This window comes from Ranitomeya imitator, chromosome 5 (genome assembly GCF_032444005.1).
Source record: "Ranitomeya imitator isolate aRanImi1 chromosome 5, aRanImi1.pri, whole genome shotgun sequence".
NCBI lineage: Eukaryota > Metazoa > Chordata > Amphibia > Anura > Dendrobatidae > Ranitomeya > Ranitomeya imitator.
Window position 1 is genome coordinate 672,850,720 of NC_091286.1, and position 72,089 is coordinate 672,922,808.

General features: G+C 42.8%; 1 protein-coding gene across 1 annotated transcript; it reads left to right on the forward strand.

Moving 5' to 3' along the window:
* Window positions 1-10,634: 10,634 nt before the first annotated feature.
* LOC138638760 (cytochrome P450 2K6-like) lies at window positions 10,635-38,401 on the forward strand. The gene is made up of 10 exons (XM_069728320.1): window positions 10,635-10,666; window positions 14,897-15,093; window positions 16,458-16,620; window positions 18,361-18,510; window positions 21,332-21,492; window positions 22,632-22,808; window positions 27,833-27,974; window positions 34,126-34,310; window positions 37,469-37,610; window positions 37,718-38,401. The coding sequence occupies exons 2-10, from the start codon at window positions 14,911-14,913 to the stop codon at window positions 37,894-37,896; spliced, it is 1,482 nt and encodes a 493-aa protein (XP_069584421.1). The 5' UTR covers window positions 10,635-10,666; window positions 14,897-14,910; the 3' UTR covers window positions 37,897-38,401.
* Window positions 38,402-72,089: the final 33,688 nt, after the last annotated feature.

The following is a 72,089-nucleotide window of genomic DNA, read 5'->3' on the forward strand; positions in this document are numbered from 1 at the left end:
TACACAAACTAACGATGACAGACTGATACAGTGGGGAGAGGATCCTGCCCTTGCGGGCTTACATTCTACAGGATGGTGGGGAAGGAGACAATAGGTTGAGGGGTGCAGGAGCTCTGGTGTTATTGAGGCGGTAGCTTCTGTAGTGGTGAGGAGGCAGGGAGGTCACTGCAGGCTGTAGGCTTTCTAGAAGAGATGGGTTTTCAGGTTCCATCTGAAGGATCTGAATGTGGTTCATAGTCAGATGTTTTGGGGCACAGAATTCCAGAAGATGGGGGAAATTCAGGAGAAGTTTTGGAGGCAATTAAGCGAGGAACTAATAAGAGTGGAGGAGAGAAGGTGGTCTTGAGAGTACCGGAGATAATGTGAGGGAAGATATTGGGAGATTAGTTCAGAGAAATACGGAGGAGACAGGTTATGGATGGCTTTGTAGGTCAGTATTAACCCCTTCACGACCTCCGCCCTACTAGTATGGAGGAGGTCAGATCCCCTGCTTTGATGTGGGCTCCGGCAGTGAGCCTGCATCAAAGCCAGGACATGCCAGCTGTTTTGAACAGCTGGCATGTGCCTGCAATAGCGGCGGGTGAAATTGCGATTCACCCACCGCTATTAACTAGTTAAATGCCGCTGACAGCATCATTTAACTACCTCTTCCGGCTATCGGGCAAGAAATGAGCACATCGCCGACCCCGTCACATGATCGTCAGCGATGCATCGGCATGACAACCTGAGGTCTCCTTGAGACATCTATGGTTGTTGATGCCAAATTGCTATGAGCGCCACCCTGTGGTTAGCGCTCATAGCAATGCAGTAAATCTACTACATAGGGGTGATCTGACGATCTCTCCTATGTAGCAGAGGCCATCCAGTTGTGCTATCTTCTAGCCTCGCATGGAGACTATTAACCCCTTCCCGACCCATGACGCCACGTAGGCGTCATGAAAGTCGGTGCCAATCCGACCCATGACGCCTATGTGGCGTCATGGAAAGATTGCGTCCCTGCAGATCGGGTGAAAGGGTTAACTCCCATTTCACCCGATCTGCAGGGACATGGGGAGTGGTAGTTTAGCCCAGGGGGGGTGGCTTCACCCCCTCGTGGCTACGATCGCTCTGATTGGCTGTTGAAAGTGAAACTGCCAATCAGAGCGATTTGTAATATTTCACCTATTATAACGGGTGAAATATTACAATCCAGCCATGGCCGATGCTGAAATATCATCGGCCATGGCTGGAAATACTAATGTGCCCCCACCCCACCGATCGCCCCCCCAGCCCTCCGATCTGGCCGGTACACTGCTCCGGCTCCCCTCCGTCCAGTGCTCCGCTCCCCCCCGTGCTTTTGTCCGCTCCCCCCGTGCTCCAATCACTCCCCCTGCACTCCGATCCACCCCCCCTGGTGCTCCATTCCACCCCCCCGTGCTCCATTCCAGCCCCCCTGTGCTCCGTTCCACGCCCCCCGTGCTCCGTTCCACCCCTCCCGCGCTCCGATTCCCCCCCCCGTGCTCCGATCCCCCCCCGTCGTCCCCCCCCACCCCATCATACTTACCGATCCAGCCGGGGTCCCGTCCGTCTTCTCCCTGGGCGCCGCCATCTTCCAAAATGGCGGGCGCATGCGCAGTGCGCCCGCCGAATCTGCCGGCCGGCAGATTCGTTCCAAAGTGCATTTTGATCACTGAGATAGATTATATCTCAGTGATCAAAATAAAAAAAATAATAAATGACCCCCCCCCCCCCTTTGTCACCCCCATAGGTAGGGACAATAAAAAAATAAAGAAATTTTTTTTTCCACTAATGTTAGAATAGGGTTAGGGTTAGGGGTAGGGTTAGGGTTAGGGTTAGGGGTAGGGTTAGGGGTAGGGTTAGGGGTAGGGGTAGGGTTAGGGTTAGGGGTAGGGTTAGGGTTAGGGTTAGGGGTAGGGTTAGGGTTAGGGGTAGGGGTAGGGTTAGGGGTAGGGTTAGGGCTAGGGGTAGGGTTAGGGTTAGGGCTTCGGTATGTGCACACGTATTCTGGTCCTCTACGGATTTTTCCGCTGCGGATTTGATAAATCCGCAGTGCTAAACCGCTGCGGATTTATGGCGGATTTACCGCGGTTTTTCTGCGCATTTCACTGCGGTTTTACAACTGTGATTTTCTATTTGAGCAGTTGTAAAACCGCTGCGGAATCCGCACAAAGAAGTGACATGCTGCGGAATGTAAACCGCTGCGTTTCCGTGCAGTTTTTCCGCAGCATGGGCACAGCGATTTTTGTTTCCCGTAGGTTTACATTAAACTGTAAACTCATGGGAAACTGCTGCGGATCCGCAGCGTTTTCCGCAGCGTGTGCACATACCTTTAGAATTAGGCTATGTGCACACTGTGCGGATTTGGCTGCGGATTGGCCGCTGCGGATTCGCAGCAGAGTTCCATCAGGTTTACAGTACCAAGTAAACATATGAAAAACCAAATCCGCTGTGCCCATGGTGCGGAAAATACCGCGCGGAAACGCTGCGTTGTATTTTCCGCAGCATGTCAATTCTTTGTGCGGATTCCGCAGCGTTTTACACCTGTTCCTCATTAGGAATCCGCAGGTGAAATCCGCACAAAAAACACTGGAAATCCGCGGAAAATCCGCAGGTAAAACGCAGTGCCTTTTACCCGCCGATTTTTCAAAAATGGTGCGGAAATATCTCACACGAATCCGCAACGTGGGCACATAGCCTTAGGGTTAGGGTTGGAATTAGGGTTGTGGTTAGGGTTGTGATTAGGGTTATGGCTACAGTTGGGATTAGGGTTAGGGGTGTGTTGGGGTTAGTGTTGGTGTTAGAATTGAGGGGTTACCACTGTTTAGGCACATCAGGGGTCTCCAAACGCAACATGGCGCCACCATTGATTCCAGCCAATCTCGTATTCAAAAAGTCAAATGGTGCTCCCTCACTTCCGAGCCCTGACGTGTGCCCGAACAGTGGTTTACCCCCACATATGGGGTACCAGCATACTCAGGACAAACTGCGCAACAATTACTGGGGTCCAATTTCTACTGTTACCCTTGTGAATCAAAAAAAATGCTTGCTAAAACATAATTTTTGAGGAAAGAAAAATGATTTTTTATTTTCACGGCTCTGCGTTGTAAACGTCTGTGAAGCACTTGGGGGTTCAAAGTGCTCACCACATATCTAGATAAGTTCCTTGGGGGGTCTAGTTTCTAAAATGGGGTCACTTGTGGGGGTTTCTACTGTTTAGGCACACCAGGGGCTCTGCAAACGCAACGTGACACCCGCAGACCATTCCATCAAAGTCTGCATTTCAAAAGTCACTACTTCCCTTCTGAGCCCCGACGTGTGCCCAAACAGTGGTTTACCCCCACTCATGGGGTATCAGCGTACTCAGGAGAAACTGGACAACAACTTTTGGGGTCCAATTTCTCCTGTAACCCTTGGGAAAATAAAAAATTCTGGGCTAAATAATTATTTTTGAGGAAAGAAAACGTATTTATTATTTTCACGGCTCTGCATTATAAACTTCTATGAAGCACTTGGGGGTTCAAAGTGCTCACCACACATCTAGGTAAGTTCCTTTCGGGGTCTAGTTTCCAAAATGGGGTCACTTGTGGGGGGTTTCTACTGTTTAGGCACATCAGGGGCTCTGCAAACGCAACGTGACGCCCGCAGAGCATTCCATCAAAGTCTGCATTTCAAAACGTCACTACTTCACTTCCGAGCCTCGGCATGTGCCCAAACAGTGGTTTACCCCCACATATGGGGTATCAGCATACTCAGGAGAAACTGGACAACAACTTTTGGAGTCCAATTTCTTCTGTAACCCTTGGGAAAATAAAAAATTCTGGGCTAAATTATTATTTTTGAGGAAAGAAAATGTATTTATTATTTTCACGGCTCTGCATTATAAACTTCTATGAAGCACTTGGGGGTTCAAAGTGCTCCCCACACATCTAGATAAGTTCCTTTGGGGGTCTAGTTTCCAAAATGGGGTCACTTGTGGGGGGTTTCTACTGTTAAGCCACATCAGGGGCTCTGCAAACGCAACGTGACGCCCACAGAGCATTCCATCAAAGTCTGCATTTCAAAACGTCACTACTTCACTTTCGAGCCCCGGCATGTGCCCAAACAGTGATTTACCCCCACATATGGGGTATCAGCGTACTCAGGAGAAACTGGACAACAACTTTTGGGGTCAAATTTCTCCTGTTACCCTTGGGAAAATAAAAAATTGCAGGCTAAAAGATCATTTTTGAGAAAATAATTTTTTTTTTTTATTTTCATGGCTCTGCGTTATAAACTTTTGTGAAGCACTTGGGGGTTCAAAGTCCTCACCACACATCTAGATTAGTTCCTTTGGGGGTCTAGTTTCCAAAATGGTGTCAGTTCTGGGGGATCTCCAATGTTTAGGCACACAGGGGCTCTCCAAACGTGACATGGTGTCCGCTAATGATTGGAGCTAATTTTCCATTTAAAAAGCCAAATGGCGTGCCATCCCTTCCGAGCCCTGCCGTGCACCCAAACAGTGGTTTACCCCCACATATGGGGTATCAGCGTACTCAGTATAAACTGGACAACAATATTTGGGGTCCAATTTCTCCTATTATCCTTGGCAAAATAGGAAATTCCAGGCTAAAAAATCATTTTTGAGGAAAGAAAAATTATTTTTTATTTTCATGGCTCTGCGTTATAAACTTCTGTGAAGCACCTGGGGGTTTAAAGTGTTCAATATGCATCTAGATAAGTTCCTTGGGGGGTCTAGTTTCCAAAATGGGGTCACTTGTGGGGGAGCTCCAATGTTTAGGCACACAGGGGCTCTCCAAACGCGACATGGTGTCCGCTAACAATTGGAGCTAATTTTCCATTCAAAAAGTCAAATGGCGCGCCTTCCCTTCCGAGCCTTGCCGAGTGCCCAAACAGTGGTTTACCCCCACATATGAGGTATCGACGTACTCGGGAGAAATTGCCCAACAAATTTTATGATCCATTTTATCCTACTGCCCATGTGAAAATGAAAAAATTGAGGCGAAAATAATTTTTTTGTGAAAAAAAAGTACTTTTTCATTTTTACAGATCAATTTGTGAAGCTCCTGAGGGTTTAAAGTGCTCACTAGGCATCTAAATAAGTTCCTTGGGGGGGTCTAGTTTCCAAAATGGGGTCACTTGTGGGGAGCGCCAATGTTTAGGCACACAGGAGCTATCCAAACGAGACATGGTGTCCGCTAACGATGGAAATAATTTTTCATTCAAAAAGTCAAATGGCGCTCCTTCCCTTCCGAGCCTTACCATGTGCCCAAACAGTGGTTTACCCCCACATATGAGGTATCGGCGTACTCAGGAGAAATTGCCCAACACATTTTAGGATCCATTTTATCCTGTTGCCTATGTGAAAATGAAAAAATTGAGGCTAAAAAATTTTTTTGTGAAAAAAAGTACTTTTTCATTTTTACGGATCAATTTGTGAAGCACCTGGGGGTTCAAAGTGCTCACTATGCATCTAGATAAGTTCCTTTGGGCGTCTAGTTTCCAAAATGGGGTCACTTGTGGGGGAGCTCCAATTTTTAGGCACACGGGGGCTCTCCAAACGTGACATGGTGTCCGCTAAAGAGTGGAGCCAATTTTTGATTCAAAAAGTCAAATGGTGCTCCTTCCCTTCCAAGCCCTGCCGTGCGCCCAAACAGTGGTTTACCCCCACATATGAGGTATCAGCATACTCAGGACAAATTGCACAACAACTTTCGTGGTTCAGTTTCTCCTTTTACCATTGGGAAAATAAAAAAATTGTTGCTAAAAGATAATTTTTGTGACTAAAAAGTTAAATGTTCATTTTTTCCTTCCATGTTGCTTCTGCTGCTGTGAAGCACCTGAAGGGTTAATAAACTTCTTGAATGTGGTTTTGAGTACCTTGAGGGGTGCAGTTTTTAGAATGGTGTCACTTTTGGGTATTTTCAGCCATATAGACCCCTCAAACTGACTTCAAATGTGAGGTGGTCCCTAAAAAAAATGGTTTTGTAAATTTCGTTGTAAAAATGACAAATCGCTGGTCAAATTTTAACCCTTATAACTTCCTAACAAAAAAAAATTTTGTTTCCAAAATTGTGCTGATGTAAAGTAAACATGTGGGAAATGTTATTTATTAACTATTTTGTGTCACATATCTCTCTGGTTTAACAGAATAAAAATTCAAAATGTGAAAATTGCGAAATTTTCAAAATTTTCGCCAAATTTCCGTTTTTATCACAAATAAACGCAGAATTTATTGACCTAAATTTACCACTAACATGAAGCCCAATATGTCACGAAAAAACAATCTCAGAACCGCTAGGATCCGTTGAAGCGTTCCTGAGTTATTACCTCATAAAGGGACACTGGTCAGAATTGCAAAAAACGGCAAGGTCTTTAAGGTCAAAATAGGCTGGGTCATGAAGGGGTTAAACCATGGCAAAAGTTAAAAAAAAGTTTTCAAAGATATGAAAAAAATAAAAAAAATAAAAGTTTAAATCACCCCCCTTTCGCCCCATTCAAATTAAAACAATAAAAAAAAATTAAACCTACACTTGTTTGGTATCGCCTCATTCAGAATCGCCCGATCTATCAACAAAAATTAAAGTATCAACCTGATCTCTAAACGGCGTAGTGAGAAAAAAAATCCAAAACGCCAGAATTACGTTTTTTTGGTCGCCATAACATATAATTAAAATGTATTAACGGGCGATCAAAAGAATGTATCTGGACCAAAATGCTATCTTGAAAAATGTCAGGTCGGCACGCAAAAAAAAAGCCCTCACCGGACCCAAGATCACGAAAAATGGAGACGTTACGGGTATCGGAAAATTGCGCATTTTTTTTTTTTTTTTTTTTTTTTACAAAAGTTTGGAATTTATTTTTACCACTTAGATTAAATATGACCTATACATTTGTGGTGTCTATGAACTCGTTATGACCTGGAGAATCATAATGGCAGGTCAGGTTTTGCATTTAGTGCACCTAGCAAAAAAGGCAAACAAAAAACAAGTGTGGGATTGCACTTTTTTTGCAATTTCATCGTACTTGGAATTTTTTTCCTGGTTCCTAGTACATGACATCGTAAAAACAATGACGTCGTTCAAAAGTACAACCTGTGCTTGAATTCAGCTCTTCCATGAATTTCCACATACATGTACATTCTGCAAATTCCAGAATACAAAGCTAGATGTAGGTGACTCGAATTCTTGAACAACCACATTAGCTATTCATAATATCACTATTTTGACCGTGCATTGCACAAAAAATAGCTAGGGAATTGTTGCAAGATGTGTAACTTCTCTTTGTTTAGTACATTTAGTGATAATGGAGCACAGATCAGGAGCAAATCATTGTTTGCTTGTATCAAAAGAAAACATTTCTTGTAGGTCACTTAGATGCACAACGCTCAGGCTTTTCTCCATATGTGATCTAATAAAATAGACCACGAGTTAATAAGCACAAAAATAGCAATCCTATTGAAAGGTTCTAATCATCTATTAATCCGTGTTTTTAAAGTGAAAAGGTAAATTTCTAACAATCCAAAATACAACAAATAAAAAAATTAAAAAGATATTCTAAAAACCTAAATATGTAAAAGGCATCAAATGTGAATTTCGCTTTTTGAAAGATTTGGGTTTTATGTATTTCATATCTTTTTCATGCATCTAATTGTTTATTCATGTATTTACTAAATTTGGAATTATTACAATTAAATACCCTCTCCATTAACAATCCTAATGGATAAGTTACACTTTTAAAAGAATTTTCCTAATATTTGGCTTTTTAAGCATGTAAGTTTAAAGACACAAGTTATAAAAAAAATCTGATTGACATGTCTTAAGGCTACTGGAAACTAAACAGCACAAATTAAAGCCATTAATGTTTATTAAACTTCAATTAAAATGCACACAACAAATATATTCATAAGAACCAAGACATATATTTAGAAAATTGAGCCCAAGAGAGCCACCATAATTAGATTCATCTGGCAATATGAGGGGTTAAATGACTGCACAAAAATGTAAGTTCAGTGGGTACGGAACGTATTCAGACCTGTTTAAATTTTTCACTTTTTGTTTCTTTGCAGCCATTTGGTAAATTCAAAAAAGTTCATTTTTTCTCATTAATGTACACTCTGCACCCGATTTTGACTGAAAAAAACAGAAATGTAGAAATTGTTGAAAATGTATTAAAAAAGCAAAACTGAAATATCACATGGTCATAAGTATTCAGTCCTTTTGCTCAGACACTCATATTTAAGTCACATGCTGTCTATTTCCTTGTGATCTTCCTTGAGATAGTTCTACTCCTTCATTGGAGTCCAGCTGTGTTTAATTAAACTGATAGGACTTGATTTGGAAAGGCGCACACCTGTCTATATAAGACCTCACAGCTCACAGTGCATGTCAGACCAAATGAGAATCATAAGGTCAAAGGAACAGGCCAAGGAGCTCAGGGACAGAATTTTGGCAAGGCACAGATCTGTCCAAAGTTACAACAGAATGTATGCAGTACTCACGGTTCCTAAGAGCACAGTGGCCGCCATAATCCATTAATGAAAGAAGTTTGGACTACCAGAAGTCTTCCTAGACCTGGCTGTCCAACCAAACTGAGCAATCAAGGGAGAAGATCCTTGGTGAGAGAGGTAAAGAAGAACCCCAATATCACTGTGGATGAGCTCCAGAGATGCAGTAGGGAGATGGGAGAAAGTTCCACAAAGTCAACTATCATTGCAGCCCTCCACCAGTCGGGCCTTTATGGCAGAGTGGCTCGACGGAAGCCTCTGCTCAGTGCAAGACATATGAAAGCCCACATAGAGTTTGCTTTAAAACACATGAAAGACTCCCAGACTATGAGAAATTAGATTCTCTGGCCTGATAAGATGAAGATAGACTTTTTTGGTGACAATTCTAACAGTATGTGTGGAAAAAAACAGGCATTGGTCATCACCTGCCCAATACAATCCCAACATTGAAACATGGTGGTGGCAGCATCATGCCATGGGGACGTTTTTCAGCTGCAGGGACAGGACGACTGGTTGCCACTGAAGGAAACATGAACGAAACCTGAATATGGCCAAGTACAGAGATATCCTGGTGAAAATCTCTTCCAGAGTGCTCTGTACCTCAGACTTTGCCAAAGGTTCACCTTCCAACAAGACAATGTCCCCAGTCACACAGCTAAAATAACAAACGAGTGGCTTCAGAACAACTCTGTGACTATTCTTGACTGGCCCAGCCGGAGCTCTGACCTAAACCCAATTGAGCATCTCTGGAGAGACCTGAAAATGGCGTCCACCAACGTTCACCATCCAACCTGATGGAACTGGAGAGGATCTGCAAGGAAGAATGGCCAAGGATCCCCAAATCAAGGTGTGAAAAACTTGTTGCATCATTCTCAAGAAGACTCATGGCTGTACTAGGTCAAAAGGTGCTTCTCCTCAATAGTGAGCAAACGGTCTGAATACTTATGACCATGTGATATTTCTGTTTTTCTTTTTTAATACATTTGCAAAAACTACTACATTTCTATTTTTGTTTCAGTCAAGATGGGGTTCAGAGTGCACATTAATGAGAAAAAAATGAACTTTTTTGAATTTAACAAATACTTTCCGTACCCACTGTATAATAAAGATCAGGATTACAAAGATAAATCACAACCAAAAAATCCTTCCGGCTCGCATTAGCCCTGTAGATGTATGTTCTGCTTGGCCAGAAAGGTTGACACCCTATAATGACGACCATTGTTATGCTAAACTCAGTGGCCAGGCAGGACATAACTGCTCTGGCAACAATTAAGAGACCACCACATCAAATCCCTGTCATGGGCAGCCCAATCTCCAGACCTGAACCCCATTGAAAACCTCTGGAATGAAATCAGGAGGACATCTTTTAGCATATTCAGGCTCTAGCCCTCCTTGTTATTTTATATAAAGTTGTTTTTTTTTGCAAACTTGCTGACTATTGTTTTCTAAACTTGCTTTTTAGTCACAATCAACAGAATTGTGATTGCAGCTCTGTAGTATAAAACAAGCATTCTCTGAGGTTAAAAACAAAAGTTCAATTCATCTTAACTGGTGGTAGAGGAAGATATCCTGAAGTTGCACCAAGTAAGAAAAGGAGATTCCGAACAGCAGGGTCACTGATTAGCGGTAATTTACGATCAGTGCAATATAACTAATGCAATGTCTGTTTAAATGCAACTTATTTGTGGACAAAATCTATATGTAGATATTCTATATTCTAGATATCTATATATCTATATTCTATAACCCTGTATGTAACCCCTTTCTCATGTACAGCACCATGGAATTAATGGTGCTATATAAATAAATAATAATAATAATAATAATATATGTAAACTCCACGTATAGAAAAAAAACTCTCTAGAACTATAACTTTCAGAGCAATATGTCTGAATATCACTGATTTCACCATTGTATTACGGCTCGTCTACAAGAAATTAATTAACAAAGGGGAGATATTCAATGTTATTGCTGGAGGAAATATTATAAGGAAAAGTTTTGCAATATCTGTAGATCTTCTCGAGATAGAATGCACCAGGTGACGTCAGTTCAGGGTTTAAATATTTTCTCAGTATTTGCTGCTATATATTAGGCTCCGTGATAATATATTACAGACGGACTGAAGAGACAACAGGCATCCAGCTGTATTCTCTAAATTGCCTGGTAAGCAATGTAGTCTTTCAACTGGTTTCAATAACATTTAAATATGACTTTAAATTGTTTTAAAAAATAATTATAAATTAATATAATATAAAAGTATAATTTCTTTAAAAAATTTACAAAGTAACTATGACAGAGTATCTAATGTAATCTAAAGTATGTAATATTCTCTGTTTATGTTATTCTTGCATTTAGCTACATTGTAAATGCATTTTCCTATTTATGGAAGAATATAAGCAGAGATGACTGATCATGTTCTTCATTAAAGCATCCCTGAAAACGTCGCATTTGATTCTGAATGGGAAGTTACAGATGTTGTCTGATTATCCCATATCTAGGAGCGCACTGCTCCTCTGCCTCCTGCTTGCTGCAGGGAAGGTCCGCTTCTGATGATTGACAGTTTAGACCAGAAGCATGGTGGCACCATTGGTCCAAACTGTGCACTTTCACAAGTTAGCTTTGCTTCTGCAACATCAGAGGAGAGCAGGGGAAACAAAAATGGCCGAGTACAGCGATCCAGTAAGCTAAAGAACTACATGTGCAAGCTCTATAGCAAGGGTTTGTAAGTTTGTGCTCCTTAGCTAGTATACTGGCTGAGACCACACAGCAGCCATCTGGCTACTGGGATAAGGGCGGATTATTCTTAATTATACCAAAGGTATTATTCGTCTGTTTGTTAGGTCCAGGGACATGCACCATTCTTTCATATGAGCTTGTACATTGACTCTTGTTGCTTGTTAATTTGTGGAATGCCTGCTGATTACATATTGCAGAAGCTACCTGCACTTTACTAGTCCACACATCTTTGAGGACAAAAATGAAGGTTGATTGAACAATTGAACAGTAAGGGTTTACATCTCCCCACCTTTCCCAATCCGGTGGGAAAATGACCTGGAAGGGAGTTGTGGAATAGAAAAGGAATCTGCCTTTGTTTTCAGAGAGACTCTGCAGGACATCACCCCAAGTGACCACTGCCCATCACTGAACCCACAAAGAAGTTTGGAGAACCCAGGTTAGGGCAATCAGGTCACCTTACCATAACTCTCACTGTGCTCAGTCAGCTTCCAAAGCTTGTCGCTACCTCCTCTCTGTGGGTGCCAGCCAAAATTGGGATGCTACTGGTTGGGGCAGTTGAAGACAAAAAAAGAGCACAGCGATGTCAAAAATACTCTGTTGAAAACAAGTCACAATAAATGAGCAAGTGCTAGTCAAAAAATGAAAAAATACAGGGTATTTATTTAATACGTTTTTTTGAAAAAAATGTATCTTAAGCTGCACCACCAATCGCCAATGTATACCCATAATAGAGCAGTCCTATCTAATGTATATAATCCCTATCTGATGTATTTAAAAACCTGATCATCTGTATAGTACCTGTATAAGCAGGGTTCAGAGAGAAAATTTCCATGTGGACATGCAGGATGGAACAGCTTTAGTGCAAATGGCCCACAAAGGAGTGGTGGACTCCCCAGTCTTGTAGAAACAAGAGAACAAAAATAGAACCAAAACACATGGGCTACTTGCACAGTGAACAAGTCTGTAGAAGCCTGTTCACACCACCAAGAAACTTGAAGACACAAAAAGAGCACAGCGATGTCAAAAATACTCTGTTGTAAAGAAGTCACAGTAAATGAGCAAGTGCTAGTCAAAAAATGAAAAAAATACAGGGTATTTAGTTAATACGTTTTTTTGCAAAAAAATATATATTAAGCTGCTCCACCAATCGCCAAGGTATACCCATAATAGAGCAGTCCTATCTAATGTATATAATCCCTATCTGATGTATTTAAAAACCTGATCATCTGTATAGTACCTGAATAAGCAGGGTTCAGAGAGAAAATATTCATGTGGACATGCAGGATGGAACAGCTTTAGTGCAACTGGCCCACAGAGGAGTGGTGAACTCCCCAGTCTTGTAGAAACAAGAGACCAATTATAGAACCAAAAACACATGGGCTACTTGCACAGTGAACAAGTCTGTAGAAGCCTGTTCACACCACCAAGAAACTTGAAGACACAAAAAGAGCCCAGCAAAGGTCAAAAATACTCTGCTGTAAAGAAGTCACAGTAAATGAGCAAGTGCTAGTCAAAAAATGATAAAAATACAGGGTATTTAGTTAATACGTTTTTTTTTGCAAAAAAATGTATATTAAGCTGCTCCACGCCGGGGGACGCGACAGACACCGGAAGGTAAGTATGTAGTGTTTTTTCTTTTACATTTACAATGGTAACCAGGGTAAACATCAGGTTACTAAGTGCGGCCCTGCGCTTAGTAACCCGATGTTTACCCTGGTTACCCGGGGATTTCGGCATCGTTGGTCGCTGGAGAGCTGTCTGTGTGACAGCTCACCAGCGACCACACAACGATTAAACAGCGATGCTGCAACGATCTGCAGCGTTGCTTAATGTGACGGTACCTTAAGTTTTTTAGTAACACCTAATTGTCCAATGTAAACAAGGCCTCATTCACAATGTTATCATTTCACACTTTGAAGGGAACCTGTCCCCTGAATTTGGCGGGATCGGTTTTTTGTCATATGGGCGGAGTTTACATCTTACTTGTGGATTCAAGAGTCAGTTCTTCTAGGAGACAGTATCACACACATAACAGTTGGCATTGGAAAACGTTTGGTCTGCCAAAATATCAATCATGAGTAGTTGTTTATCGAATGGGTTTAATTTACAGTAAAAATTAAATTATTACAAAATTTTCTAAAAAAAAAGTGAGCATGGAATAATTAGAAAGTAATTATAGTATGCAACATTATGTTGATCTGCTCATGTTAAAGGGGTACTCTGGGGATAATAAAAACATTGTACAGTAACTGCCCTCATAGACTAAAAAGATGAGATATCCAGTGTATTATCTTTATAACTCTTGTAATTCATTGTGACACGAGCTGCTCTTCATTGCTCACCCTTTTTTGGGACATTTCAGCAGGGTGCAGTTCCCTGCTGTTGCTATCAGTCAGTCTTCTGATAATAGCTGTTTCTCTGCAGAAAACAGGCGGTGTGGCCAGGCCACCATCTTTCCAGGCAGGCTATTCCTCACAGCAGGGAGCTACACACTGGAGAGTGAGGTATTGCCCCTTACAGTGGGGGAGGTCAGTGAGGAGCAGCTCCTGTCACACTAAATTACAAGTGTTATAAAGATAATTTAACTGCTCTGGGTATCTCATAATTATAGTTTATAAGGCAGGGGCAGTAAAAAATAAAGTTTTATCTCCCCGGAGTTCCCCTTTAAGACAACAATTGGTAAAGTATGGATGAATGAAATATTTAATTTGGTCTGCCAAAATTTTAAACATGAGTAGTTGCTTTTCAAATGGGTTCCATTTACTGAAAAACTTGAAATTATTACTAATCTTTCTAAAAACATGTTGTAAGCATGAAATAGCTAGAAAGTAATTACAGTATGTAAAGTTAGGTTGAAGTGCTCATGTTAAAGGGAACCTGTCACCCCGAAAATCACGGGTGAGGTAATCCCACCGGCATCAGGGGCTTATCTGCAGCATTCTGTAATGCTGTAGATAAGCCCCCGATGTTACCTGAAAAAGGAGAAAAAGACGTTAGATAATACTCACCCAGGGGCGGTCCCGCTGCTGGTCCGGTCGGATGGGCGTCTCCGGTCCGCTCCGGCGCCTCCTATCTTCTTTCCATGACGTCCTGTTCTGATCTTCAGCCACGGCTCCGGCGCAGGTGTACTTTGCTCTGTCCTGTTGAGGGCAGACAAAGTACTGCAGTGCGCAGGCGCTGGGCCTCTGACCTTACCGGCGCCTGCGCACTGCAGCACTATCCTCTGCCCTCAACAGGGCAGAGCAAAGTACGCCTGCGCCGGAGCCATGGCTGAAGATCAGAAGAGGACGTCATGGAAAGAAGATAGGAGGCGCCGGAGCGGACCGGAGACGCCCATCCGACCTGACCAGCAGCGGGACCGCCCCTGGGTGAATATAATCTAACGTCTTTTTCTCCTTTTTCAGGTAACATCGGGGGCTTATCTACAGCATTACAGAATGCTGCAGATAAGCCCCTGATGCCGGTGGGATTACCTCACCCGCAATTTTCGGGGTGACAGGTTCCCTTTAAGTGACCAACTCTGTAGAATATGGTGGAATGAAAGATTTCTGAATCTGAAATCCTACCAAATCCTGTGATCATCAGTGGTTAGGAAGATGCATGTCATTAGCTGTACACATTACACTGCAATGAAGGACTCTTATTTCTCCACCACAGGTTCTTCTGAGGACATGTTGCCCCTCGATCCAGTCACAGTTCTCTTGTCCATTGTAACATGCATTTTCTTGGCAACTGTTATGTATAAACAGAAGGAACGTGTTCACCCAAATTATCCTCCTGGTCCAAAGCCATGGCCAATAATTGGAAATATTCTCAACTTGGATGTACAGAAACCTTACTTATCATTTCAAGAGGTAAGATCTGGAGATCATTGACTTTTCATCATCTGTAGATGCCTTCCAAGGCTGAGAATATCTTAAAACAGATGATAATACATACATTATAATGCAATTGGTTGTCAATTGGTTGATATGGCTTAAGACTTGATTGGCCATCTTGAAAGACCATAATGCTGATCAGTCATCTTATACATATCTCCAGTGCCTTAAGACATCTTAAAGTTTAGTGGTGAATTATAAGGTAGACCTGTAAACAGAAACAGATCTATTTCTCATATTCATGTAGGGTTAAAATATCTACTTACTAGCATTGCTCTATCACTGTGAAACTACCAAAGGTAAGTAATTACAGAAAGTAGCATTTGAGATCAGATACAGGCCAGATCACACACTTAAGCCTCTCTTCCAAATACACAGACAACAGAGTCATAAATAATCAAACAGGTATGTGACACACCCAGTAACAGAGCCTTAGCTTGAGAAGAGTGTTGGTTCCTCTGGAGCCCACCACTGAGCTCCTGCAGACGAATAGTAGACAGAGTGAAAGAACTGCATATCTATAGGTACTTGGAGATGCTTCAAATAGGATTTATTAACAGTATTTAATATTCATTAGTTACACCGTGTTAAGTACAGTATTACGTAACGTTTTGGGTGAAAACCCTTCATGAGACATATAGGCTATGTTCACTGCATATAGGTCGATGGAATTCAGGGTGCGGCGTAGGATTTCCCCAAACAGGGACAACCAGGATCCAGCTGAATTAAGGCCCTCTCCCTTGATCCCCTTGACCTATATGCAGTGAACATAGCCTATACATCCGATGAAAGGTCTTCACTCGAAACATTGGTAATACTGTACTTACAGCAGTATAACCAAAAAATGTGAAATATGGTTCAATAAATATCTGAAGCATCTCCAAGTACTTTTAGGTATGCCGTACCTCTACTGTGTCTCTACTATCAGTCATAACTGGAACACGTTACTTAGGGTCCCTGCTGATGGTTTTGCCAAGACTTTCAGTTATGCCTCTGATTATTAAAAATATTTTACACTGCTAATAATTGTTAAGTCCAGCCCTTTTTCAAGTTAAACGTATTGTGATGGGATTGAGGTTCTTGCGTATTAGAAGCAGCAGACTAATTCTTCAGTGTTGCAGTTTACAACTTAGGAACATATTTCAGGTGACAACTACTTGAGTATTTGCATACTTACAAACATTTTGAATTCCAAATCATTGAGTAACTGTAACCTTGCTTTCGTTATGCCCTGAAAAATTAGAAAAGTAAAAAAAAAATGTTAGAAATACTAAATTTGAGTAAACTCCAACCTTCTGTGGTCCAGTTAAAACATTGCAATTGGTTGTATGTACTTGCAGCTTGCAAAGACGTATGGTCCAGTCTACAGTATAAAGATTGGAGTTCAGGAGATGGTTGTATTGTCCGGATATGACGTTGTGAAAGAAGCTCTTGTGAACCGAGCAGAGATGTTCACCGACAGACCGAACATACCTGTTTTCATTGATTATTCGAAAGGCTACGGTAACATTTATATGTTCTGTTATTATCCTTTTTTATGCATCTGGTTGGAAAAATTAATAAGTAGAGATGGACCACCCATGTTTTTCAGCAATTTTTGCTTATTAAACGACTGCATTTTGGACTGAATTCTGGCTCCTTATTTTGTGTCCGAGAAGCTACAATGAGCAAAGAATTTCCTTCTGATAAATTTAAATAGTAATGCATAGTAATCATTCATATGTACTACATGGATGACTAAAGTCTACCAGAATTAGAGATCCTGAGTGAGGTTTGCACCCTGATGGAATCCATATTTCCTAATAAGCATTTGGATATTGTAATGACACAACACTAAGGAGAGCTCTCAAAAAGGGAAATCGCTATATAATGCAGCGCCCCATCTGGCCCCGATCTGGGCATATATACTATAGTCATACTTTTTTTTTTTTCCCCCAGAGTGTTTATTTAAGTGAATCAAGGCTAAAATAAGCACAAAAAAAAAACAAATGAAGGAAAAAATGGAAATCGAAATGGAGGCAATAATGCTATGATATTTGGGGGGTTTTGATCAGTGACCACTGGGTTTCACTGGCTGAGCCAAACGACTTGCCACATTGCATTGAATCTGTAGAGATTGGCTCAAGGTATGAACCGTAGATGTTTTTACGTGACCGAGCACAAGAGCCACACAGGCTCAGCACTACGAGTCCTGCCCAGTCAATAACATGCAATAACTTACATGCCAAAAGTTTTTGTTTTAAATATGCATCTGAGAGATAGTAGGGTGTTTACCCCTTAAAAGCGAGGTTTGAAATGGCATTGATTGGTCAATGTTAGTTTTATAAAAGCCATTGGATTGCCCAAATTTAGTCAGTGGAATAAAGAGCAAAACTGTAAATTACTTACATTGTGAGGAAATGTTGTCTTACCCCTGTAAAAATGCCCTGGATGCTAAATGTCTCCATCCTCTTTGTCCAATTTATCGTGCAGTTGCAGAGTCAATTTTCCTCTTAAAGGGAACCTGTCACCCCTAAAATCGCAGGTGAGGTAAGCCCACCGGCATCAGGGGCTTATCTACAGCATTCTGTAATGCTGTAGATAAGCCCCCGATGTTACCTGAAAGAGGAGAAAAAGACGTTAGATTATACTCACCCAGGGGCGGTCCCGCTGTTGGTCCGGTCGGATGGGTGTCTCAGGTCCGCTCCGGCGCCTCCTATCTTCATTCCAAGACGTCCTCTTCTGATCTTCAGCCACGGCTCCGGCGCAGGCGTACTTTGTCTGTCCTGTTGAGGGCAGAACAAAGTACTGCAGTGCGCAGGCACCGGAAAGGTCAGAGAGGCCCGGCGCCTGCACACTGCAGTAGTTTGTTCTGCACTCAACAGGGCAGACAAAGTACGCCTGCGCCGGAGCCGTGGCTGAAGATCAGAAGAGTACATCTTGGAATGAAGATGGGAGGCGCCGGAGCAGACCAGAGACACCCATCCGACCGGACCAACAGCGGGACCGCCCCTGGGTGAGTATAATCTAACGTCTTTTTCTCCTCTTTCAGGTGACATCGGGGGCTTATCTACAGCATTACAGAATGCTGTAGATAAGCCCCTGATGCCGGTGGGCTTACCTCACCCGTGATTTTCGGGGTGACAGGTTCCCTTTAATGAACATCTCCATCTATTAGACTGAGGCCCATTTAATGCAATATTATTTTATACAAGGAAAGGATTTTGAGAAGATGAAAAATGATTTATTATGCCTATTTCACAGGTATTGTCTTCTCTAATGGACATAACTGGAAAGCCATGCGACGGTTTACTCTTTCCACATTACGTGATTATGGTATGGGGACAAGAGCCATAGAAGAGAACATTAATGAGGAAGCCAATTATCTAATAAAAATATTTAGATCCTACAAAGGTCAGAAAAAAAGTATTATTATACTGAAATGTATGTATGTATGTAACTGAGTGCTAAATAGTGATGAGCGAGTGCACTCCTTGCTCGGGTGGTCTCTGAGTGTTTGTTAGTGTTCGGAGATTTAGTTTTTATTGCCTCAGGTGAATGATTTACATCTACTAGCCAGCCTGAGTACATGTGGGGGTTGCCTGGTTGCTAGGGAATCCTCACATGTAATCAAGCTGGCTAATAGCTGTAAATTATTCAGCTGAGGCAATTAAAACGAAATCTCTGAACACTAAAAAATACTCGGAGATCACCCGAGCATGCTGGGGGAAACCCGAGCAACGAGTATACTCGCTCATCACTAGTGCTAAACTATTAGTACATCTTGTCATGGCCATATCTCCTACACTGCAAAAAAAATAAAAAATACTACACCAACTGCACAATACTAAGCTCTATGAGAAAGAAAACAATTACTTTAATTCTTCTCCATATAAAAATATGACTTCTATAAAACTGCCTCTTATGTACAAGAATATAGCTACAATAATACTGCTCCTATGTACAAGAATATAACTACTATAATACTGCTCCTATGTTCAAGAATATAGCTGCTATAATACTGCCTCATATGTACAAGAATATAACTACTATAATACTGCTCCTATGTACAAGAATATAACTACTATAATACTGCTCCTATGTTCAAGAATATAGCTGCTATAATACTGCCTCATATGTACAAGAATATAACTACTATAATACTGCCCCTATGTACAAGAATATAACTACTATAATACTGCTCCTATGTATAAGAATATAACTACTATAATACTGCTCCGATGTATAAGAATATAACTACTATAATACTGCTCCTATCTACAAGAATATAACTACTATAATACTGCTCCTATCTACAAGAATATAACTACTATAATACTGCTCCTATCTACAAGAATATAACTACTATAATACTGCTCCTATGTACAAGAATATAACTACTATAATACTGCCCCTATGTACAAGAATATAACTACTGTAATACTGCCTCATATGTACAAGAATATAACTACTATAATACTGCTCCTATGTACAAGAATATAACTACTATAATACTGCCCCTATGTACAAGAATATAACTACTATAATACTGCCTCATATGTACAAGAATATAACTACTATAATACTGCCCTTATGTACAAGAATATAACTACTATAACACTGCTCCTATGTACAAAAATATAACTACTATAATACTGCCCCTATGTATAAGAATATAACTACTATAATACTGCTCTTATGTACAAGAATATAACTACTATAATACTGCCCCTTATGTTCAAGAATATATCTACTATAATACTGCTCCTATGTACAAGAATATAACTACTATAATACTGCCCCTTATGTTCAAGAATATATCTACTATAATACTGCTCCTATGCACAAAAATATAACTACTATAATACTGCCCCTATGTACAAGAATATAACTACTATAATACTGCCCCTATGTACAAGAATATAACTACTATAATACTGCTCCTATGTACAAGAATATAGCTACTATAATATTGCCCCCTATGTACAAGAATATAACTACTATAATACTGCCCCTATATACAAGAATATAACTACTATAATACTGCCCCTATGTACAAGTATATAGCTAATATAATTCATCCACCTATGTAGAATCATTTATTTACCATGATAAAGCCTCAATGTACTGAAAGGGGTTTTCCCACATAGAAAGTTAATATTAGTCAATAGATCTTTGAATAGTAATAAGTTCTCCAATTGGATGTGTTTAAAAAATTGTGTCTTTGCGGAGATAATCTTATTCATGTGCCCCTGCTGTGTACTGTGTAATGTCCATGTCTCACCGTACAGGGATATTGTCAGTTTATATCACAGCTCCTGGGCAGGGGAGGAAGCAAAAGGGTATACAGACAGAATAGTATGGGATCTCAAATTATTCTTTCTTTATGGTAAAAAATTGCTTGAAAACTGGCAGTAAAATGCTTTGTCCCGCAAAAGAATCAGCTGTGATCTTCTGCTGTAATGTCTGTATAGTCTTTTGCTTCCTCCCCCTCCCAGGAACTATGGTATGATCAGACCATGTTCTTGGACAGTCAGACAGCCATTACACAGTACAAAGCAGGAGCACATTTAAAAAATTATCTCAGCACTGGAAAAACATTTTTTAACACATTCAATTGTGAAACTTATTTTTATTCCAAGATCTATTAATTAAAATGTACTTTGTTAATGGATAAACCCCTTTAACTATTACTACTAATGGGAACCGGTCTCCTTAAAAACACTGCTTAGCTGCAGGTATAGCATTAATCTGTAGTAAATAGCATATAACTCATGTTAGGCTGGTCTCATGCAAGCTTGGCTGCAGGGAGAAAATGAGCTTATATTCTCCCTGCAGCCGATCACTTCCAGTCACAAACAAGCAGTAGATATGCTGCCAGTCAAGGTGTAGAGGGAGCGATAACAGCATGCTGACTGTGTTGTGACTGTTACTGCCCCCTGAGCTACTCCGATAACTGGAAACAAGCGGCTGCAGACAATATATAATATCTGTATTTTCTCCCTGTAGCCGCTTGTGCAGTTACACTGCCACACATGAATTTTGCCTGCAGATAAACAAAGGTTTCATAAGTGACAGGTTCCCTGAAAGCTCTCTTCTTTATTATCTTAATATATTTCTGTATTTCCTTACAGTTGTCAGGAATCTATTTTTATTTTCTGTCTTCATACTGATCAATGAATTCAGCCTTCAGCTTTCCAATCATTATCCTCCATTTTTTTTGCTGTTCCTTTAGGTGAACCCTTTGACAACACCATGATCATGAACACTGCCATCTGTAATATCATTGTATCTATGTTATTCGGCCATCGCTTTGACTATGATGACCAAAAACTTCACAGACTTTTGAAATTAGTAATGGAGTTGGCCATGATTGCTGGTAGCCCCATGGCCTTGGTAAGCTACTGATGTGGTAAATGGTTGCAGAGTTCGGCAAAGGGTGTGGGAGGGTGCACCGTCTGCTGTCAAAAGTTGCTTAACCATCACACCATCAACCATTTTTATGATTTGCTTACATTTCTCTCCTTCTTAACATCACTGTAGAGCTCATAAATTGGTAGCAACGGTCAAATGCTGTGTAACTATGACATGAATGCTAGAGACTTTCAACAAGGACAGGGGGCACGGGCTGAGAGGAAGCTCTTGACCGGAGGTGGATGAGTAAAGATTTGGTTATATACAATGGGCAAACCAGTGACTGAAAGCAAAAAATATATTATTAATCTTGCATAAGCAATTTAAAATGGGACAAAATTAACCTTGAATTAATCCTTCTACTCCATAGCGCAATATCTGCCATATGATGGAGCGAGTAGATAAGTCATAACATGCAGGTTGCACGCTTCCAGCCTAGGGTAGTTGTGATATTGGCATAGCTGCCATGAGAAACCACTGAGTCGTGGAGAGAGACTCACTAAGTTGTGAAACCCCATGACTTTAGCATTTGTGGTGGGAGGCTGTATGAGATGGTAACCTCATAGTGGCACGGAACTGTGCCTTGTTGGAGAAGACTCCGAGGTGAGAACTACAGAAGATAGAGGTCTCTTTTGCTAGACTAAGAACTTCTTGTAAGGATGTAAGTCTATTGTTCCCCTGTAAGTGTAGGCCAAGGCAAAACCCAATGTTGTTTACTGGGTGTAAAACTATATCCTTAATAGAATTCGATAAATTTGAACAGTTTGGACGCAATTGGTCAAAGTATGGGGTAACCCTTTGAGGTACTAAAATATTTTTTTTTTCCAAAGTATGAGCGGGGTAGACTTGAACCCAGCCAGAAATGTCTGCCCTGTAGTCTAGTGAGAGTCCTTAGGGTTGAAGTCCAGCTGAGTAACCTCGTATGGTCAAGATAGGTATTGTCAAACCCCCAAAACACAAGAAATAAATAATCAGCCATCTTTCTGAGTACGGAGAAAGTTAAAGTTTTGCATCATCAATTGGAAGGTAGTGGGAATGGTACAATGTATGTAATACTGATGAGTTGTTACACCCATCAATACTCCTAGATGCAATGACTTTATATACATTTCCCTCCACAGTTGTACAACGCATTTCCTTTCCTGATGCGCTGGTTTCCTGGAACTCATAAATGTATCCAGCAAAACGTTACTGAATTACATTCATTTGTTAAAGAGGTCTTCACCAAACAAAGGAAGGAACTGGATGTGAATGACCAGAGTAGTCTTATAGATTCTTTTTTGGTCAAGCAGAAAGAGGTAAAGTAATAAGATAGATGTTTGTTTAATAATACTGGTTTTCTGGGGCGAAAGGAGAAGGTTAATATTTGCTGAGCACGGCAAAAAGGCAGAGTAAGAATGCTGGGACCCCTGGGAATCCAATCTTCATGATATAATGCAATAAAACCAGTTTTGTCAAAGCTTTAAAAGGTGGAGGTCAAACGTCTTTGAAACATGGACAGCATGCGAAGAAAAGTTCGGCTCTGTCCTCCAAGACAAAGTCTTGTTCTTTATTCAAAATGATGGGCATAGACAACATTTAATAACATGTGTCAAAACATATTCTTATGCATTTCCAAATTAATTCCTTAATCATAGCTATGAGCTATGGTGACACTCTTGACCTGAGCTAACTGCTTGTATATTTCAATGGAAAAGTTATTTCAAGTTTTGAGTCCTGACTATCAGTTTGGATATTGTGATACGATCACTGTCTATTTTTATATTTCATGGACATGTAAATTTAGGTTAAAGAGTTTGTCCACTATTTTTACTATAATGATCAATCCTTAGGATCGGTCATCAATGTCTGATCTGCTGGGGTCTGACACCTGGCACCCTCCAGATCAGCTGTTATTGGTTTCAGTGATGGTGGCAACCATCCAGAAGTGCTCACTTGCTGAGCTGCTCCATCTACTTGTAGTGCAGTACCAAGCCCCGGACACTACAAGTAGATGGAGCTGCTCGGCAAGTGAGTACTTCCGGCCGGTGCCGACACCGATAACAGCTGATCTGGAGGGTGCCAGATGTCGTACCCCAGCCTATCAGACATTGATGACAGATCCAAAGGTTGGGTCATCAATGTAAAAATAGTGGACAACCTCTTTAAGCAAAATTTACATGTCCATGAAAAATAGACAGAGCTTGGATCACAATAACCAAACTGACAGTAGGGACTTGGTCTGCAAAGAATTAGGAAGAATGGATGCCTATATTACACCAGCCACCAGATCAATGCTGCCTGTGATTGGCTGCAGCAGTCAGATGACTTTGTGAAGTGTATCACCATATAACATCTGATGACGCGCTGCTCAAATCGCCTGACTGCTGCAGCCAATCACAAGCTTCAGTGGTCAGGCAGCTAGGGGCAACGGGGGCATCACTATTTCCTGTCGCTGCAAAGACTACATTGTGGCCTGTGTTGGATGCTAGTGGATGCTGATGAGTGAGTACGGTTGAGTTTTCCATTTGGTACAAATCCAGTTTCCTGAGCAAAACTTTGTTTTGCTGAGACAAACACTTGAACTCGTGTGATCCAGTGATCTGTTGCTTTGTAACTTAATGCTATTTCCTGGGTTGATTCTATGATATCATCACGGGACCAATAGGGAATTTTTAATGCAAGAATATTACAAAATAGTATAGATCACGTCAACATATAGAAAGGAATTAAAAATGAAAATGACTTTGTCTTTGGATCACCCCCAACTGTGACAATGTGACAATGCTTCTGGGTCATGCCTTGGTCGAAAGAAAGCCATAAATTAGATGTCTGTCAACGGAATGATTGTTCGGCCGATCGTTTGGCTGGCAGCCATCTCTGCTGCTTCTCCCAAACCCATTAGGGCTGATCCAGCAGAGCGCTCCTGTCCTTTCTATGAGAGGTCCGCTGCCAGTCTGCTGCCTTCTCAAATTATTTTTTATCTAATCTCCATCTATAGATAACCACTTTTACTGGGCCTTATTTCTCCTTTGATGCTTTAGTTCATTTTAAGCCAGTCTTTTAATGCTTTGTGAACAATATCTTCTATGACATTTTCTATCACAATGTCTTATTTTATCCTGGTGATAGTCTGATCTAATTGAAAGATCAAAAATTCTATCAGCCCAAATGTTTGATCAGTTTAGTTCAGGTGCAGCACTCTAAGATTGAACCTTTCACCAGGTTTCTAAAGAGTGGCCATCATTTTTCAGGCCTCTTTTTCACCATTCTGGCATGTTGTATATATGTCTCCAATCCTCTCTGCATAGCACAGAAAATAGCTTTCATGATACCCACAGACAGAGCGGTCCGGTTAAATGGGCATCTCTGGCCTCGATCTGGGACCTCATCTCTTCTTACAATTGCGGTCCTTCTTCCCGCTTCATGTGGATGATGCGTCCTATGCCATCCACACAGTATACCACAATTGCACTCCTGCTTAGGTGCACTTCTCTCTGCCTTGACGAGGGTAGAGTACTGTAGTGCGCATGCGCCGTGAAAGGCCACACAGTATCGATGACTCTGAAGTGAAGCCGACACATGCGCACTATAGTACTTTGGTTGTTTAATTTACTGGAAGGAATATGGCAGAGAAGAGAGGTGAGAAATTCCAAATTAAATCTAGAGGTCTGTTACTCATTAAGACATTCAATTTAAAGGACCCTTTCAAACCTTACTGGATTCCTTCAAGGAAAGGCTGTTAGTGGGAGGGGGGACCATTCTCTGTATTCATAAGATCTCTAGACCACAACTTTGTTCTTTGTTCATAGTCTCACCCCTGCTCAGTCTTCCTGGGTTATGGTACCATTTCATAGCTTGGGTTATTCGATAGCTAGCTACCATTTACAACTGACACTGACTGATGATATCCTTTCGTCGTACATGTATGGCGATTTATGGAAATCACTTTCCGCTGAAAGAGGTAAAAAAAATCCTCCTCTACACATTCATCTGCCACCAGCAATTCAGAAGGGTAGGAAAGAATCCCCTCAACTCCAAAATCCTGACAGATTGTGCTCTGGTGTAATGTCAGTAAGGGGCGACAACAAGCCTCTTCTACGATCTGCTCTGTGCTGTCCCAAGAGCTTCAGTGCCCTGTGGGCCACAGTTGACAGCCTCAAGGGCTCCATGTGGGGTCAGACCATGTGTTAGAGATCAATGCTTTAATGCAGTGGTGGGCAATTAATTTTCCTGAGGGGCCACATGAGAGACCGCGACTGTTGTCGAGGACTGCACCAATAAGCCGAAATTAATTCTGCTCAATATTAACATCAATATATTATAATTATTATATTATTGATAGTTATATTAATATTAATTGTATCACTTAATATTGAGCAGAATTAAGTTGACATCCCCTTATATATCATTTGAACCCGAGTACAGGCCCATTTGTATATCATATGAGACCCCCACAGAGCCTTATATGCTGTAAGAGCCCCCACATAGCCTCCCTATATACAGCATGAGCCCCACACAGCCTCCTTATATAATGAATGAGCCCCACACAGCCTCCCTATATATGGCATGAGCCCAACACAGCCTCCCATATACTGCTTGAGCCCCACACAGCCTCCCCATATACTGAATGAGCCCCACACAGACTCCCCATACACAGCGCGAGCCCCACACAGCCTCCCCATACATAGCACAAGCCCCACACAACCTACTCTCATACTGCATAAGCCCCACACAGCTCCCAATGGGAAGAATGAGGCCTCCATAGCCTCCCCTTGTGCAGGACAAGGCCCCCATTGTCTCCCCTACTGCAGCACGAGGCTCCCATAGCCTTCCCTTGTGCAGCACGTGGCACCCATAGCCTCCCCTTTGAAGCACAGGGCTCTGTAGCCTCCCTATGTGCACCACGAAACCCCAATAGCCTCCTCATGTGCAGCACAACACCCTGTAGCCTCTCTATGTGCAGCACAATGCTCCCATAGCCTCCCAATGTGCACCAAAACACCCCTATAGCCTCTCCATGTGCAGCACAACATGCCTATAGCCTCCCCATGCACAGAGCGACACCCCCATAGCCTCCTCTTGTGCAGCACGAGGTCCCCATAACCTCCCCATGTGCAGCACGAGGCCCCATAGTCTCCCATTGTGCATCACGAGGCCCCCATAGTCTCCCCTTGTGCAGCAGGAGGCCCAGTAGCCTCCCAATGTGCAGCATGACACCCCGATAGCCTCCCCATGTGCAGAACAACACCCCGTAGCCTCTCCATGTGCCGCACAATGCCCCCATAGCCTCCCTATGCGTAGCACAACACCCCAATAGCCTCCTAATGTTCAGCACAACACCCCATAGCATCTCCATGTGCAGCACGATGCTCCCTTAGCCTCCGCATGTACATCATAACACCTCCATCTCCTCTCCATGTGCATATCGACACCCACATAGCCTCTCCAAGTGCACCATGTCACCACCATAGCCTCCCCTTGTGCAGTACCACACCCTCATAGCCTTTCCATGCTCACCCAAACATCCCATGCACATGAAAAAAAATGAACACCACATACTCTCCTCGGTCCTGTTCCCCGGCGCTTTGCTTCCGTCTTGGTGTCTCCTGTGCGCTGACTCTCAGTAGCACACAGTTGACACAAAAAAATTACATCATCATGACAGCGGATTCACACGCTGATTGGTGGAGGAAGTGGACAGAAACCCCTCCCCCACCAGAGAAGTCAGCACAGATGGAGACAGCAAGCAGGTAGGCACGGTGCTGTCCATGGAACTCTGTTTTCCAGCCCCACGGCTATTTCGGTCCGCGGGTAGAATTTCTATTCTCTAAGAAATAATTTTTTTCTACTCATAATCCTTTGTGATGCAGAACAATTGTTTTTATTGAGTGCATTAATTAAGTTTGAGCTGAAGTATGGTTCACAAGCTACTATCTAACACGGTAATTTGATAAAGCCATCTAAACACCCTTATTCATTATTGTGTTGGCATCCTGAAGTCACCACTAGAAGGAGATTTCTGCACACTGATTGTACCTTGAACTCAATAATAACACAGTATACAGTAAGCTCCCTCTATTGGTCCCGCTCGTCAACACTAGCGGGCAAGTTTACTTTTAATAGAATATCTATACAGGGGATTTGGAGTTCTGTATATCCAAAACAAAAATTCAAGTGCTCTTAAGTTATAGTTAAAAATTATTCAAAAACAATTGAAATAAAAAATGAAACAGTATTAAAAAAAATGGAGATTTACTTTGCTCCAATATCCTTTTTGCTTTTTCTAGTATTTGTCTACAGTGTTCCCTAATAGATGTATTCTGCATTTTGTGCTTTTCAGGAGAAACCAAATCCTGAATTATATTTTCATGATGAAAACTTAACAGCTGTTGTAACTGACTTGTTCGCTGCTGGAATGGAGACGACTTCTACCACCCTGAGATGGGGCCTTCTACTGATGATGAAATATCCTGAAATCCAAAGTAAGGAGACATGACTAATGATTGTTGTAAATACAATAGAAATATACAAGCAGTTATGTCTAACTGTGACTGATAGAAGCTACACTGTTGATTTAGAAAAATCCAGCGCTATAGTGGATAAAACTGTAATTGCTGACAGGGAGTGGTTAGCTTAACTCGGGGGGATAATTGGAGATTTATTATTGTGTTCTGGACATCTAAGAGTAAGCTATGTGCTATAGAATCTCCTGTCAGACTGAAATCAGACAAGCTGTATAGACCAGTTCTTTTGGGAAATACATCTTTATTGCCTAAAAATAGAAGTGAGAGAGCTACAGCACTGGACTCATCCCCCTCCTCACCCACCTCACGTCAAGCCAACTTCATGTCTCACTTTGCAAGGGGGTGTGGAACACCACTCTTGGAGCCAGACCAGTGTGAAAAGGGTGACGCACCCTAATAGTGGAGGAGAACCTCAGCAGATGACCACGCTATTACTGAAGATAATCTCTATATAAAGACCAACATGGATAGTACCGCCATATAGTCAGTGGTAGATACCAGCCCTAGAGAACATATAAGAGATCACAGCACAGTTAATGTCTTACCGCTGCCGTCCTTTCTTATGGAATCGTTCACTTTTCCCGTTTTTTCTATCTGGCCCAAACTGACATGACAGCTTCTTCCACCCAGGACTCGTCTGCAGAGAATACAACAAAGACACATTTCACTTCTCATATTCAAGCTCTGTCACATCTATTCCCAACCTGCACAAACTCCTCATTCTGCTAATACCCCAATACTGAGCCGCTGCTGCCGTATGTGTCCCTATTACTGCACCTGATACCCCAATACTGAGCTGCTGCTGCTGCAGTATGTGTCCTATTACTGCCCCTGATACACCAATACTGAGCCGCTGCTGCCCTATGTGTCCATATTACTGCACCTGATACCGCAATACTGAGCCGCTGCTGCCGTATGTGACCCTATTACTGCACCTGATCTCCCAATACTGAGCCGCTGCTGCCGTATGTGTCCCTATTACTGCACCCGATACCCCAATACTGAGCCGCTGCTGCCGTATGTGTCCCTATTACTCCACCTGATACCCCAATACTGAGCCGCTGCTGCCGTATGTGTCCCTATTACTGCACCTGATACCCCAATACTGAGCCGCTGCTGCCGTATGTGTCCCTATTACTGCACCTGATACCCCAATACTGAGCCGCTGCTGCCGTATGTGTCCCTGTTACTGCACCTGATACCCCAATACTGAGCCGCTGCTGCCGTATGTGTCCCTATTACTGCACCTGATACCCCAATACTGAGCCGCTGCTGCCGTATGTGTCCCTATTACTGCCCCTGATACCCCAATACTGAGCCGCTGCTGCCGTATGTGTCCCTATTACTGCACCTGATACCCCAATACTGAGCCGCTGCTGCCGTATGTGTCCCTATTACTGCACCTGATATCCCAATACTGAGCCGCTGCTGCCGTATGTGTCCCTATTACTGCACCTGATACCCCAATACTGAGCCGCTGCTGCCGTATGTGACCCTATTACTGCACCTGATACCTCAATACTGAGCTGCTGCTGCCATATGTGACCCTATTACTGCACCTGATACCCCAATACTGAGCCGCTGCTGCCGTATGTGACCCTATTACTGCCCCTGATACCTCAATACTGAGCTGCTGCTGCCATATGTGACCCTATTACTGCCCCTGATACCCCAATACTGAGCCGCTGCTGCTGTATGTGTCCCTATTACTGCACCTGATACCCCAATACTGAGCTGCTGCTGCCATATGTGACCCTATTACTGCACCTGATACCCCAATACTGAGCTGCTGCTGCCGTATGTGACCCTATAACTGCACCTGATACCCCAATACTGAGCCGCTGCTGCCGTATGTGTCCCTATTACTGCCCCTGATACCCCAATACTGAGCCGCTGCTGCTGTATGTGTCCCTATTACTGCACCTGATACCCCAATACTAAGCCTCTGCCGTATGTGTCCCTATTACTACACCTGATACCCCAATACTGAACCGCTGCTGCCATATGTGCCCCTATTACTGCACCTGATACCCCAATACTGAGCTGCTGCTGCCGTATGTGTCCCTATTACTGTAACTGATACCCCAATACTGAGCCTCTGCTGCCATATGTGTCTCTATTACTGCATCTGCTGTGCGGTTCTCTATGCCCTCTAAATTCTAAAGCAACCCACTATAATATAGGAATGCCAGGCACAAGTGCCCTAGAAAACAGAGCCCACATTGTGCCCCCTAGTAAGTAATAATGCCCTGTGTGCCCTTTTGATAGTCACAGTAACCTGTGTTCCCCTATAACAATAAGTGCCCACTTTACATTTAATAATGTCCCGAGTCGCCCCCCCCCTGTACAGCTCATCTATACACAGTATGATGCTCTCTTATGCACAGTATAATACCCCCTCACTGTATAGTACCACTCACCCAATATAATGGCCCCTTAGTAGCCCCCAAACTGTTTCATGGCTCAAACACTGTATGATGGCCCCTTCATTGTAATCCCCACACTTTATGATGGCCCCATAGATAACCTCTATATAGTATAATGTGCCAGATAGTCCTCAGTATAGCTCAATGCAGCACCCCCATAGGCAGACCCTATAGTATAAGACAGTACCCCATAGGCAGACACTGTAGTATAAGACAGTAACCCCATAGGCAGACCCTGTAGTATAAGACAGTACCCCATAGGCAGACCCTGTAGTATAAGACAGTACCCCATAGGCAGGTCCTGTAGTATAAGACAGTACCCCATAGGCAGACCCTGTAGTATAAGACAGTACCCCATAGGCAGGCCCTGTAGTATAAGACAGTACCCCATACGCAGACCCTGTAGTATCCCCTCATCCTTAAAGCATGCCAACATCACACCCATCCTCAAAAAGCCCTCCCTCGACCCATCCTCTGTGTCTAGCTATCGCCTGATATCTCTTCTCCCTTATGCCTGCAAATTTTTGGAGCAACACGTCCATCTTGAACTGTCCTCCCACCTCTCCTCCTGCTCCCTCTTTGATCAGTTACAATCTGGCTTCCGTCCCCATCACTCAACTGAAACTGCCCTAACTAAAGTCACCAATGACCTACTAAGTGCCAGGAGCAAGCGACACTACTCTGTCCTCCTTCTCCTGGACCTGTCTTCTGCCTTCGACACTGTGGACCACTTCCTTTTGCTACAAATCCTCTCATCTCTTGGCATCAGAGACTTGGCCCTTTTCTGGATCTCATCATATCTGACAGACCGAACATTCAGTGTCTCCCTCCCCCAATCCACCTCCTCACTTCGCCCCTTGTTCCTCAAGGCTCTGTTCTAGGACCCCTACTCTTCTCCATCTACACTTTCGGCCTGGGACAGCTCATAGAATCCCACGGTATGCAGTACCATCTCTGCCCTGATGACACGCAGATCTACCTATCCAGATCTGACCTTACCTCCTTACTTATTAAAATCCCGCACTGTCTGTCTCCTATTTCAACCTTCTTTTCTGCTCGCTTTCTACAACTGAACATGGACAAAACAGAATTCATCATCTTTCCCCATCTCACTCTACCTCTCCTCCAGACCTATCTATCAATGTCAATGGTTGCTCACTTTCCCCAGTCCCACACGCCCGTTGTCTCGGGTGATTCTCGACTCTGCCCTCTCTTTCAAGCCACATATCCAAGCCCTTGCCTCCTCCTGCCGTCTCAAACTCAAAAATATTTCCCGGATCCGTTCTTTCCTTGACCGCAACACCGCAAAAACGCTAGTGCATGCCCTTATCATCTCCCTCCTCGACTACTGCAACCTCCTACTCTCTGGACTCCCATCTAGCACTCTGGCACCACTCCAATCCATCCTACACTCTGCTGCCCGACTAATCTACCTGTCTCCCCGCTATTCCCCAGCCTCTCCCCTATGTCAAGCCATTCACTGGCTTCCTATCGCCCAGAGACTCCAGTTCAAAACCCTCACAATGACATACAAAGCCATCCACAACCTATCTCCTCCATACATCTGTGACATGGTCTCCCAGTACCTACATACACGCAACTTCCGATCCTCTCAAGACCTCCTTCTCTACTCCCCTCTCATCTCTTCTTCCCACAACCACATCCAAGACTTCTCCCGTGCTTCCCCCATATTCTGGAACTCTCTACCCCAACACATCAGACTCTCGCCTACCATAGAAACCTTCAAAAAGAACCTGAAGACTCATCTCTTCCGACAAGCCTACAGCCTGCAGTGATCCTGAAGTTACTGAACCGCCGTGCAACCTGCCCTACCCTTTCCTAGTGTTTCATCACCCATCCCCTGCAGACTGTGAGCCCTCACGGGCAGGGTCCTCCCTCCTTATGTACCCGTGTGCCTTGTTATTTGCTCATGTTTAATGTATTTGTCTATATTTGCCCTGTATTCACATGTAAAGCGCCATGGAATAAATGGCTCTATAAAAATGTATAATAATAATAATAATATAAGACATTACCCCCACAGGTAGACCCTGTTGTATAAGTCAGTACCCCCATAAGCACATCCTTTTATATAATACAGTACCCCCATAGGCAGACCCTTTTATATAATACAGTACCCCCATAGGCAGTTTATATAATACAGTACCCCCATAGGCAGACCCTTTTATATAATACAGTACCCCCATAGGCAGACCCTTTTATATGATGCAGTACCTCCATAGGCAGACCCTTTTTATATAATACAGTTCCCCCATAGGCAAACCCTTTTATATAATGCATTTCCTCCATAGTCAGACCCTTTTATATAATGCAGTACCCCCATAGGCAGACCCTTTTATATGATGCAGTACCTGCATAGGCAGAGCCTTTTATATAATACAGTACCCCCATAGGCAGACCCTTTTATATAATACAGTACCCCCATAGGCAGATCTATTTATATAATACAGTACCCCCATAGACTGACCCTTTTACATAATGCAATACCCCCATAGACTGACCCTTTTACATAATGCAATACCTCCATAGACAGACCCTTTTATATAATGCATTTCCTCCATAGTCAGACCCTTTTATATAATGCATTTTCTCCATTGGCAGACCCTTTTACATAATGCAGTACCCCATAGGCAGACCCTTTTATATAATACAGTACCCCCATAGACAGACCCTTTTATATAATGCAGTACCCCCATAGGCAGACCCTTTTATATAATACAGTACCCCCAAAGGCAGACCCTGTAGTTTAAGGCAGCCCCCATAAAAGAAACACAATACTCACCTCTCTTCCACCTGCTTCCTGCACTGCGACGAGCTCCCGCTCATCTCCGACACTGACAGCGGCCACGATGATGTCATCCCGGCACCCGCTGTCAGTGTCGGCGATGCCAGGAGGCCAGACGCTGACAGAAGGATGATGGGAGAAGGAGCGCACCGCTCCTTCTCCCATCAATGCGGTGAGCTGTATTGGCTAGCTGCCCATACAGCTCACCTTGTGACGACAGGCGGGGGGCCCACTGCTGGCACCGGGCCCCCCCCGCCTGCTCAGGAGCCCCATACTGACAGAGCAGGGAGATCAATTCGATGCAGTTACAGTGGCGTAGCTCCGGGTGGGCACCCTCTGAGCTCCGGGCCCGGGGCGACAGCACCCTCTGCCCCCCCGGTAGCTACGCTACTGATCCGAGCATTTTATTGCTCGCTCATCACTACTGAAAACACCTCTATATACAGTAGATAACAGATGATTCATCATTCATAATGGGTAATGTCACAGCTCACCTCCTCCTCCTCTGAAATGTCTGATAACACCTATATACATATTATATAACAAATAATCCACCATTTTCAATATTTAATGTGACAGCTCACCTCTTCACCTTCCTGGGCAATGACTGATAAGACCTTTATATACAGTAGATAACACAAGATCCACCATTCACAATGCAGCATGTCACAGCCCACCTCCTTCTCCTTCCTTCACAATGACCTTTAAACAGGTACCTTAGATGCCTAATGCAAATTAGAGGTTCAAGGTCTGCTAATTTACAAGTACCTCTATGATTTTATGAGGGAAAGCTGGGGATCTGTGATTTTATAAAACAGGATACATGGTTCTAGTTAAGAATTTGAGATATTAAGGATAATTATTTCTTTAATAACAGAAAATGTTCATAAAGAAATCGAAACAGTCATCGGTTTAGCTGAACCTCAGATGATACATCGCAAAGAAATGCCATACACGGACGCTGTCATCCACGAGATTCAGAGATTTGCCAATCTTTTGCCAACCAATGTACCACGTCAGACCACTCAAGATGTCACAGTGAAGGGCTTCTTCCTGCCAAAAGTAGGTATTAAAAAAAGAATATTCCCTGGTAGCATCTTGCTTAAAGTTGAGTGAATCAATCCGCAGAGGAACAACTTCTAGTAGAATTTCCTGAAATTTGCAGATACTCACATAATCAAAAATGTTGCCATTGAGTTTGTGAGGATCGACCAAAAGAAAAAAGTGCCCAGCATTGTTTAACGCACAACGAAAGACTAACAGTGGGGCAATAAAGTCATGCATTGCAGCATGGCTTCACCATGATACCCTACAGCTATCACATGACATGGACTAACACAGCCAATCATGGGGTTATCACAGGAAACCTAAAAAATGGGAGTTGGTCAATGAGTGCCATTTTATGCTTTTACAGTGTAATAAAAAAGGTCAGAGCACACAGCTCATTCCCCCTAGGGATAGATATAGGCCTAAGCAGTGAAACACTGTACCTGTATTGTCAGTGTGACTGCAAATTGATTGATCTGAGATAGACACACCTTAATATCAGCATTTTTTCACATACTGCCATCAAGGAGGGCAGCAATAAGCCCCTCGGTGAAAATATTGCTACTGAAACAAAATCCTGAATCCAAGGCTGGAGTTCAACAGAAAGTATGCTTCCTGCATTGCGAGATCAGCAAGTCATAAATATATTTCATATACATAGTAACATAGTAACATAGTTAGTAAGGCCGAAAAAAGACATTTGTCCATCCAGTTCAGCCTATATTCCATCATAATAAATACCCAGATCTACGTCCTTCTACAGAACCTAATAATTGTATGATACAATATTGTTCTGCTCCAGGAAGACATCCAGGCCTCTCTTGAACCCCTCGACTGAGTTCGCCATCACCACCTCCTCAGGCAAGCAATTCCAGATTCTCACTGCCCTAACAGTAAAGAATCCTCTTCTATGTTGGTGGAAAAACCTTCTCTCCTCCAGACGCAAAGAATGCCCCCTTGTGCCCGTCACCTTCCTTGGTATAAACAGATCCTCAGCGAGATATTTGTATTGTCCCCTTATATACTTATACATGGTTATTAGATCGCCCCTCAGTCGTCTTTTTTCTAGACTAAATAATCCTAATTTCGCTAATCTATCTGGGTATTGTAGTTCTCCCATCCCCTTTATTAATTTTGTTGCCCTCCTTTGTACTCTCTCTAGTTCCATTATATCCTTCCTGAGCACCGGTGCCCAAAACTGGACACAGTACTCCATGTGCGGTCTAACTAGGGATTTGTACAGAGGCAGTATAATGCTCTCATCATGTGTATCCAGACCTCTTTTAATGCACCCCATGATCCTGTTTGCCTTGGCAGCTGCTGCCTGGCACTGGCTGCTCCAGGTAAGTTTATCATTAACTAGGATCCCCAAGTCCTTCTCCCTGTCAGATTTACCCAGTGGTTTCCCGTTCAGTGTGTAATGGTGATATTGATTCCCTCTTCCCATGTGTATAACCTTACATTTATCATTGTTAAACCTCATCTGCCACCTTTCAGCCCAAGTTTCCAACTTATCCAGATCCATCTGTAGCAGAATACTATCTTCTCTTGTATTAACTGCTTTACATAGTTTTGTATCATCTGCAAATATCGATATTTTACTGTGTAAACCTTCTACCAGATCATTAATGAATATGTTGAAGAGAACAGGTCCCAATACTGACCCCTGCGGTACCCCACTGGTCACAGCGACCCAGTTAGAGACTATACCATTTATAACCACCCTCTGCTTTCTATCACTAAGCCAGTTACTAACCCATTTACACACATTTTCCCCCAGACCAAGCATTCTCATTTTGTGTACCAACCTCTTGTGCGGCACGGTATCAAACGCTTTGGAAAAATCGAGATATACCACGTCCAATGACTCACCGTGGTCCAGCCTATAGCTTACCTCTTCATAAAAACTGATTAGATTGGTTTGACAGGAGCGATTTCTCATAAACCCATGCTGATATGGAGTTAAACAGTTATTCTCATTGAGATAATCCAGAATAACATCCCTCAGAAACCCTTCAAATATTTTACCAACAATAGAGGTTAGACTTACTGGCCTATAATTTCCAGGTTCACTTTTAGAGCCCTTTTTGAATATTGGCACCACATTTGCTATGCGCCAGTCCTGCGGAACAGACCCTGTCGCTATAGAGTCACTAAAAATAAGAATAAGAATAAGAATAAGAATATCCAAAAGATAATTTGCCACCACCTCCACTTACCATCCATTTACACCTATTTAGATATATTGACATAATTTAAACATTAAAGAGGCTGTCTTTTCAATGCAGAGCTGAGAAAGGGTTCAATAAGCTCCTAGACGCGTTTTTTTCAGGCAGTTAGAGACTTTTTAGGGATTTGTGGCAAATATATTCTAATCAAATCAATTTTGGAGGTAAAGTTATCAAACCTGACAAATTCAAAGATTGAAGCGATCAACTTAGATTGTAAGCTCTCACGAGCAGGGTCGTCTTATTTTGCTTTAATTATTGTATTGTTAACGTTGTTACTTATGACTTTTGTGTTTGAAACTGTTAAACTGTAAAGCGCTGCGGAATATGTTGGCGCTATATAAATAAAGATTATTATTATTATTATTAATTCTTGATTAATGGGACCTTGTATTTTTCCATAGTGTATAGGACATCCTGAGGTATTAGGAAATATTAGAAGAGGTCATTTATTTAGTCATGCAATATGGAGATGTTATCAGGATTTTATACTCCAAACTAATGACAAGTATGTAAAAGGTCCCAAAGCCCCGATAACAGGATAACTAGGAGTCTCAGTGGTCAAAGCATCAGCAATCAGCAAGTTAAGATTTTTTGTAATACCCCTTTAACACAATGTCCAAGATTATTGTTCAGTTTCTCTTGCCTAAATAAATATATGTTTTGGGCCAAAGAGGCTGCATAGAGATCACTTTCAGATGTCACTTGATTTAAAAATGAGTAATAATAATAATAATAATAATAATAATAATAATAAATGAGAGGCTGCTTGAGACTAAATACGCCAGCCTCCTCTGTTGTCCACAAAAAGTACTGAATACATTTCCACATGGGGATCTAATAATGTGCCCTTATGAGGTCCAGTTATTAGTGCTGAGGGTTCTGCCCTACATTTAGTACATCTTAGCATGAAGAATCATTCATGAATTCATGATTTTTTTGCAGGGAACTCATGTAATACCATCACTGACATCTGTCCTTCGAGATGACAAGTACTTCAGGAAACCTGACAACTTTTATCCTGAACATTTTTTGGACTCTGATGGAAATTTTGTCAAAAATGAGGCCTTTATACCATTTTCTGTTGGTGAGTATTCTCAAAAGTAGAGATGGTGAATAATTCAACCATCTCAGGGACTTTCTGATACCAGAACACTCCATGGTCTTATGTTTTCTATCTGCTCATTTTTATAGGGAAGAGAAGTTGTGCAGGAGAGAACTTGGCTAAAATGGAACTTTTCCTCTTCTTTACAAAGCTGCTTCAGAACTTCACATTCAAGGCTCCTCCCGGAGCAAAGCTGGATCTCAATGGTACCGTTGGCTTCTCCACACGCCCCCAAGAACATGAGATATGTGCAATTCCACATTATTAAACAAAACATATCAGCCACTGCAAGTGTTAAGGTACCGTTGCACTAAACGATTTCCCAACGATCACGACCAGCGATACGACCTGGCCGTGATCGTAGGTAAGTCGTTGTGTGGTCGCTGGGGAGCTGTCACACAGACAGCTCTCTCCAGCGACCAACGATCAGGGGAAAAACTTCGGCATCGTTGAAACTGTCTTTAACGATGCCGAAGTCCCCGGGTAACCAGGGTAAACATCGGGTTACTAAGTGCAGGGCCGCGCTTAGTAACCCGATATTTACCCTGGTTACCATTGTAAAAGTAAAAAAAAAAAAACACATACTCACATTCCGATGTCTGTCACGTCACGTTACTTGGGAAACATAACGTAGTAAGTCATTGACAACTCTCAGTTTCTTGAGGAGTGACTGTAATTATGAAAATAAATATTCCTGCCCTTTAATGCTATTTGTAAATGTACGTTATATTCTTGTATATTTCATTGTTGTCAGTATTACGTGTGCATTTTGTAAGAAACCCAATAAAAATAGAATGAAAAAGTAACTCTGTCTCAGCTCCTGGTTTGAATGCAAAGGAACATGAAAACTATCAGCTGCAGATTAGCTTTTACAGATAACCTGATATCTTGCTCTGCTTATTGCTCTGGTAATGAGCCTCAGTTTAGTACTTTGCATTTACAAAGGTTCACTAATTAACAAGCTAGTTTCATTTATAACCTTGATAAATAATGAATAATACTGGTCAACGCAAATTTTCTGGCAAAAGGTTATAAAACATATTTTAAGTCAATTTTGGCTGCTGATTACGAATATGAACTCCGTTTTTGGCTATCACATCAGGATTTCGAGATATTTTCAATTTTTGATGAAAATTACTCCTAATGTTTTATGTTAAAAACACATGATTTTCGGTACTACATTTTATATATTTTTAATCAAGGAATAACAAAGATTACAAAGTCTATGTACAGCAAATCAAATATACTTACAGAATTAAACTACAAAATATAAAAACACATATATATGGCGCACAGATGAAGGACAAATGGTAGTTATTTGAACTTTCTTTTCTTGGCTGATCTGTGATGTACAGCTTCTGGGTTCTCTCTCCTCAAGCTCGAGCAATAGTCAGCCATCATATGTGAGTCCCACCGGCCTTGATACCGTTCTTCCATTGTTTTAATGTCCTGATGAAAACGCTCCCCTTGCTCCTCGCTCTCATCCCCAAGGTTCTCTGGAAAAAGTCCAAATGGCTGTGTAAATAGTGAATCTTGATACTCATTCTATATCCAAGATTTTGCACACTCATTAGTAGCTCTTCCACAATCTCTTCTTAGTTGTCTGCTTTCTTATTCCCTAGAAAATTCTGCACCACATTACAAAATGCATTCCAAGCTCTTTCTTCTCTCTCATTCATTGATGTGATAAAATTTGGGTCTCTCATAAGTGTTCTTATTTGAGGTTCATCAACTATTCCAGCCTTTTTCTTCTCTTCACGGAGACCAGGAAAAGTTGAACATATATAGTTAAAGCATTCTCCACTGGGATTGAGAGCTTTGACGAACTGCTTCATCAATCCAAGTTTTATGTGTAAGGGAGGAAAGACAATGTCCTTCCTATCCACTAGAGGATCATGGATGACATTCTTATCGCCAGATGCCAAACTTGGAAACAGGACTAAACAGGCGGCATAGCTTTGTTCAGTTGAGGACGACTGTAATGAGTGGCGCAGACACAGTTTGTAGGCCCACAATACAAAAGTAGGCTAAAAGCAGTTCAAAATTGGAAAAAGGACTAAACAGGCGGCATAGCTTTGTTCAGTGGAGAACGACTGTAATGAGTGGCGCAGACACAGTTTGTAGGCCCACAATACAAAAGTAGGCTAAAAGAAGTTCAAAATTGGAAACAGGACTAAACAGGCGGCATAGCTTTATTCAGTGGAGGACAACTGTGATGAGTGGCGCAGACACAGTTTGTAGGCCCACAATACAAAAGTAGGCTAAAAGCAGTTCAAAATTGGAAACAGGACTAAACAGGCGGCATTGCTTTGTTCAGTGGAGTACGACTGTAATAAGTGGCGCAGACACAGTTTGTAGGCCCACAATACAAAATAGGCTAAAAGCAGTTGTTCAGTAAAGTACGACTGTAATAAGTGGCGCAGACACAGTTTGTAGGCCCACAATACAAAAGAAGGCTAAAAGCAGTTCAAAATTGGAAACAGGATTAAACAGGTGGCATAGCTTTGTTCAGTGGAGGACGACTGAAATGAGTGGCGCAGACACAGTTTGTAGGCCCACAATACAAAAGTAGGCTAAAAGCAGTTCAAAATTGGAAACAGGACTAAAAAGGTGGCATAGCTTTGTACAGTGGAGAATGACTGTAATGACTGGCGCAGACACAGTTTGTAGGCTCACAATACAAAAGTAGGCTAAAAGCAGTTCAAAATTGTAAACAGGACTAAACAGGTGGCATAGCTTTGTTCAGTGGAGGACATTTGTAATGAGTGGCAGACACAGTTAGTAGGCCCAAATAATAAAGTAGGCTAAATGCAGTTCAAATGTGGTAACAGGACTAAACAGGCGGCATAGCTTTGTTCAGTGGAGAAAAACTGTAATGAATGGCAGACACAGTTAGTTGGCCCAAATTATAAAGTGGGCAAAAATGTCTGCCAAAAAATTGCTAAAAAATAAACAGGTGGCATGGCTAGGTACAGGGGTGGGCTCCCCTGCTGAGTAGCAGACAGTGGTAGTAGGCGCAAAGTATTAACTGGTCTAAATGGAGGCCAGGGCCCCTGTATATTTTAACTATCATCTATCATTTCAACAAATTTGTATTGGCAGTGCCATTGAAAGATTTAACAGCACAGACTACACAGTGGTGGAGCAGGGAGAGGAAATTATTGCAAGTGGTAGAGCACTGTTCGAGCTGGGGGGAACACTGTCTCGTGGGCGGTGGTACTGGCACAGGGCCCGTCATATTACGACGATGTGTCTGACATTGATTGTGCACCACCACCATCAGAGACACTTCACTGTACTATGAGGGACCCTGTGCCAGTGCCATCGCCCAAGAGTGGGCCCACCCACCTGTCCAGGCAAATGGCACTCGCATGGGTGCTTGCGACAGGTGGTGACCACGGCCCTATGAGGGGAGTCAGCCCATTTAGGGAGGTATAAAAATGGCCTATGGTGGACATTCAGCAGCTGCAAATGGAGGAATTGGAGAAGTCAGTAATAGGAGGCCAAAAGCAAGACATTTTTCAGGCAAGCTACGTGTCAGCAGGGGAAGGTGGGGCAAAATAATTTGAAATTCATGATTGGTTCATTTTAATGAAGGTTAGATCATCAACATTCTGGGTAGCCAGATGTGTCCTTTTTTACATCAGTATTGAACCAGCAGCACTGAAGACTCTTTCTTTTTTTTTTTATCAATTAGTGTTTATTGAAGATTTCCAAAACAATACAGTGCAATCAAACAGTAATAACAGTAACAGGGGTCAACTAAAAATGACCAGAAATAAGTAAGGAGAAAAACCAAACCAATCAGAAAGGAAGAAGTAGGGGAGAAAGGCGGGGGGAGGAATAGGTACAGTAGGGGGGAATGGGGGGGGGGAGGAAAGGAGTATAGGCATTCACAAGACATTATCTAGCAATTCAGTTATAGACAAGGGGTCCTGGCAAACTATGGCAGAATAAGAATATTACAAACACAAAAACAGACATGTCAATTATGCTTACTTATTCCCACTCAAGTAAACGATCAAACAAGGTGGTGCGGGTCAATAGAAGAATGACCACTATGTAACCAAGGGTGCCAAATATTTTGTCTTTTGGTTTTGGCAGTCATGGAGTGAGCCAAAGCGAGTTCATATTGGCAGTGGACATTAAGTTTATTAATTAATTCACTAATATTGGGAGGATTAGTGTCTTTCCATCTTGAGGCGACTAATAACCTGGCAGCTATTAGAATATGTGATAGTGTACCTCGAAGTATGTGTGGAATGTCCTCTAGGCCGATGTGAAGAATGGCCTGCCTAGGTGACATAGTCAGCTGGATCCCCAAGACCTGTGCAATTAAAAGGTCCATATCTCTCCACCAGGACTGAAGAATTGGACACGACCACCAGGTGTGTTCCAGAGTTCCCCTGTGACCGCACCCCCTCCAGCATTTGTCCGACCCGGTAGGGTCATAGTGAGCCACCTGAACTGGATATTGATACCATCTAAGGTGTACTTTTTTCAATTGTTCGAGATGATTGACACAGGCTGATACCCGTAATACTTCACCCAGTCCCTCCTCCCAATCTATCGGGTCCGATAGGAAGTCCAGATCCTGTTCCCACTTGATCATATATGGCAGTTTAACATCTTCTGCTGGGTCGTTTAAGGCTTTATATAATATTGAAATTCCCTTCGGGCCAGAGTCAGGCAACAAGAAATAACCATTAACCCTGTTATTTAAATGGGAGTTGAAGAAAGGCGAGTTTGGGGAATTATGAAGTAGATGACGTATCTGCAAATATTGATAGAAATATCTCCGGACATTCGGGAAGTTGGAGGCCAAGCGGTCAAAGGGGACAAGGCCAGCGGCATCCAATATCTGCCGTTATGTTACGATTCCAGCATCAACCCAGGGCTGGAGATTAATAAATGGGATGTGTGTCTCAAGGGCTTTTAAGGATAGGGAGTCATGAGATAATTTAATCAAGGAAGGGACCAGTGTCCTCCAATAGTGGAGCGCGATTTTCATGGTTGGTAAGGGAGGGGAATAATCAGTGATTGCAATAGATTCAGCCTCAAGAATTGTGCGGGTAGATCTAGTTTTGGCATAATAGTTTTCTATTTGGAGCCATCTGTGGTCTTTGTCTACCTGCCACCAGTCTCTAAGTCCAGTTAGTATGGCCGCTCTACGGTACAGCATGAGGTTCGGCATTCCCAGCCCTCCCCGTTTGTACGGATAGTACATCAAGGTCCTAGAGATTCTGGATTTTTTGTGTGACCAAATATAATCGTATGTCATAGTTTGTAATTTCAAAATCAAACGTTTGGGGATTTTTAATGGGATACACCTAAGGAGATACAGTATTTTAGGCAGGATCATCATTTTGAAAACATTAATCCTGGCAATCCAGGATGTCATAACTTTGTGAAAATGGTCAAGTTGTGCCCTAACCTGTGTGATCAATTTAGAGAAATTCTTCTCGACAATCTGTTCAGAGCCCGTCAATATAACTCCCAAGTACGGGATACCCTCTGTCATCCATTTAAATGGAAACTCAGCCTCCATTTTCGACTTGGCCGCGCACGGAACCGCCACCGGAAACAACAAGGACTTCGTGGGATTCAACCTGTAGTATGACACATTACTGAATTCCCTGAGTTCCAAGGTAATAGCTGTCAAGGATGTCTCCAAGTTGATACAGGATAGAATAACATCATCAGCATACAAGCCAATTCTGTGATCCATCTGTCCAACCTTGATTCCGGTGATATTAATAGAGGTTCTAATGCGTTCAGCAAGCGGCTCCATACACAGAGTGAAAATAATAGGAGAGAGTGGGCAACCCTGACGAGTGCCATTTGTGATCTGAAACGGACCAGATAAAAAACCGGATGTCAAGACCATGGCACAAGGAGTCGAATACATAGCACAGATTGCTGAGAATATTGGGCCCGACAGTCCAAACCTTTCCAATACTGCCCGAAGATACCCCCAGTGCACCCTGTCAAAAGCCTTCTCAGCATCAAGCGACAGGAATGCACTGGGTAGGCCAGACAGCTCAGCTATTTTAATCAGATTCAGCATGCGCCGCACCCCATCTTTCGTCTCCCGTCCGGCCACAAAACCCACTTGGTCCGGTGAAATTATAGTTGGGATAATAAGCTTTAGTCTGGACGCTATAATTTTAGTGAATATTTTGACATCTGAATTGAGCAGAGCAATGGGTCTAAAGTCACCAGGGTGTGTGAGGGGTTTCCCAGGCTTGGGTATGGTAGATATGGTAGCTTCCAAACCAGGAGCCATCACAGTACCCGAGTCTGTCCACACCGAGAATAATCTCTGCAAATATGGAGTCAACAACAGATAAAAGGATTTATAATAGTCATTCGTCAACCCGTCTGGGCCTGGGGCCTTATGAGATTTAGTTTGATTAATCTTCGAGTTAATTTCTACATCTGTGAAGGGAGAATTAAGGTAGTTTAGCTGCTCAGATGTAATACGGGGTAATTTTATAGAGTCTAGATATTTATAAATAGATTGGTGATCCGGCTGGGGAGTAGAAGGGTCATCTTTTAAATTATACAAGCCGGTATAATATTCTGCAAAAGCTTGGACTATGTCCTGAGGGTTCCTGAGGACTTTCCCATTTTTATCTAAGATATGGTCCACTCTTGATTTAGCTTCCCTCTTACATACTCTGCGCGCCAGGAGTGCACCTGCCCTATCACCTGCGGCATATAGATTAGTCTTGAATTTCTTCATGTTATGTGCATATCTGGCCAAGAGATTTTCTCTCAATTTAAACCTAATCTGATAGATCTCCTCAGAGATAGAAGGCGTGGGAGCAGACTTGTTGATATTGTCTAAATATTGCAGGTGGGAAAGTAAAGCCTCTCTGCCACTCTCCCTCTTCCTTTTCAGGTACGAAGCTTGTTGGAGAAGCACACCTCTAATCACTGCTTTATGCGCCAACCATAAGGACTCATCAGAAACCTCTCCATTATCATTTATCTGAAAGTAGTGTTCCAACTCCGAAGAGATTCTATCTAACACCTCCCCATTCAACAGCAATGCGTCGTTTAATCGCCACCTAAAGGCTGGGTTAGCTTGGTGTGCTAAAGTAAGAGTTAGAGTGATGGGAGCGTGATCAGACCACGTTATTAAGCCTATAGTTGCGGATCTACATCTGGACAAGGTTGCACTGTCTGTTAGAAAATAATCAATACGGGAGTATGTGGAATGCCTGGAAGAGTAAAAGGTATAATCCCTCTCAGATGCATGTGAATATCTCCAATAATCATGCAGGTGAAACTCGCCTGTGAGGAGAGTCAAGTCCCCTCTAGGTCGTCTGCTACCAGAAGAGCAATCAAGGTCCACATGCATGGGGAGATTAAAGTCACCACATATTATATTGCTGCCCTTCACATTCTCAGAGACCTCATGAAGGGTTGTTCTCAGGAATTTATGTTGTCCCTCATTGGGAGCATAAAGATTTGTCAACGTGTGTAACTCACCATTCAATAAGCACGTGATAGTTAAGCACCTACCAGTGGGGTCATTATTTTGCGCTATCAATTTAAAAGCGATTGTATTTTTCACCATGATGCACACACCAGCCTTTTTGGATGGGCCATTAGCAAATAGAATGTGTGGGAAGAGGGGATGACGAAGCCTAAAATTATCCTCGACCAACAAATGGGTCTCCTGCAAGCAGATAATATCTTCCCCTGACCGCTTCACCTCCCTCCACATCATAGATCTCTTGTCAGGGGAGTTTAAACCCCTGACATTCAAAGAAAGAATTTGTAAAGTCATGATACCATTATACTAAAGTCTATACTGCTGGTATTACCCAGTGACCCCACTGGCGGTGTACCAAAACTTATATTCAAATAACTGCCAGTTCCATAATAACAATCAAAAATCAATATAGACAGAGAATGCCCGGGGATTTGGAGAGAAAAAACCTGGAGGGAAGAAAGGGGAAGGGCAAGTATGTAGTAAAAAGAACCAAAAAATAAAAAGTAAAAACAAAGGAAAACAAAACAAAACATAGGTCAATATACGAGGAATCCTCGTAGGAACGTCCAGAACAGTCCAGACAGTCCGCAGAACAGAATCTGCGTGGAGGGGTGGAAGTGAGAGGTTCACAATCCAAAGGCCCACTGAGGGGTGCAGTAGGAGAGCTCAGCAATCCAGACACCGTCCGTGTGGCACTGTCAAACCGTAGAACAGTCTGAGGCTATTTTCTTTCCTGTATCCGCAGGTCTGGGAGCAAAGGGTATTTTCCAGGCCGTAAGCCTCTCCTCTGCCTGTTTAGGCGAGGGGCAGGTGACCGTGCGTCCTTCATAAGTGATAATCAAACGCACAGGATTAAACCCCCATCGGTAACGTATGTTGATGTCCCTCAATGCTTTACAGACATGGGCGTATTCTCTCCTTTTGGCCAGGGTAGCAGCTGACAAATCCGGGAAGACCTGGAGATCCCGGAATTCAGGGGGAAGGTCAGGGGGGCTCCTTATCTGCCGCAGGAATGTCTCTTTAGTAGTGTACAAATGAATCCGTGCAAGGATGTCTCTAGGAAGAGATGGGTCTAGATGCTTGGGCTTGGGTGTTCTATGTACCCTGTCCGCCAGTAGATCTCTCGAGGAAAGTGAGGGCAGGGCAGCCTGCATAAAATTCTGGAGGAAAGCAGCTAAATCTTTATCTGCAACATTCTCAGGGATTCCTCTCACATGAATATTGTTCCTCCTGGATCTGTCCTCTAAGTCGTGCAATTTATTAAATGCCCCTGCTAACTTGCCTTTTATAACTTGGTTTTCATCCACCAGAGCGTTAATTACAGAGACATATTCGGACATTTTGTTTTCCAAATGATCCGTGCGGGCCCCTAAGGAGTTAATGTCTCCTCTTATCTCCTTCAACATGTCCTGCATATCCTCTTTTAATGAGGCGCGTATAGATGTGAGGAATTCTTTCATATCCCCCCTGGTCATAGGTGCAGAGCTGCTATATTGTGCTCCTGCTGAGGTCTCACCTCTTTCTGAATCCTGGGAGCCACGGGAGGAGTGTGACGATCTGGAGGGAGAAGCCGCCACCATTTTCCATGCGGCATGTGCGGTTTGAGACCGCGGAAAGAAGTCTGGCAGGCGAGGAGGAGAGGCCTTCTTCTGAGATCTGCCTCGGGTCATCATGTGCCCAGTCGTGCTGCAGTGCTAGCGGTAAGCGCCTCAGCGGTCAGGAGAGTCAGTGAAAGCCGGTATGAGCCGCGTTATGTCTGGTGATGCCAAAGCTCGTCACCTCATTTTAGGTCCAGCATGATAAGGTTAGGTGTGGGACAAGCCCAGGACAGTGTACTTGAGGGTACAACTCAGTGATGATGTTGTAGAAGCAGAAAACACATACAGGAAGCACACTCTCTGATATATGTCTTATTGTTCTCCTGGGTGCTGCTGCAGGAAAAGGGATGGGATTCCAAAGAAATAGTTTATCTTCTCTTATGGAGGAGAGTGACAGTGGTAGATGATCAGCTTCTGTTGACTAGAAGGGATATTGTCAGCCTCCCTTATCTCTCACACTGGAGTGTGTTTGCCCAGCAGAGGAGGATCTGTCCCGGCCCCCTCACTATGAGAACAGGGCTATTGCAAGCATGTGCAGGCTGTAATCACTGCTCTGCTCAGGGGGAATCTCCTAACAGATCTGACTGTGGGCAGAGAAGGATTAAGGAAACCTCTGGAAGATGATAAAAGTGCTGGTGTTTCTGCTGTTAGATGTTTGGGAAGCGAGAGGTGCAAAGAGCAAATCACAGGCCCTCTCCCACAGGAGAAGCACTGGCCTGTTACACTCACCAGGCCTCGGGGCTCAGGCTCCAGAGATCCCTTCACACTCTGTAAAAGCTATTTTGTTTTAGTCCACCAGATGCAGCACACTCTCATGGAGGCTTAGATGGTAAGACAAGATGATTTACAGCAGCAGTGTGGCCGATGGATGTTGATTTCCAGGCTGAAGATCAGGAGCTCTTGGAAGAAGCTTCCTCTCTTGATGGTGCCTAAGCCACACCCTCCTGAAGACTCTTTCTGATAGCACACTAGCAGCAGGGCAAGCAAGCTCCTGTAATGCATATTCTGCCAGTTCAGGCCAGGTGTCTATTTTAGATGCCCAGTAATCAAAGGGGAATGACCTGTGAGGGAGAACATCGATAAGGGAGGAAAAGTAGTTGGTAACCATACTGGATAAACGCTGTCTCCTGTCACTTTGAATCGATGCAGCAGTACCTGTCGTGTCAGTGGTCATTGCGAAATCACTCCACTACCTGGTCATAAAACCCCTCTGTCCACCACCACTTCTGATTTGTGCACCTCTAACACCTCTGTCATGTTGCCCCTTACGGCTCGTGTGAGAACCATCACTGCCGCTGTGTGCTGGGAATGACTGAACCAAATGGTCTACAAGAGTTGTTTGTTTAGTAGCCAATATTTGCTCAAGGTTCTCATGTGGCATGATATTTTGTAATTTTTCTTCATATCGTGGATCCAGGAGGCAGGCCAACCAGTAATCGTCATCGGTCATCATTTTGGTAATGCGGGGGTCCCTTTTTAGGATACACAAGGCATACTCAGCCATGTGGGCCAATGTTCCAGGTGTCAATTTACTGTGTGTGCTGGGTTGAGGGGCACTTTCTTGCAAAATCAACATCACTTGTGTCCCGCAAAAACCCTGTACCTGACCTTGCAACGCTACCAGTTTCTATTGCCCCCTGAGAAGCATCCTCCTCCCATAACTATTCATCCCCATCATCCTACTCCTCCTCTTCGTCCGCCACCTCGTCCAGAAGAGTTCGCTGAGCTGACAATGGCTGACTGTCATCAATGCTTCCCTCCTCCTCGGCTGCAGATGCCTGCACCTTAATGTGGGTCAAACTTTGCATCAGCAGATGCATTAGTGGGATGCTCATGCTTATGATGGCATCGTCTGCACTTACCAGCCGTGTGCATTCCTAAAAACACTGAAGGACTTGACAGAGGTCCTGTAGCTTCGACCACTGCACACCAGACAACTCCGTGTCTGCCATCCAAGTGCCTGCTCGTGTATGTGTATCCTCCCACAAATTAGTTACAGCACGCCTCTGTTCGCACAGCCTCTGAAACATGTGCAGTGTGGAGTTCCACCTTGTTGCAATGTCGATTATTAGGTGGTGCTGGGGACGATTCAGCTGATGGTTCAGCATACGGCTGGAGTGTACGGGCGACCGGCAGATGTGCGAGCAAAGTCTTCGCACCTTCAGGAGCAGGGCTGGTAACTCCGGATAATTTTTGAGGAAGCGCTGCACCACCAGGTTCAAGGTGTGAGCCAGGCAAGGTATGTGTTTCAGTTCTGAAAGGCCTATGGCAGCCATAAAATTCCTTCCGTTATCACTGACTACCTTGCCTGCCTCAAGATGTAGTACACCATGACTGAGTTTGTTGCTGCAAGTACTCGACCAGTACTTCCGCGGTGTGTCTGTTGTCGCCCAAACACTTCATTTGTAACACAGCCTGCTGATGCTTACCATTAGCTGTTCAATAATGGAACACCTCGCGTGCAACACTGGCAGCTGCGGATGGAGTGGTCATGCGACTGCGCTCTGTGGACAAGCTTTCACTTCTGGAGGATGAGGAGGAGGAGGAGGGGTGGCAAACGCCAACAACCAACTGTTTCCTAGACCGTGGGCAAGGCAGAACTGTCCCACTTTGGCTGTCCCCTGTGGACCCTGCATCCACCACATTAACCCAGGGCACCGTGATGGACACGTAATGTCCCTGGCCATGCCTACTGGACCATGTATCAGTTGTGAGGTGCACCTTTCCTCTGACTGTTTGCCTCAGTGCATGGACAATGCGGTCTTTGACATGCTGGTGGAGGGCTGATACAGTGGGGCAAAAAAGTATTTAGTCAGTCAGCAATACTGCAAGTTCCACCACTTAAAAAGATGAGAGGCGCCTGTAATTTACATCATAGGTAGACCTCAACTATGGGAGACAAACTGAGAAAAAAAAATCCAGAAAATCACATTGTCTGTTTTTTTAACATTTTATTTGCATATTATGGTGGAAAATAAGTATTTGGTCAGAAACAAACAATCAAGATTTCTGGCTCTCACAGACCTGTAACTTCTTCTTTAAGAGGCTCCTCTGTCCTCCATTTATTACCTGTAGTAATGGCACCTGTTTAAACTTGTTATCAGTATAAAAAGACACCTGTGCACACCCTCAAACAGTCTGACTCCAAACTCCACTATGGTGAAGATCAAAGAGCTGTCAAAGGACACCAGAAACAAAATTGTAGCCCTGCACCAGTTTGGGAAAACTGAATCTGCAATAGCCAACCAGCTTGGAGTGAAGAAATCAACAGTGGGAGCAATAATTAGAAAATGGAAGACATACAAGACCACTGATAATCTCCCTCGATCTGGGGCTCCACGCAAAATCCCACCCCGTGGGGTCAGAATGATAACAAGAACGGTGAGCAAAAATCCCAGAACCACGCGGGGGGACCTAGTGAATGAACTGCAGAGAGCTGGGACCAATGTAACAAGGCCTACCATAAGTAACACACTACGCCACCATGGACTCAGATCCTGCAGTGCCAGACGTGTCCCACTGCTTAAGCCAGTACATGTCCGGGCCCGTCTGAAGTTTGCTAGAGAGCATTTGGATGATCCAGAGGAGTTTTGGGAGAATGTCCTATGGTCTGATGAAACCAAACTGGAACTGTTTGGTAGAAATACAACTTGTCGTGTTTGGAGGAAAAAGAATACTGAGTTGCATCCATCAAACACCATACCTACTGTAAAGCATGGTGGTGGAAACATCATGCTTTGGGGCTGTTTCTCTGCAAAGGGGCCAGGACGACTGATCCGGGTACATGAAAGAATGAATGGGGCCATGTATCGTGAGATTTTGAGTGCAAACCTCCTTCCATCAGCAAGGGCATTGAAGATGAAACGTGGCTGGGTCTTTCAACATGACAATGATCCAAAGCACACCACCAGGGCAACGAAGGAGTGGCTTCGTAAGAAGCATTTCAAGGTCCTGGAGTGGCCTAGCCAGTCTCCAGATCTCAACCCTATAGAAAACCTTTGGAGGGAGTTGAAAGTCCGTGTTGCCAAGCGAAAAGCCAAAAACATCACTGCTCTAGAGGAGATCTGCATGGAGGAATGGGCCAACATACCAACAACAGTGTGTGGCAACCTTGTGAAGACTTACAGAAAACATTTGACCTCTGTCATTGCCAACAAAGGATTTATTACAAAGTATTGAGATGAAATTTAGTTTCTGACCAAATACTTATTTTCCACCATAGTATGCAAATAAAATGTTAAAAAAACAGACAATGTGATTTTCTGGATTTTTTTTTCTCAGTTTGTCTCCCATAGTTGAGGTCTACCTATGATGTAAATTGCAGACGCCTCTCATCTTTTTAAGTGGTGGAACTTGCAGTATTGCTGACTGACTAAATACTTTTTTGCCCCACTGTATATTTGGCCCGCAACCCAACGTCAAGGGTCCTCATAATATTTTGGGTCCTACCACTAATATCAAAAAACAGCTCACATAGAAATAACTCAGAAAAAATACATACCATGAGATACGGCCTTCCTAAAACCCTGTCTGATGACAAATGCACACTTAGCAGGATGCAGCAGGCCTCCACTGATAAAGGCTAGGAGCAGCACAGGTGCAAACTACTTGATAAAAACGGCCACCCCCACACCAACCAAACATTACAGGGGTTGGTGCCTAGTTGAAAAAATGCACATTGATATAGCTCACATAGGACGCCAGTCACACTGATAAGTGTGGTGCACAGTGTCTGGTATGCAGCCTATTAATGACACCCCTTGTATTAACAGGAGGGCTGCCCAGCACTATAATATGCAGCCCACAGTGACAGACGCCCCAGAAAAACCTAACCAACATAAAGAGGCCTGGCCACATCCTGCAAAAAAGGATATGATATAGTGCAAAAAAATGTATGCATATGATACACACATACACTACATGAGGTATTGGTTTAATATTTTGGCCAAAATAAAGTAATCCTGCAACCCAACGTCAAGGGTCCTCATAATATTGCGAGTCTTGCCACTAATATCAAAAAACAGCTCATATAGAAAAAACTCAGTAAAAACACTAGCAGCAACACCACCACTAGTACTCCTGGCAGCAACCATCCCAACACTAGTTGTGCCAAATATATATCACCTCCTTTGCATCTGCCAAGTGTGTTAAATGTGACAGAGGAGTGGGTGTAAAAGGAATAAACACCACATCATCCATCTCAGTTACAGCAGGATAATGTAACCTCTGTCAGTAACACCATCAGCTGGAGTCAGTATACTGGTAAGTTCACCTCCTCTGCGACCAGAACACAATGTTTTACATGGTAAATTTCGATTACATCAATAACATCTGTTTTTATTCAACCCTTTAATTTCCTAACCCACATCAACCGTAACAGCTAAAAAATATACTGTACTACACAAGAACTACTTTTTACAGTAAACATTTTGGAAGAGAGGAACAGTCATCCTTTGTATAGGTACGACATAGGGCTGGAGAGATGGAGAACATAGTTATACTAATATGCTATGGTAGGAGTACTAGCAGTGGTAATAGCTAGTTTAATCACTGTAAATATAAAGGTAGTAATGAAAAGGAGAGGGAGGGGCAAGGAGATCAGGCCATTATTCACACAGAGACAACTATCTACCAAGTTAGGGATGGCGATGATGATTCTTTGGTGGACAAGACCTGGGAACCAGGCAGGGTTGCCAAGAAGATGATGTCATCAGACTAAGAGGTTATTGGGCCCAGTAATATGTAGATAAAAGATCTTGAAGAGTAAAATCTGCTTGTTCTGTTGTCAGTTCAGGAGCAGATGATGCCACCCATGCTGGTGGAGGAGGGTCAGCAGTGCCTAAGAGGTCTGGTCATGGTGATGGCGCGTCATACATGTGTACATATCATGTTGGGAGTAATTTTACAAGTTGCTGCCAGAAAATGTATTGGTAGTCTGCAGGCTCTGCAAGAGGAAAAGAAGCAGTTGACTTCCCAGCTCATATAGACTAGGAACTATGTCTCTCTATCAGCACATGAAGCAACAATTTCCATTCAGTTGGGAAAGCAAGCCTACCATCATTGAGAGCAAGGGAACAGTTGTCTTTCTCTCTTCTTCTCAAATTTGTTTTTTTTGCCAGCAAAGTAAAGCCCTAAAAAATTACTGCACCTGGTTGGTGATTAAATCACCATCATCTTCATCTACCACTACTGCTTGTAGTATTTCTCCATACCCCAGAAAAATTTCCATCTCTGATTATGTGTTGAGCAAGCAGTCAACCACTGATTTGCCAAACAAATTCTTACCTAGTCGAATTGCTGATGGAGCAGTTGCTGCCATACCACCATGTGAAGTTGACTGATGCGAGCTCAACACACGCTACTTGTCAAGTCACTACCATACCACCCCATGGTATGGCAGTGACTGTATGTCATCATCTCTGGAAGATACCCATCCACCATTATTTCTCATAGAAAGGGGTGCCCACGCTATGTCTTCATGAGCAGGAAGGCAAAGGCCATGCTCTGGACACATCTTTGAGTTCCAAAGTACACTGTACTCTGTATATATGGAGCAGCAACTGTGTCCAGGAACAATACATGCATTTCACAGCTCACTGTATGAATGGCAGAGATGCACCACAACTGGGACAGGTACTGGAATCTCTGCGACTGGGATTTACATCTATTTCCATCACCAAGCGGCAGTGGCCTATCTCTTAAGGTACCATCACACTAAGCGATGCTGCAGCGATACCGACAGCGATGTTGATCGCTGCAGCGTCGCTGTTTGGTCGCTGGAGAGCTGTCACACAAACAGCTCTCCAGCGACCAATGATCCCGAAGTCCCCGGGTAACCAGGGTAAATATCGGGTTACTAAGCGCAGGGCCGCGCTTAGTAACCCGATGTTTACCCTGGTTACCAGCGTAAAAGTAAAAAAACAAACACTACATACTTACATTCCCGGTGTCTGGTCATGTCCCTCGCCTTCAGCGATATCGTTGCTACGTCACAAAAAGCAATGATATCGTTAACGATATCGTTATGTGTGACGGTACCTTAACACCTGATCCTACTCAACAGACATGACCCCATTTCCAACAGACACAGAGCACTACATGGATCCCACACACTGAACTCACTATTTTTGTTCATGCTGGTGAAGTTCTGTCACTCTTGAAAGCATGTTACTAAAAACATTCAGAAAATGCTCACACTGGATAGCTCCTAATGAAAGGCAACTGGAAACTATTATAACAATGCAAGGATTATTCTGGTTGCCGCATGGTTGGGATAATACAGTAATGCATGTTCTATGCATGGCACAAAGCCTGAATTTAATTTTAAAATATTTTTTCAGAAATAGAATAGCCTGCCAGAGCAGTCCCTGATTCGTGATGTCGCAACTCGTTGGAATACAATGCTGCTCATTTTAGAGCATCTGTACGAGCAGTGTAAAGTTGTGATGGAATATACCATGCACCATTCAAACTGGAGAGTGCTTTTCTTTGATATCTGCCATTGGCTTCTGATGACTGGATACAATGGATAGTAGAAAGAACAGCATGTGGTCATCACCATTTTTGTATGTTGGGGACTGTCAAGGTCCATGTATAATGCTGCAGGATTTGGAGGAAGAAGAAGAGGCACAGCAACAGGTGGATGTGAAGGGAGGCAAAGAGTTGGTACAGGCAAGGAATGAGGCTTACAATCACAGATAAAATGATGATGGTGCTAGCAATTACCGCTACCCAACACAGCAGATTGATAAAAAGTGACCAGTAGGGTCATTCTTGAGAACATGGCAAGCTGTAGACTATTGTTATAAAAGCAAAATGTGGGAATTTTGGAATAATCTGATGCACTTTAGTTCAGACACACTGGATGAGAAGCCAAGTTTAGTCATATCCCGAATCCCAATGTCATAGTCGTTTAAGTCAGATTGAAAGAATGGCAAGAACTGGCCCAGTTTACTACAGGTGTCCTATCATGTCCAGACTCCAGAATAATGTCACAGAGGGGATTAATTGTAGGCAGTGGCTTTGTTACTGTACCACTGGAGAAAGGTAATGCCCAGTGTGTGGCACGAAATAGGGAAAAACCCTAGGAGACAGGTAAAAAGAGCCCTGATATTAAGGAGAGGGAAGAAGGGAGACCCCTTTACACTCACCTGAGACTGAACACTGCTCTCCTTATCATCCCTTGATGGATCTTTCCCCCATGTGCGATTACGTGGCTAAGCACTGGTTAGCTCTGAGCTAACCCTGACAAATGAGTAGAGCAACAAGACCCTAGTCTCACTACTATAATAAGAAGATAGAGGGATGGAGACAAACAGGGAGAAATCAAACAACAAATGGAACTCCACAGCTTTAAGTGGAATCAGGTTTCCAGGGACTGGAACAACTTCTCCAGGGAGGTCAGCATAAAAAAAACCCTATACCTGGCAAAGTAGAGAGCTAGGAATGAGTTTAAATAATGAGAAAAGGAAACAGTGCGGTCTGAACGGAGCGCTAAGGCAGAGATGACGCAAGGAAATATCATTAAAAAAGGCACCAACCTTTATTGTCCACAACAGACTGAACCATGATTTCTATGGTGTTACAGCACTCCTTCCTCACTCTATACCCAGGTTATGCAGGGGTGCATGACCCTACAAGGTTAGTGGCCTCTCGTCTGTCACAGCCATTATACTGTTCGTGGTCTCACTGGTCCTGCTCATGTGTGCTACCTTCTCTTGTTTCTTTGCAAGAGTTTAAATAATGGAAAGGAGCGGCTAAAAGATGCAACACCTGAGATTAGAACCACATGGAATCCCAGCAGGATCAAAAGGGAATTCTTATCTCCTTCATCACTAAGGGTACCGTCACACTATACGATTTACCTACGATCACGACCAGCGATATGACCTGGCCGTGATCATAGGTAAATCGTAGTGTGGTCGCTGGGGAGCTGTCACACAGACAGCTCCCCAGCGACCAACGATGCCGAGGTCCCTGGGTAACCAGGGTAAACATCGGGTAACTAAGCGCAGGACCAGCCGCTGTGCTCTGCTTTCACTTTACGGCCGGCAGTCACAGTGCGGGAAGCAGACGGCAAGGGACCTGACGGACACCAGAATGTAAGTATGTGCTGTTTGTTTCTTTTTAGTTTTACGCTTGTAACCAGGGTAAACATCGGGTTACTAAGCGCGGCCCTGCGCAACAAGTTGCGATGCCTTGGGGTCAGCAGGCACATCCGCATACATCCGCCTGCATCCGCATGTCCTGCATACCCAATGTTGAAGATACCAGCGCAGGACGCATACAGAAGTAGGCGGACCTAAACGGAAGAAGTGCAGAAGTGGGCGGAGCTTCAGGGAGGAAGTACTTGTGACGCCCAGGAGACCGGGGTACCCAGCACCGGACCAATGGGGTCTGTCTCTTGAGGGAGATGTCACGGGTGGCTTGACCCGATGCTGTGGCCTCAGGCAATGCACAGTGTAAGGGGTATCATGAGGGAACAGGCACTTACTTGATCAGCAGCAGGTTCTCTCAGCGGTGATGATCCTGATCCTGGATAGATAGCTATTGTCCAAATGAAAGTCTGAGGCACTGAAACGTTTAACCAGTTTACTTCAACATAAAGGGATTTACAACCAGTCCTGTCACCGAAGTCTGTATGGGAACTCTGAGTTACTTTGACCCTGCCGGGGTCTTCGCCTCTTATTGTACGCAGTTTCTGTGTGGCCCTGCTGCTGTATGTGAACTGGCTGCCAGCCCAATCTGTCCCCTCCGGGTCTTGGTTCGACGGGCAACCCGAGTCCTTTTATCGGCTTACCCCCTCCGGGAGTACCGCTGAACTCTGTGTCTGTTGCTGCGTCCGGCCCTAGTGAAGCTGATATCACCTCACGTTTTTCCGGTTGCTGTATTATATATAATGAATACAGCCACGGATCCGGTATCCGTCTTTGCGCCTGTTCTGGGTAGTGATTAATGCTACCCGGTTCTCACAATGTCCTTTTTCTCCATCCCTTTTCTCCTCAGGCCGGTGATTTGGGCCTGGAAACCGTCATAGGGCTGTTAGAAATTCAGCTGTATGACCTCTCACTTTCAGCTCCTTAGCCCAACTGCCAGTTCTTCTCTCAGACCAGAATGGATCAAGGGGAGTCTCTGGAACTCCCCCTTCTGGCCGGAGGTGGTAGTGCAGTCTTGCTATTTTAGTATTTGTATTTAGTGTCAGTAACTGTTTTTGTGGCAAATACCCCTAGGGGTGCCACATTCCCCCTTAGTAAAAGAACAGTACTCCGGGACTGTGGGACGATAACATTTTGAAATAACAATTAATATGTACAGAGTCTTAAAAATGAAAAGTTACAAAAACCACTCAAGGAAACAAAAATAGAGTTCTGTAAAAAGTCACTTCAAATAGCGTCCATTAATACAGTTCTATCCTTGAAGGTACTAGGAAAGGCACTGCACTTTGTGTCCAGGAATTTAGTTCCATTTTTTCCAACAGAGTTGTCAATATAAAGTCTAAAGAAAGTTCAAAAAGAGCAAAAAGCAAAGTTCAAAAAGCAGTCTTTCTGGAGCTTTGATTTAGTGCCTCCGGGTTGATAACAAGTTCAAGAATATGCAAGAAGTTCATACAGACAAGTCTCTGTAGGCACTGGGCTTAAACGTTGCAGAATGATAACAATGACTATAGTTTTATAGTTGGTAATCTGCATACCTGGCCGGTAATTGACCCTGGGTACTACGCTGTGATCTACGTAATAGCGGTATCTCTTCATGTGGTGTACTACTGTCTACTGCGGATGTAGTATCTGCCCACTCTGCTAAAGATAATTCCATGACTATGGAGTTGGCAAGTCCACCGTGAATGGGATTACTCTGATCAGGAATCTGTTCTTCCTGGCCTGGAACCTCCTGTAGTACGGGGTCAGCCTCTTCCTGTCTTGGGACTTCTGGTATTGGGTTCGGTGTTGGGTAAAAGGCCACCATGGGAACCACTACTGCACCATGGTATGTTAGTAGGGTTTTGGGAAAGTCTCCTATACAGGTGTGATACATTTCCTCTTCTTTTTCCTTTACTGGTTGAACCTAAATGGGTTGAATAACTTCTGGTTCTGGCTGGACAACTTCGGGCTCTTTCAATGCTTCCGGACACAATTTAAGATTGTCTCTTGACACTAATACAGATGTTAAGCCTCCGTTTTTGCTAATGAGACACATTTTAGGATTATCCATTCTTGTTGGTAAAACTGTGTAGGGTACGGCTTCCCACTGATTGTCTAGTTTATTGGTTCGACGATTTCTCTTGAGCACTTGATCACCCGGTCTTAATGGGGTCGCTAGAGCATTCTGGTTGAAAGTTCGCTCTTGTCTTTCTCTAGTTTGCTGAAGGCTTCTTTCCACACTCTCTTGCACTTGGCGATACTGCTTTTTCCGTATGATATCCCAATTGGAGTCTTGAACTTCTGCGTCTGGTTTCAGAATTCCCATTTCTAGATCGATTGGTAATTGCACGCATAAGGTAAGCTGGGGTGCAGTTGGTGGAGCTCACCGGGACATGATTATACAGATCCACCAAGTCAGGCAATTTCTCTGGCCATTGATTCCTTTCTGTCTCAGGTAAAGTCTTTAGTAGGTCTATTACAATATGGTTCATCTTCTCGCATAAGCCGTTTGTTTGTGGATGATAGGCCGTCGTCCGGATCTTTTTGCAACCATACATATTACAGAATTCTCTGAAGATCTCTGATTCAAAGGCTGTACCTTGGTCGGTGAGAACCTGTTCCGGATATCCATGGGGTCTACAAAAGTACGTTTGGAACGCTTTGGCTGCTGTTTTTGCTGTCAGATCTTTTACGGGTACTACTACCAAGAAGCGTGAATAATGGTCCACGATGGTCAAGGAATAGACATAGCCGGACCGGCTTGGTGTCAACTTCACGTGGTCCATGGCTACAAGTTCAAGTGGTTGTTTGGTGATTATGGGCTGCAGTGGTGCTCTTTGGTTCTTTTGATCGTTTCTTCTGAGGTTGCACGGGCCACAATTTCTGCACCACTGTTCGATTGATTTTCTCATCCCGACCCAATAAAATCTTTATCTTAGAAGTACTTCTAACTTTTTCCAACCGAAGTGACCAGCACCATTATGGTAAGCTTCGAGGACCATCTTCACATCTTGTTTAGGCACGATAATCTGCCAAACCAATTCATGTGTTTTCGGATTGGTGTACCTTCTACAGAGCTTCCCTTGATACAGGAACATTTTGCCTCTCTCTTTCCAGAGTTGATGCGTCTCTTCTGGGGCATCCTCATCAGGATATGCACTTTGCTCAGTCAGCAGTTCCTTCACCAACTTCACATCAGGATTGCTGTCTTGGGTGTCAGCCCATCTATGGTGTGCTAACGGATTAAAATTCACCTCTTGTTGTTTCTGATAGGTACTTGACTGATGATGTTTTGCCTTGGGATGATGGAAGGCTGGTAGTTCAATTTCTTCAAGCTCCCCAGTTTCTTCTTCTACATCTCTCAAGTGTGACATCCGGGATAGGGCATCGGCATTTCCATTCTTGCGACCTGCTCGATACTTGATTATGAAGTTGTAATTAGATAACCGGACTATCCATCGCTGTTCTAACGCACCTAATTTGGCTGTGTCCAGATGGGTCAACGGATTGTTGTCAGTATAGACAATAAATTCTGCAGCGGCCAGATAGTGTTTGAAACGTTCAGTCACAGCCCAAACTACTGCCAGTAGTTCCAATTTGAAGGAGCTGTAATTTTCTGAATTTCTTTCAGTTGGCCGGAGCTTTCTACTTGCAAAGGCGATGAATTTCTCCCGGCCTTCTTGCTTTTGTGACAACGCCGCTCCTAGTCCCACATTACTGGCATCGGTGTAGAGCAGTGTTCCCCAACTCCGGTCCTCAAGAGCCACCAACAGGTCATGTTTTCAGGATTTCCTTAGTATCGGACAGGTGATAATTGCATCACCTGGACAGGCAAGAATTCAATCACCTGTGCAATACTAAGGAAATCCTCAAAACATGACCTGTTGGTGGCTCTTGAGGACCGGAGTTGGGGAACACTGGTGTAGAGGATGAAAGGTTAATGGTAATCTGGGTATGCCAGAACCTCTTCTCCGGTTAGTGCCTTCTTTAGTTGTTCAAAGGAGTCTTCCCTTTCGTCGTTCCACTGAAAAGGAGGGGTTCAGTTTGAAGGTTTCTTCGTCTGCCCTACCAAGGCGTCTTGCAAGGCGTCTTGCAAGGGTGCTGCCAACTTGGTAAATCCTTTTATAAATCTGCGATAGTAACCCACCAATCCCAGGAATTGCCTCACTTCTTTTGCGTTGGTAGGTCTTGGCCAATCCCTTATGGCGCTTATTTTCTCGGGATCCAGTGCTACTCCCTCCGAACTCACGATGTGTCCCAGGTACTGTACCTTTGGCTTGAGAAGGTGACATTTGGATGGCTTGATTTTCATGCCATACCGGGAAAAGGCTTCGAACACTTTTTCCAGGTCTTTTAAGTGTTGTTCGTAAGTCTTTGAGTAGACGATCACATCATCTAGGTACAGGAGGACGGTCTCGAAGTTCTTGTGTCCGAGGCAGCATTCCATCAGCCGCTGGAAGGTACCGGATGCGTTGCAGAGTCCGAATGGCATGCGATTAAATTCACATAGACCCATTGGTGTGGTGAATGCCGTCTTTTCCTTATCTCTCTCAGCCACAGGGACTTGCCAATACCCGCTTGTTAAGTCTAAGGTGGAAAAATAGTTAGCAGATTTCAAAGCAGTCAAGGACTCTTCTATCCTAGGCAAGGGGTAGGCATCTTTATGGGTGATGTTATTAATCCGCCGGTAGTCTATGCACATTCTCATGGTTCCGTCCTTTTTTTGACAATCACTAGAGGGGCCACCCAGGGGCTACAGCTGTCTCTTATTACCCCGGCCTGTTTCATCTCCCTCAGCATATCTTTTGCACATTGATAGTGAGCGGGCGGTATGGGTCTATATCTTTCTTTTATTGGGGGATGGTCACCGGTGGGGATTGTGTGTTCTACCCCTTCTATCCGTCCGAAGTCCAATGGGTGTTTACTGAAGACTTTTTCATATTCCGTCACTAGCCTATACACCCCTTGTTTTTGATGGGTAGGTGTTGAATTTATGCCCACGTGTAGCTGTTGGCACCAATCCTCCAATTCTCCATCTGAGCCGTTGACTTCCACCTGACAGGTTGGTTCTAAGGGCTCAATGGTTGTGATGGCATTGTTGTCAACAGTATATAGCTTTGCCACTGTAGCATACCTTGGCAAAGTGACCTCTTCCTCTCCACAGTTCAAAAGTCGTACCGGCACTCGTCCCCGGTGTACCTCGACTACCCCTCGTGCTGTGAGTATAGTGGGCCTGCTGTCGGTGTACACTGGTTCTATTAAGGCTTGATAATCTTGTCCCTTAGTACCAATGGCTGCTCTACACCATACCAGCATTTCTGTTTTTGGTGGGATTACAATAGACGTTGGATCACTTACCCTCACACTGCCGATTTCTCCACCTGCAACTTCTACCTGTTGCCTTAACATCAATACTTTTATTTCCCTCCGGAGAACTCTCTGCTGGTAGGATTGGGCAGTTTCAGCAATTTGCTGTAAGACAGAAATAACTTCGGCAAAGCAGTTCTCTAACACATTCATTCCTATCAATACAGTTGGTTCACAGTTCCGCCGGTCAACATCAACAACAATTATACCCTGTTTCTTCAATTCTACTTTACCAATCTTTATGGTCATCTCCCTGAATCCTAGTTTTGGTACCAACTTACCATTACTGGCCCATATATCTAGTTCAACATCAGAGGGCCCTTTATCAATATCTGCATCAGCCCAGTACCTCTTATAAAGGATATACGGTATAGATGAAATCTGGGAACCTGTGTCCAGCAAAGCGTTGAGGGGAATTCCGTCCAGCACGATAGGGATAATGGGTCGTCCTCCGATGTACCTGTCGTGCCAGGGTGTTGGGCCTTGAAAGTTCATTCCTGTGAAGCGGCCCGCATTCCCAGGAGATTCCCTTTTAAATCACAATCTCGTGCAAAGTGGCCTGGCAACGACGGCAAATGGGCTGTCCATCCGGTTGGTAGCGGTCGCGGGGTCGTCCTCTCCATGTCGGGTATTTCCGGGGTCTCATCCATGGAACATCCTCTCTACGATTTGCCAACTCCATCTTGGGTCCTCTCATCTCCTGCATGGTTTTAGCCATTGAAGCAACAACATCAGTTAAAGAGTCAAGCTTTTGTTGAAGACCCTCATTAGTACTGGGCCCCAGGGGCTTAGCAATGGCCCGGAAATAGCTGATGTCACTGGCACTCCCTGTTGTTGAGGAGCCTCTGCCATGGGTTGCGCAGGATCCTGATCCCGAGGTGCCTCTGCCAGCTGGAGACGTATAGCGCTCTCCTTTAATTGGGCAAATGTCAATTCAGGGTTCTTAAAAACAAGCATGCTCACATGCCCCCGGTGAGAAGGGGTGTAGAGTCCCTCAATAAATTGATCTCTTAGCAGTTTATCCGCTCCAGTGTTAAAAATGGGTTCAGCCAGTGTAAGTGATTTAAGGGCTTCCTGCAGGTTTAAGGCAAAGTCTCTCACGCCCTCATTAACTTTTTGTTTGCAATTAAAGAATCGTACTTTAGCTTTGCTGCCGGCAGTGGTTTCAAATGTAGCTTTTAATCCAGCAAATATGCGTTTAACAGTGCCTTTTAGATCAGCTGCCCATGCTGTGACTTCTCGCTTAGCATGGCCACTTAACTGCATCATCAGGAGACTAACACGCTGAACTTCACCCACGGGGAACATGTCAAAATGGGCCAGCATCTTTTCTCTGAAATCGTCAAGGGTATTAGGCTCACCTTCATACATTGGAAGCCATGGGCCACCCGGGGTATATGGCATCAGCACCGGCATGATGGGCGCCACTCCTTGCACCGCTGCGCTACCGGACTCTCTATCGACACTCTGTCTTTCAGCTGCATTAGCGTCGCCGGGTGCTGCGGCGTCTCCGTGCTGCGACATACTGTGCCCCCTTAGTTAATCCGGACCCTTCCGGTCCTCCGCTTCCGTCGGGATAGTGTAGATTCGTTCCGCTGTGCAGCAGGATTGGTTTTCCCCTTGCTCTGACGTCAGAGCGCTCAGCTTGGTGCCGCCCACAATGACACGCCCCCTGCTGCTCCCGCCCGCCACGCGCTCTGTAATGGCGGATTCTGAAGTTTTTCAGTCAGACTGGGGCTCAGGTAATGGCGTAGCTCAATTAACAGTCTCGTGCCTAACGATTATGAGGTGATGGCGGCCATCTTTACTCCATTATAACCAATGGGGAAAAGTCACTTTCAATAGTTTTTAATGGGAAATGGAATTTTCTTTAATAAAGTCAATTTTCAAGATTTTTCATCCAAGTTTTCACAATTTTGGGCTCCAATCACGGCACACAATACCCGGTATACGGGCTGGCTGAATCCTGTTCGTGACGCTAATTGTGACGCCCAGGAGACCGGGGTACCCAGCACCGGACCAATGGGGTCTGTCTCTTGAGGGAGATGTCACGGGTGGCTTGACCCGGTGCTGTGGCCTCAGGCAATGCACAGTGTAAGGGGTATCATGAGGGAACAGGCACTTACTTGATCAGCAGCAGGTTCTCTCAGCGGTGATGATCCTGATCCTGGATAGATAGCTATTGTCCAAATGAAAGACTGAGGCACTGAAACGTTTAACCAGTTTACTTCAACATAAAGGGATTTACAACCAGTCATGTCACCGGAGTCTGTATGGGAACTCTGAGTTACTTTGTCCCTGCCGGGGTCTTCGCCTCTTATTGTATGCAGTTTCTGTGTGGCCCTGCTGCTGTATGTGAACTGGCAGCCGGCCCAATCTGTCCCCTCCGGGTCCTGGTTCGACGAGCAACCCGAGTCCTTTTATCGGTTTACCCCCTCTGGGAGTACCGCTGAACTCTGTGTCTGTTGCTGCGTCCGGCCCTAGTGAAGCTGATATCACCTCACGTTTTTCCGGTTGCTGTATTATATATAATGAATACAGCCACGGATCCGGTATCCGTCTTTGCGCCTGTTCTGGGTAGTGATTAATGCTACCCGGTTCTCACAATGTCCTTTTTCTCTGTCCCTTTTCTCCTCAGGCCGGTGATTTGGGCCTGGAAACCGTCATAGGGCTGTTAGAAATTCAGTTGTATGACCTCTCACTTTCAGCTCCTTAGCCCAACTGCCAGTTCTTCTCTCAGACCAGAATGGATCAAGGGGAGTCTCTGGAACTCCCCCTTCTGGCCGGAGGTGGTAGTGCAGTCTTGCTATTTTAGTATTTGTATTTAGTGTCAGTAACTGTTTTTGTGGCAAATACCCCTAGGGATGCCACATTCTCAGCCATCCACAAAGACCCTGTAAGCAAGTGTGAACCTAGCCTAAATCGGCCAAATCATCTGCCTGCCTTAATGTCAATTGTCTATACCATTCTTCTGTTGTCAGTGCATTGGGCCATGCTCAGCCAGGCATTGACTCCCTGTTCATCATGTCATTTATACTATGTATTGTAGTATGCTGCTGTTGGATATGATGGCTGCACACTACTAGATTCTTCCATGACTACCCCATCATCGTTGTCTTTAATGCAGCTTCTGACACTGCCCAGCAATGTCAGTCACATATTTCCTGGTTGGTCACTGCGTTCTATAATGCTATACTATCCCGCAGCTGACAGGGTGGCCATTGTTGGTCCTACAACTGGCAGACTTCTCCTCGCCTGAGCCATCCATTCATTCTACTCTGCATCTTCTGCTGCTGCCACTGAACAACCAGGTCCTCCACTCATCTCCTGGCTGCCCACTGTTTTTATAGTGCTAGACTATAGGGTCACCAATCTAACCCAAGAAGAGGTGCGAAACCGGCTAAATAAGATTAAAATAGATAAATCTCCGGGTCCGGATGGCATACACCCACGAGTACTAAGAGAACTAAGTAATGTAATAGATAAAACATTATTTCTTATTTTTAGTGACTCTATAGCGACAGGGTCTGTTCCGCAGGACTGGCGCATAGCAAATGTGGTGCCAATATTCAAAAAGGGCTCTAAAAGTGAACCTGGAAATTATAGGCCAGTAAGTCTAACCTCTATTGTTGGTAAAATATTTGAAGGGTTTCTGAGGGATGTTATTCTGGATTATCTCAATGAGAATAACTGTTTAACTCCATATCAGCATGGGTTTATGAGAAATCGCTCCTGTCAAACCAATCTAATCAGTTTTTATGAAGAGGTAAGCTATAGGCTGGACCACGGTGAGTCATTGGACGTGGTATATCTCGATTTTTCCAAAGCGTTTGATACCGTGCCGCACAAGAGGTTGGTACACAAAATGAGAATGCTTGGTCTGGGGGAAAATGTGTGTAAATGGGTTAGTAACTGGCTTAGTGATAGAAAGCAGAGGGTGGTTATAAATGGTATAGTCTCTAACTGGGTCGCTGTGACCAGTGGGGTACCGCAGGGGTCGGTATTGGGACCTGTTCTCTTCAACATATTCATTAATGATCTGGTAGAAGGTTTACACAGTAAAATATCGATATTTGCAGATGATACAAAACTATGTAAAGCAGTTAATACAAGAGAAGATAGTATTCTGCTACAGATGGATCTGGATAAGTTGGAAACTTGGGCTGAAAGGTGGCAGATGAGGTTTAACAATGATAAATGTAAGGTTATACACATGGGAAGAGGGAATCAATATCACCATTACACACTGAACGGGAAACCACTGGGTAAATCTGACAGGGAGAAGGACTTGGGGATCCTAGTTAATGATAAACTTACCTGGAGCAGCCAGTGCCAGGCAGCAGCTGCCAAGGCAAACAGGATCATGGGGTGCATTAAAAGAGGTCTGGATACACATGATGAGAGCATTATACTGCCTCTGTACAAATCCCTAGTTAGACCGCACATGGAGTACTGTGTCCAGTTTTGGGCACCGGTGCTCAGGAAGGATATAATGGAACTAGAGAGAGTACAAAGGAGGGCAACAAAATTAATAAAGGGGATGGGAGAATTACAATACCCAGATAGATTAGCGAAATTAGGATTATTTAGTCTAGAAAAAAGACGACTGAGGGGCGATCTAATAACCATGTATAAGTATATAAGGGGACAATACAAATATCTCGCTGAGGATCTGTTTATACCAAGGAAGGTGACGGGCACAAGGGGGCATTCTTTGCGTGTGGAGGAGAGGTTTTTCCACCAACATAGAAGAGGATTCTTTACTGTTAGGGCAGTGAGAATCTGGAATTGCTTGCCTGAGGAGGTGGTGATGGCGAACTCAGTCGAGGGGTTCAAGAGAGGCCTGGATGTCTTCCTGGAGCAGAACAATATTGTATCATACAATTATTAGGTTCTGTAGAAGGACGTAGATCTGGGTATTTATTATGATGGAATATAGGCTGAACTGGATGGACAAATGTCTTTTTTTCGGCCTTACTAACTATGTTACTATGTTACTATGTTACTATGTAAATGTTGATAAGAAAACAAAGTTCATAGATGAAATGCAGCTTTAATATCTGTGCAGTGTCACCTTTAGAGACCTGGACTTACATTGGCTCGCTTTGGAAATCATCTGGAATCTTCATATCATCCGCGCTGGTCTTGGGACAGGTGTGACGTCTTTGGTCAGCACAGCAAGGGTTACATTGACTCTTCCTTGCCAAACATAGCACCATAACCAGTCCTTAGTGCACAGGACACATGTCAGGGTTGTTGTAGCGTCCTGACAATTACCTGAGTGTTCACCAGCTTTCATGGAAGTCTTATAGGTGATAGGAAATCACTGGAACGTGATAAAAACGTAATAACACAATTCATCTTTGATACTGTACTCAGTTGTCAGTGATGGATGCTGTAGTTGTGAATGGTGACATGAATTGTATTTGACACAGTCTATTATTTCTCAGAAATCATAGCATTGTTACCTTGTGGAACTTCTGTATAACGGCTTTTCTTCTTGCGACTTTTTAGAATCAATTGAATTTAGAAAAATGAAATGTCTTTATTAACGTAACGTCAATATCTTGATTGAAGTCTTCATTCCCTATTCTATACCAAATCTGGTAATTTCCCTAACTTATAATATCACAGCGTACCATAGCAATCAATAATATTCATATAATTATTAAATGATATTAAAATGGAGTTTATATTTGGAAAAATAAAAAAATAATAATAGTAATAATAATAATAAATGATAATACATTATTAACCATATTCTTCATGTGATTGGACATTTTTATGTCATAGGTGTAATTTCTTTTTGAACCCATAGATGTCAGTGTGTCTTTTATGTAACAAGTGCTGATATTTATTATTAAAACTTTATTAATTTATGTTCAGTAGACCAATAATATGTAAGTATATATAGCCATGAACCAAAATAAGAATATGTATATGAATAAATGAATGAATGAGTGAAAGAATTGTTGTATTTAACTTAGAATTGAAACATTTCTTATATAATGAAACCATATGATCACTATATTTGATAAAGCAATATGCTTGTAGACATTACTTTATTAAATAAAGATGTTTTCTTGAGATGAAAAATAAAAATTAAGAATAAAAATTGAAGAAAAAGTGAAAAAAATGAAAAATAAAAATAAGGCCTTCATTTGTTGATGAAAAATGAAAAATAAAAATGAGAATAAAAAATAAAAATAAGAATAAGGCCTTTATATGTTGATGACAAATGCTGAGGTTATGTCTCAGTAACACATTCCCTTAATATTTTCATCATCTAAATGTTGTCATAACCTTGGATCACCAAAATATTGAAATTATGCAACTTTGCATATAATACCCTTCATTAGAGAAAAAAAATGATATTTATAATATTTATTGTTATTGTACCCAATAATACCTTATTAATATTTCTTATTTATTAAAATGTGAGAAAAAGAGGTATTGATGAAATGTGATGATGTGATCAGGATCAAAAACACATTTCCCCCTTAATATCAAAAAATATTATTTTATGAAAAAATTAATTTGTAAAAACCCATGTGAAAAATAATTCTTTTTATAACTGTCATATCAACTTGTGCCATATATTTGTTTGAAGATGTGTACTCATCTATGTAACCATAAAAAAAACACTGAATATCATAAAATTATAATTTGGAAAAATTATTCTAAATGTAGGTTTTCTAGAAAAATCATATTGATGTATTATTGTACTTATTAATAATCATTCAAGAAATATATGTTGAATAATAATATTTAAATATATCTTAATATTCTAATAATTTAACTGAATGCTATTATTAAATTAAACACAAAGTTTTTTTTTTTTCTTTCTCCCAACATACCATGAATCATAAGGCCTCTGTCAAACTGTGCATACACATTCCACATTCCACATACCACGCTCTGGTCACTCTTACATTACACACTTATCATAAGTTCACTCAGCAGCTGCCCATACACTTCTGTCATCTGTCACTCAGACGGTGACACACATAGACGTTCACAATGTATATTTCACATACAAAAAATACACATATATTAACCCAAAATATTGTATCCTAATTATCAATCAATGCGCATTGTAATCTATAAAATTTAGTATTCTAATATTCCTTTGAATATTCCCCAAATATTATCTAACACTATGTTTTAACCTATAGAAACGACTGTACCCATTTACATGAAACCCGAGTTGAATGTTCCAACGCTATTTCGGTACAGGAATCCATTTGCATGTAAAGCTGAGGAAAATTCCTAAAACTAAAACAAGGCTATATGATATCTTTAACTCACATATGTAAAAAAAAAAACATGTAGTACACACATTTTTAGGTTGTTAGATATATTATTTATTTTTTAAGTGTTAAATATATATAAAAATCATGCAGTTAGTATAGCTTCCTGTGTGAATAAGTCATAAATTCATGAAACAGGTATTTTTTTGTTCAATCCTTGTTTTGAAAGAAAAATTCTAAGGGAAAATGAAAGATAAAGATTAATTTCATATTTATTTCAAAACAAAATAATTTAGATATCTTATACATATGTATATATTTAATAAATGTATTTAATTGTAATTCTAAATATTTTTTTACTGGAGTAAATTTTAATTATTTCACTATACAGTGGGGCAAAAAAGTATTTAGTCAGTCAGCAATACTGCAAGTTCCACCACTTAAAAAGATGAGAGGCGTCTGCAATTTACATCATAGGTAGACCTCAACTATGGGAGACAAACTGAGAAAAAAAAATCCAGAAAATCACATTGTCTGTTTTTTTAACATTTTATTTGCATACTATGGTGGAAAATAAGTATTTGGTCAGAAACTAAATTTCATCTCAATACTTTGTAATAAATCCTTTGTTGGCAATGACAGAGGTCAAATGTTTTCTGTAAGTCTTCACAAGGTTGCCACACACTGTTGTTGGTATGTTGGCCCATTCCTCCATGCAGATCTCCTCTAGAGCAGTGATGTTTTGGGCTTTTCGCTTGGCAACACGGACTTTCAACTCCCTCCAAAGGTTTTCTATAGGGTTGAGATCTGGAGACTGGCTAGGCCACTCCAGGACCTTGAAATGCTTCTTACGAAGCCACTCCTTCGTTGCCCTGGTGGTGTGCTTTGGATCATTGTCATGTTGAAAGACCCAGCCACGTTTCATCTTCAATGCCCTTGCTGATGGAAGGAGGTTTGCACTCAAAATCTCACGATACATGGCCCCATTCATTCTTTCATGTACCCGGATCAGTCGTCCTGGCCCCTTTGCAGAGAAACAGCCCCAAAGCATGATGTTTCCACCACCATGCTTTACAGTAGGTATGGTGTTTGATGGATGCAACTCAGTATTCTTTTTCCTCCAAACACGACAAGTTGTATTTCTACCAAACAGTTCCAGTTTGGTTTCATCAGACCATAGGACATTCTCCCAAAACTCCTCTGGATCATCCAAATGCTCTCTAGCAAACTTCAGACGGGCCCGGACATGTACTGGCTTAAGCAGTGGGACACGTCTGGCACTGCAGGATCTGAGTCCATGGTGGCATAGTGTGTTACTTATGGTAGGCCTTGTTACATTGGTCCCAGCTCTCTGCAGTTCATTCACTAGGTCCCCCCGCGTGGTTCTGGGATTTTTGCTCACCGTTCTTGTTATCATTCTGACCCCACGGGGTGGGATTTTGCGTGGAGCCCCAGATCGAGGGAGATTATCAGTGGTCTTGTATGTCTTCCATTTTCTAATTATTGCTCCCACTGTTGATTTCTTCACTCCAAGCTGGTTGGCTATTGCAGATTCAGTTTTCCCAAACTGGTGCAGGGCTACAATTTTGTTTCTGGTGTCCTTTGACAGCTCTTTGATCTTCACCATAGTGGAGTTTGGAGTCAGACTGTTTGAGGGTGTGCACAGGTGTCTTTTTATACTGATAACAAGTTTAAACAGGTGCCATTACTACAGGTAATAAATGGAGGACAGAGGAGCCTCTTAAAGAAGAAGTTACAGGTCTGTGAGAGCCAGAAATCTTGATTGTTTGTTTCTGACCAAATACTTATTTTCCACCATAATATGCAAATAAAATGTTAAAAAAACAGACAATGTGATTTTCTGGATTTTTTTTTCTCAGTTTGTCTCCCATAGTTGAGGTCTACCTATGATGTAAATTACAGGCGCCTCTCATCTTTTTAAGTGGTGGAACTTGCAGTATTGCTGACTGACTAAATACTTTTTTGCCCCACTGTATATATAAAAATGCAGTTAATATAATCTCTACTTATACAAATATGCTACAGTATTTACTGTATATTATATTAATATATGTAACTGCAGAATTATATAGAATAAAATAATTACATTAATAAATAATACATTGTATAACTCATCATATAATATAATTACATTTTTAGCCAATTCCTATCCCAAAATGTAGCTCTCTGTCGATAATCTGTTGAAATGCTTTATTTAGTAAGGTCATTTTTAACCCTATGGACTCTTTGAAGAGCTGTGATAATGGAGTGTTCAGCTGAGCTCCCCCTGGGATACCCACCTGCTTCCATTTGTCAATTTCCGCCATCTCAGAGAGATCTGAGCCTTCAGTATTTAACCCTTTCAGAGGAATTTCTTTGATAGATTCCTGAATCGCTTCATAGGGTTTGTAACAAATATGTAATTTTCTTCGTACTTCATAGATTTGATTTTGGATCAGATTTGAAGATTTTGATTTTGGCTTTTGATAAGATTGACTTCTGCCTGGTTTCAAAAACTTAGTAAAATGTGTTTTCCTTTCAAGATTCTCGTGTTATCTAGAAAAATCAAGGGATTTTGCGCATTCGTATAAAGAATCTTTTTGTGAAGCAATTGCACGAGATACAGGATTTAAGAATTGAAACTTGTTTACAAAACGATTTATCATGGATTGTTGATTCAAATTCGTACAGATCAATTTATAAATCCTTTCAAAAATGGCCATAAAAGTAAACGTACATTCTTCCCGGCCAATCTTCAATTTTAGAAGAATATCAAGATCTGGATAATTTTCTTTCAATCCACTGAAAATCAAAATTCTTAATCTTTCTACATCAGTCATCTTTTCATGGAACTCATCATTCTGCATTTCTAATGAAAATCTTCTCATAAAATTTCCTGGAATCCAAATTTTAAACAATTGATTTCTTTGCACATTAGTCAAATCAAACTTATCAGCAAAACTCTCAAATATCTCTGAATTTCTGCACACATGGATTTTGTCATCATATGCAGGAATGGTTTTGCATAATTTTAGCAAGATTTTTCTAGAATTAGGTTGGAGTTGGGCCTCTGAGTCGTCTTCTATTTTTAAGGGCAATGGTACATCTGTCCCTCGTAGATCATCTTTGTCAGTTTCTCCTACGCTTCCTCCATCTTGTTTTTCATCATGTGACTCAAAGTCAATGTCACTTTGGGTGGTCATCGTCATCACAGACACGTGTGTAACATCTTCCTCACTCTTCCCATTACAGTCAATCTTGGGAACATCATTAGTTTCCTTAGAAATTCTTTCTACAGTCTTTTTTGGACTTCTCTGTAACAAACTCGTTAAATACATAAACCATATGTAAGATATTTTTCAGTTGCTCTTTTTCTTTTTTCCTAGATATTAGCTTAAAATCTAATTTCAAATTCGCTATTCTGCATTCTGAAAATAAATTAGACCAAAATATTTCTAAGCTAGATCCGTACAAACTTACAAATTCTATCTGACTTGATTTAGCATATGAATTAATCAAATCCATTTGTCTTACCTTGAAATCTCAGCTTGTAGTCCCTTTGCTTTTACAACGCTGGGCTCCGGACTTCAGCACGGCTATTTTTA

What these genes read in the sequence shown, in the direction of transcription:
- LOC138638760 (XM_069728320.1), top strand. Translation starts at nt 14,911, where the DNA reads ATGTTGCCCCTCGATCCAGTCACAGTTCTCTTGTCCATTGTAACATGC. An exon ending in CTTACTTATCATTTCAAGAG is followed by an intron (nt 15,094 to 16,457) that starts GTAAGATCTGGA and finishes ATGTACTTGCAG; the next exon opens with CTTGCAAAGACGTATGGTCC. An exon ending in TTTTGGTCAAGCAGAAAGAG is followed by an intron (nt 22,809 to 27,832) that starts GTAAAGTAATAA and finishes TGTGCTTTTCAG; the next exon opens with GAGAAACCAAATCCTGAATT.